This window comes from Macrotis lagotis, chromosome 1, assembly GCF_037893015.1.
Source record: "Macrotis lagotis isolate mMagLag1 chromosome 1, bilby.v1.9.chrom.fasta, whole genome shotgun sequence".
Lineage (NCBI taxonomy): Eukaryota > Metazoa > Chordata > Mammalia > Peramelemorphia > Peramelidae > Macrotis > Macrotis lagotis.
Window position 1 is genome coordinate 850,928,268 of NC_133658.1, and position 72,089 is coordinate 851,000,356.

Genomic DNA, 72,089 nt, shown 5'->3' on the forward strand with positions numbered 1-72,089 from the left:
GAACATAAAAAGTTAAAGTTGGAATGGACCTCAGAATATAAAGAACTGGAAAAGACTTTTTCAATTCAACATATTAGAACAGAATGTAGAATATTAGAGCTAGATGAGATCTCAGAGATTATTTAATACAAAAACCATCATCCACATTATAGAGGAGAAGAAACTGAGGCTCAGGGGAAAGGTGATCATTTTGATCAAGGAAATGTAGCAAATGACAGGCAAGGTCTTTGGGCTCTTTTCCTTAATGGTGAGTATGAAATAGAAGAAGGTTGTGGGGGAGGAGGGGGGGAGTCTGAGAGGGACAGCATGAATATTATATGTGTAAATAAGCATGAGCAACAGCAAACATAAAAGTCAGTTATCAGGATCTTGCCCCCTAATTCTCTCCTTTCCTTCCCAAGCTGCCTGGCTCCAAGTTCCACTGTGGCAACAGGGGGATATAGGTTCGGGGGTGACTTCTTTCTTCAAAGGATTTGTTAATAAGTCAATGATGGAATATCTAAAGGGAGGAAAAATATTTCTTTTTATAGTTGAAGATAATTGTCCCTGGAAAAAAAAAAAACAACAACAAACCTTTAATTACAACTCACATGGAGAAAGCTTGATTTGTGTCCTGTGCCCAAATGCTGAGGAGCCGGATGTAAAATATTTGTAATATTTAGGGAACCTAGAGTTTTACATAAAAGTAAACAGCTTTGCCGGAAGGCACAATTTCTAGCAACACAATAAAATGTGCTGTGAATTTATGGCGGCCATCCATTAGCTCTTACCAAGGCAACGTCGCCCATATCTGTCGTCCATCATTATAATAGAGGGTTAATGCACCGAATTTACATAAAAAAGTCATATTGTCTGCATGAATTATTTACACCCTCAGCTGTTTTTACAGCTCGGCTTCAAGCTGTATTCTGAGAGAGATTCTGCTAGTAAATTACTCTGTGGAGGCCCAGCTCTATAACTACAAACGGCGGGCGGGCAGGCACAGGGCTATGAAAAGGAAGAAGAAATGGGGAGGCCCCAGAGTGGTTGGTGAGGGAAGCAGGGGCCTCTCTTCTCTTGTGCATGGTTGGGGGAGGCAGCCCCCCCAAGTCCCCCAAGAGCTGAGACAGATGATTCTATTGGGCTTGGGGGCTCAGAGCTGAGATAACATGGCACTGATTTCCTTTCCACCCCAAGATATTCAAGGGATTTAGAACTGGCAGGGACACTCAGAGACATCCAACCTAACTTCTTTATTTTTGCAAAAGAGGAGTATGAGACCTAGACGCAGACTTCTCCAAGTCATATGGTATCCAAAGTCTTCTGACTCCCAGTCCTGTTTTCTTATCAGGATACTCTTTTCCAAAATGATATTCAAGATTAAGGGATAAAACCTCTCAAACCCAGTTGAAGTCTGAGGAAAAATCATCAGTGTGGAGGCCCCTTCCCCCCCCTTTAGTTACTGAGTGAGAACACAGAAAATGTTTATTCCAGAGACTCTGGGGGCTCTCAGCCCAAGGGAACCGTAGATCCTCTAAAGCAAAGGAGACCAGGGTCATGCCATGGATCATAGAGCCCAAAGGGATCTTAGAGACCATCTAGTCTAATGTCTTTATTTTACTGATGGAGAAACTGAGCCTCAGACTTACCTCAGGGTAAGCAATTTATTCAAGGTCACAAAAGGAATAAGTAACTTGGTTGGAATCTAAACCCAAGACTCCTGATTCCAAATCCAGGGTTCTTTCCATAAGATCACATTTAGGGGATTCATAGAACTAAGGCTGGGGCTAGCTAGCTAGGACTCAAATTTCTGTTTTGAGCATTGCTACCTGACTGTTACCATAGCAATGTGGGAGGTGGTATAGGTCGGGGAACATGGTGTTATTAGAATGTCTATCTATAGTTTGGTCTAGCTCCGCTCTATGACACTGATGCCCCTCTTTGGGCATCTACTGTCCCCTCTCTAAGGCAGGGAGAATGTGTCCTGCCCTATCACTCTAAAAAAAAAATTCCCCTTTACCTGCTTCCTTCACAGTGTTGGTGTGAGAATCAAATAAGTTGCTGGACAAGGAAGTGCTTTGGGATCCAAAAACCCCATACCAAAGATGATGAATGATGAGATGTTGAGGGGCTCATCAGATGTACTGAAGGTAATGCACACATACTCAAACACCCCCATACATAGATACACATGCATGCATATATGGATTTCATGAGTTCAAGGTTAGGACCCAATGGTGTGGGCTGGGTGTGTTATCAACACTCTGAGAACCAGATTGACAGGGATCCAGGCAGACGCAGAGAGACAAAGACAGAGATAGAAACACATGAAATTGCAGAGAAGGAAAGATAGACAAAGAAACAGGACAGAGAGAGAGGGACAGGGAAAAAAAAAACAACTACAAGGAGACAGATCCAGAGAGCATTATTGTAAAGTTGGGATTAGTAAATGCTCTGGTCTCCTGTCAGCTTATATCTGGGGATCACAGGGGCCTGGAGAAGCTCCTTTGGGGAGACAATTCCTAGTCAAGTTCTGAGATTTCAGTGCTGTTTTTTTAAAAAATTGTCTGTCTCCCTACTCCCATTTCCTCTCCTCCATTCACTTTCCTTCCATTCTGCCCCAGTACAGAGTTCCTTAAGGTTGGCCTTTGCAAATGTTAAGTATATGCTGGACACCAACCCCCTCTGTCCTGCCATTACTGCCCTCTTCCTCTCCCCCTTTCTCCCAGTACAAAAGAAACTGCCAAGGATGAGGGCGAGAGTCCCTGCACTGTGGTGGCCATCCGTCACAAGGCCTCTGCAAAGCTCCACTAATGTTCTCCTGGCTGGTAGACTCCTAATGAGTCCCTGCTGAAATGGTATTCACCCCTCTCCTGCCCTAACCCAGTTCCTGTACAATATCATCATCATAACCATGTTCCCCTGGGGGATTATACCTCGGTGTGATTTAATCCTTAAATTTGTTTTGCTTTCATCCCCAGGAGGACAGAGATGTGGGCTATAAAGTAGTCTGTCTTCCTTTGAGTGCCACCCCTGCCCCTGCCCCCACTGCAAATCTCTGCCTGTTGAAATTCTGCCCATCTCTTTAGGCTCACTTCCAATGGTACTTCCTCCATGAAGCTTACCCTGGTTGCCTCCATCTGGAAAGCAACCTTTCCTTCCTTTGCCCTTTGATAAATTTTCCTCCCCCTTCCCTCTTCTCCTCTCCTTCTCTCTCTTCACCTCTCCCTCTCCCTCTTCACCTCTCCCTCTTCACCTCTCCCTCTTCTTCACCTCTCCCTCTCCCTCTCCCTCTCCCTCTCCCTCTCCCTCTCCTCCTTCTACTACCCTTCCTCTCTCTCCTCCTCTCTCTTTTTCTCCCCTTTCTCTTGATCTTCATTTGTAAAAGCGACAGTAAGAGTTCCCTATATTAATGGAATCAAAGACTCAGAGGAGCAAAGTGATTAAGCTATGACAGCAGAGATTCAAACCCAGGTTTCCTAACACCATATCTGGAGATCTATTGGTATGGATAAATGAATGATTGAAAACAAGTATTTATTAAGTGCACAGTCTTAAGCACCAGTGATGATGATGATATTTGTCCTCCATTCTTGAAGATCATGACATCAGGGAGGTGATGCCATGGCATGCAGGTGACTTGAATTTGAGTAAGGGGGGGAGCAGTACTAAGTCACAGCCTCACTCTCTCCTCAGGAGACATCTGGGTCTAGTGGCTAGATATGAATCAGAACTACTGAAGATGGCTCTGGACATGGGGTAGTCAGGTTTAGGTGACCTGCTCAAGGCCACACAGCTAATGTTAAGTGTCTGAGGTTAAATTTGAATTCAGAGCCCTCTTGATTCCTGAGTTGGTGCTCCATCCACTGAGTCCTGTAGTTCTTATAAGACTAGAGACATACAAATAAGGCAGTCTCTGCCCTCAGGGAGCTTCCATTCTAATCCTATAGAAGAGTGGGAATAAGAAGGAGGGTTTTTGGATAGTTGAAGTCTGAGGAAATGGCAATTGAAAGAATAGAGGAATTGATGTAGATAGATGTCTTTGGCAAGAATGGTGGTCATGATGTGATTGTTGTTCTTAGAGCTAGAGGTAGAAAGTGTAAGGATTGAGGGCATAGGGCAGGGAAAAAAGGACTTAGAGGCAGGGATATGTCATGAATATGACCATGGTCTGAGTATGATCTTGATATGGGTTAGTGTTTATTAATCAGAAACACAGGCACAAGATGAGATATTCTGAGTTAGGTGGAGTTCAAGACCCAGAAAGATGGTAACAATGAAGGATTGGTCAAGGTCAGGGCTAAGTGTTATGAACACTACCCAAACAGAAACTCATGGCAATGACCAGCTGGGTGGCTGTTAACATGCACTTTCCTTTGAAGGAAGAAATCTAGACTCTCTCTAATGTCCCTTCTAATGAGTCTGAGTCCATGAAGGACTCCTGTAGCCCTAACATCCCATGCTCTGTGGTATTAGACCATAAGTTTATTGAGAGCAAGAATGTGTTCTTGTGTAGTCTTTGTGTTCTTGTTTGATCTTTGTGTTCTTGTTCAATCTTTGTGTTCTTTGTGGTGTGGGTCTGTCTCCTTCTGTTCTTTTTTCTCTCCCCAAGGGAGAGAGCACAAGAGTCCTTGATGTGTAGCTGTTACTTAATCAGTGGTGGTTGAGCGAATGAATGAATGAATAAATAAAGGCAGAAGGCCTGTGAATTTAACCCATTTCCCCCATCCTATCCCTCCCTCTCTTTTGGAAGTAGAAAGGATATAATTAGGACTTGGATCCTGTGGGGCCAACAAGGCCAACTCCTCATGGAGGGTGGGGCTAGTGGACATGAGGGGATTAAGAAAAGCAGTTAGGAGTTAAGTGTAACTGGAAAGTTGTTATACTAAAGAAATAGCTCCTCTCTACCTTGCCTTGACAAATACGGACAGCAGTGGAAATTGGAGTGTGTCCATGTGTTCATCTCTGTGTTTACATTTATTCCTGTTCTTTATATGTTTATCACCATATACACAGTGAGTAAACAGGTGAGGCAGAGGATAGGCAGGACTATGGACTTGAAGTCAGGGAGACCTGAGTTTGAATTCTGCTTCAGACACTTGCTAGATTTGTAATCTGGGACAAGATGCTTCTTTTCCTGGTGTCTCAGATTCCTTATCTGTAAAATGCTGTGATTTCCAAGTTGTCTTTCAGTTTTGTTATGAGGATTATTTGTTTAGTAATAAACCCTGATTGATCTTGGGATTGTGATTCTATGTAAATTTATTAATATTTCTGTGACCTCCAGTGTATGAGTATGCCAATGTAGGTAGGTCTCTGTGACTTGGAATATCTGTGTGAAACTGGGCACATGCACATAAGGATGTTTGTCCTTCTGTCTGTGGATTTGAGTTTTTTTTTAGGTTTTTGCAAGGCAAATAGGGTTAAGTGGCTTGCCCAAGGCCACACAGCTAGGTAATTATTAAGTGACTGAGACCGGATTTGAACTCAGGTACTCCTGACTCCAAGGCCGGTGCTTTAGCCACTATGCCACCTAGCCACCCCGGATTTGAGTTTTAATAATTTGAACATTTATTTATATGTGTGCTCATTGACTGGTTCCAGGCATAATCATGGAGTGACAATGGAGTATCTTCATTAAAGGGTGTGTGTGTCAATGTGTGTGTGTGTGTATGTGTGTGTGTGTGTGTGTGTGTGTATCTGCATGCATGGAAGGTAAACTTTTGTAGATACATGTATGTCTTTTTGACTTTTGCATACCTCTGGTTAAACATATACATATCTATATCTATATCTATCTATCTGTATATATATCTATCTATGGATCTTTGTAGTATATGATATTTACCACCTAAAAAACAAATGGTGGAGGGAAGGTGATTGTACAGATTGTCCAGCAGGCTGGGGGGAACTTTCTGGATTAGGGATGGGAGGGAATTTGTAGAAATGCTTCTCTGCTCCCTAGGATTTTGCAAATGCTTTTCATTTTGGATTCCCAGGAAATCTAGAGAGCCTACTCTAGCCCCCTCACTTTTCTCAGTGATGGTGCACAGATTGGACACTAGAATCTTCCAGGGAGCTCTGGTCCCTGGCCCCTTCTCCCTTGTCTGTGGTCTCAGACCTCTGGAGGGACTTATTGTAGAGGAGGGTTCCTCTATCAGTCTCCCCCTCCCCATCGTCTCCCGGCACAGAGCCAGCATGACAGCAGATTCCAGCTTAAAGACTCTCTCATAAAAACCAAAATGCCAAGCCCTGAGCAGCCCTAACACTCCACGGTGGAGCGCTCTGCCGCCGTGGCCGCTCTCGTGAAGGAGAGCTTTAGGATACACAGTGGTCCAATAACAACCATGTGGAGTTGGCAGAGAAAATAGAGTGGCTACAGTATCTGGAGGCTGAACTTGGGCCTGGGATCCAGGATGCTAATCTCAGCCTGACAGCTGTCTTCTCCCAACAACCTCTTATGGTTAGGCAACCCCTTTCAGAGAATTAGAGAATCCCTGAACATTGGAGATAGAAGGGGCCCTAGAATAGAGAATGTTAGAGCAGAAAGCTGAGGAAAGGGTGATGATGGGGGTGTGTGAACATAGAATGTGAGAGCCAAAAGGAGACTTAGAACACTGAAAGTCAAAGGTGGAAGGACTTTAGAACATAGAATGTCAGAGACAAGAGGGCCCTTAGAACACAGGATGGCAGAGTGGGGAGTGCCCTTAGAACTCAGGATGTTAAGGTCAGGAGGACCCTTAGAACACAGGATGTCAGAGTTGGGAGTGCCCTTAGAACACAGTATAACAGAACTGGAATGGCTTTAGAAAGAATGTTAGGACTGGGAGGGGCCTTAAAAATGTCACAAATGAAAGGTACTTTAGAACAGAGAATCTCAAAAGTTGAAAGGGGTCTTAGAATATATAATATTAGAACAGAGAATATAGATTTTCAGAGTACCATTTTACAGATGAAGAAACAGTTCTAGAGAGTTTGAGTTATTGACTCCTGGGTCTAGTTAGGCAGTCAATCCACAAGCCTTTATTAAGTGCCTACTGTAAGCTAGGTGTTGTGTTAGTTACTAGGCTGAGCTTTGGGGATATAAAAACAAATAAAAGAAGTAGGGTCTGCTCTTGAAGACTTTGCATTCTTTTGGGAGAGATAAAAGGCACACACATAACTATATATATAAATATACATATATATAATAGATGCAAATTAAACAAAGGTAGTATTTTGGAACTAGAAGCTAGTGGATGAGGAAAGACAGGTGAGACTGGAGCTGAGCATTGCTAGAGGTCAGGCAGGTGTGGAGTAGGCACAGAGAGTTAACCAGACCAGAATACAATGAAGACCTTAGGATGCAGCCATTTGTCCCTGGGCTGGTTATTTTGTTAGCTTTTTGTCCCTTTCTTTACATCCTTATGTGTTATAACTTGGTTCTTCCTTCATAGAATAGCGTGGAGTGTTGGAAAGAGCCCTGGCTTGGAATCTGAAGACATCTGGAATTTTGGCTCTGCTGCTTCCCACCTGTATGATATTAGGTGAGTGACTTCACTGTCAGTAGCCTCAGTTTCTTCATCTGTTTGATGGGGATATCTTAGACATCCTGGAAAGAACATTGGTATTGTAGTCAGACAACTTGTATTTGTGTCCTAGTTGTGATGTTAGCTGTATAATTTTGGGGAAGTCATTTTACCTACATAAATGGTTTTCTGTTTCCTTATCTCTAATATGGATATAAGAAACATATTCTGCCTAACTCATAACTTGGTGAGAGGTCAGTCATAATAAAGTGCTTTGTTATCCTTAAGATGGCAAAGAAATCCAAATTCTTGTACTAGGTTTGTTGTATGGACAGAGTTTTATAATGTGCCTAGGAATCTATTAAATGGAATCCTGGGCTTTGACTGGGAGATGGTAAGGATCTAGAAGTAGGGAGTAGGTAATTGGAATCTGAGTTTATAAATGGGAGCAGTGGTTTGGAGGATAGGAGAGGGGTTCTTCTGGGACTAGGTAAGACCATTAGGATATAAAACATGAGCATCAAGTTTAGGACGATATTTCTCTCAGCACAGGAGATCTGATGGTAGATGTTTAACAACCAGTTTTGGGGGGCTGGGGAAGAAGGGGAGTTTAATTTGCATTTATTACCATTTTCTCCATCACTTTCTTGTCTAGGCAATCACCAAAAACAAGTCTTAGTTTATAGAATCTGCTGATTTCCAAGGTGGAAATGCTCACTGAAAACTGAACAATTTATTCTCCTGAGCATATTGAAACTGTCACTAAGGCATCCCTAGTTCCAGTTGGAGCTGGCTCTAGCATCCAGGTCAGGACTCCATCAACACACACACACACACACACACACACACACACACACACACACACATATAACACCTAATTTAGTACCAGCAGTGAACTTAAGTGCCTTCTATATATCATGTCCTGCACTAACTAGATGCTGTAGGTAAAAAGTTAAAAAAAAGTAAAAAAAAATGAGACCATTTCCTGTCCTTAAGGAGTTACACTTAATCAGAGGGGAAAGATCATATATGCATATATGATCATAGCTAAATCTCAGTTAGTATGAATAACGAAACTCCCGAAGGGGTCACCTCTATTAAAATTCTCAATATTCAAAGTTATTATTTAGGTAAACGGTAGTATAGGTGGCTCAATGAAACTAAGCAATATCAATTTGAATAATGCTACTACTTCAGGGATTCATTGTTCACTAAAGGAATCTAGCAGTGTGTGTACACCTAGGTATAGATGAAATAAATAGGAGATATAATTTTTTGGGGGATGGGAGAGAGAACACAGGCTTCTCAAGGGGCACATCAGGCAAAGGTTTCTTTATAGGAGTTGGCATTTGAGCTGAATTTCAAAGGAAATGAGACCTCTAAGAGCTGGTGGTGAAAAGGAAATACATTCTAGATATGAGGCACAGCTGTTGCAAAGACCCAGAGATGGGAGATGGAGCATTGAAGATGTCTGGCCATACTGCGGAGTGTGAACCAGGAGATAACAAAAATGGAAAGGGTGGGTTGACACAAGATAATGAAGATCATTGAGTCTTGAAAGGAAAATAGAGGGTTTCTAACTAGATTAATTTTACTCCTTCATTTTGTAGATGTGAAAACTGAGACCCAGGAGAGTGAAGGCCCTCCTCAAAGTCATAGAGATAATATATGGCAGAGTCAGAATTCAGATCTAGGTTTTGTGGTTCTAAAGCCAGTGTTCTCTATATTGTCTGGGAAAACCAGTGTGCCCCCTGGGAAGATGGAAGTATGACAGGACCAGAGTGAATTCTCAGGTCCCTTTTTTTAGTGCCTTTTCCTTATAACTGTTATCACTTGATGTCCACAGGATGCTACCCATTCCCAATTGCCCAGAGGATCCCTGAAGTTCCTAATTTTCCAAGTCGGGCATTTAACTCTCAATTAGCAATCCATCAACAAGTATTTATATTTATCTATGTGCCAAGACCTCTAAAAAGTCATAGAATGCAGAGGAAAAGGGGTCCTCAGTAGACCTCTAGTCCAATTCATACTTGAACAAGAATCTCCTCTATGTCTCTGAGAAGAGGTCATCCAGACTCTGCTTGAACTTGCAATTTAATAGGCAATGGCTTGGACCAGAGGAAAGAATCCGACCATCTGTCCTTGAAATCTGGCTCTTCATTGTACTTTCTGTGTGATCTTGGGGGGGGGGGTGTGAAACTCAATCACTGCTAAGATGTTTAGATAAAAATACTTAATTTTATTTAACTTATTACTTTTATATTTTGTTTTCAGAATATTAAATGTTTTTGTTAAAGTGTTGACCAATAGCTTTTCTATAATTTTTATATGGTTGAAATCTTAAGTACTGATTTTGGCAGCATTGTCCATTTTGAGTAAGGAAGTTCTGATATGAGCAAAATAATGTTCTGTCCTTAGAATGGTGCTTATTGATGAACCAAGTCACACAGAAGATTCTTCGTTAAAGGAGTTTCTCTGAATTCCTTATGGACTACATGTCCTCAGGATATGATTTGTCCGATGGCCTAGAAATCCTCAGTAACCAACCCCAAGGGATTAATGCTTTTTTTGGGCTCTCCACATATTTTTCTGGTATTTCTGAGTTTTTAAGATTTTTTTTTTAAACTTCTACTTGGAATATTTTTGTGCATTGCAGGATCCAATGGAGAAATTTTTGATGACCTATGCAATTAAAGGGAAACACGGGAGAGCTCTTTGTCCATACCTCCATTTGGAATGCTTTGTGAGTCTTCAGAACGCTCATTAGAAAAATTTATGTATTGAAGGGAAACCATTGACAGAATTTTCATCCAAAACATAAATATTTGGTTTTTCACTTGCAGGTAAGCCCTTCCTGTCTTCTCTTTCTTTTCCTTTCCCCTTCTCCATTCCCTTCTCTTTCATACCCCTTTCTCCATCTCCTCTCCTCCCTTCTCTTCTTTTCCCTCTGCTTTCTTCTTAACTTTTTCTCTTTGCTCTTTCTTTTTCCTTTTCTTCTTTCTACTTCTTTTTCCTTTCTTCTTCCTCTTTTCCTTTGCCCTTCCTTTTTTTCTTCCCATTTCTTTTCCCTTTCCTCTTTTCCTTTTCCTTTCTTCTTCATCTTTCCCCTTTCCCCTTCTCCTTTCATCTTTCCCTTTTCTATTCTTCTTTTACTCCCCCTTTCTTCTTCTCCTGTTCCCTTACCCCTTTCCTGAATCTTTCTTCTTCCTTTTTACCTTTTCTTTTCTTCTTCCCCTTTTCTCCTTTTCCTTTCTCCTTTCCTTATCCCTTCTCCTTGCCCTTTCTTCTTTCTCTTCTTTTTATCCTTTCCTCCTTCATTTTCCCTTTTTTTCTCTCTGTCTCCTTTTCTCCACATCCTCTCTTCTTTCATTTTTCTATTTTCCCCCTTCACCTTCCTTTTTTCAATTATTTTAACTTGTTCCTTTTTCTTTTCTAATTGTTTTGGTATTAGGAAGGCTTTTACATGTACCAAGACAAGTTAGACTCAATGAAAAATTTTAAAATGTTATTTGCTGAACTTGTATAACCATGTATTTGGGGGTGGGTGCTGGAACCATGGTATATGGTAAGTCTGGATCCTCATCAAAGACTGTTAATTTTCAGATTGTTTAAAATTGGATCACACAGACTCTGATGAGATTCGTTAATAGCCATGATTGGAAGGCACTTGAAAAAACTATGTTTGAGTTTCTCCAAGTCACCAGCTCAGCTGGTTGGCTGGGAGGAGAATGTAAAAGAGCTGGATCAGGGGAAATCTGACTAAATTGAAGATTTTTCTTAATCTGATAACAGATGTGAAGGAGTTTTCTAAATAATATGATAATGGACCACTGTAACAAGTCCATAATTAAAGTGAAGATGTTTCTTACCTTGTTGAGAATATAGGGCACTGGTTATAGGTAAAGGCAATTTATGAGTACAGGGAACATAGTTTAAAAAAAATCTTTTTTTCCCTTTTTAACAAATTCTATACTTAAACCACTAAATAAAATGAGCATTTCTAAATAGATTATAGAACATAAGGAAAATATTGCACATGAAATAGTGAATCTCTATTATGTAGAACTTGCTTTCCCTTTAAAGTATGTAATAAATTCAACATATAACTTTCAAAGCTGTCCTACTTGTCTGTGATTCCTTCTGGTTTTCCTTCTGTTCTCTTCTCAATTTTTGGAGGGAGGATGGAAACATTATTTCTTACCTCTCCTTGCCTCTCACCTCACCCTTCTCTTACTGAATATAAAGAGAAACAAAATCTTTGTAATGTATATACATGATGAAGCAAAACAAATTTCCACATTGACCATGTCAAAAAAAATATGTCTCAGTGGATAGATTATTAAGCCTGGAGTCCAAAAGTCTTGAGTTCAAATTTGAACTCAGAAACTTACTAGCTGTGTGACTGGGCAAGTTGCTTGACTTCTATTTGCCTCAGTTTCTTTAAATGTAAAATGAGAATAATAACCCTTACTTGCAGGGTTATGAGATTCATTAGGTTGCTCAGTAGTCTTAAATCTTTCAGAGTTTCTTTTCTGTTCATTATTTTATTTATATAAACTGTTTTCATGCTTCTCAATTCACTCTGCATCAGTTCATATAAATCTTCCGTTTTCTTTTCCCTTTCTTCATTTCATATAACACAATAATATATTCTATTACATGCATATACCATAATTTGCTCAGCCTTTCCTCAATTAATGATTCTGCCTATTTATTTTCTGTTTTTCTGTCACTACAAAAGAGCTGCTATAAATATTTTTATTCAAATTGGTAATTTTCCCTTTCTTTAAATTCTTTGGAGTTTTGACCTAGAATAGATACCACTGTTCCACAGGGATCTTCTAATGATTGACTGATATTTCTTGTGGCCCAAGTATAAAAGCAAATTATTCCCAACTTTGAGTCAGTTGAGGGAAAAAACCCTCTCCTTTTGAGGGTGTTCTCATCTTTAGAGATTCACCCTTGTACCTATTACAGAATACACAAAGGGAAGAATTTGCTTCTCCTTCCTCTCTCCCCTCTATTTCCCTCCAATCAGCAATGACATTGTGGCAGAAGCATATGGCTATAGGAGACATGTGATTGCACATAAAAAATACAAGGAAACAAACTCTTTATCTCTAACTTTCTGTAAAAAGTTGAGGGAGGGAGGGAGGGAGGGAGGGAGAGAGAGAGAGAGAGAGAGAGAGAGAGAGAGAGAGAGAGAGAGAGAGAGAGAGAGAATAGAGAGAATAGAGTTGGATCCTTCCTTGGGAGATGGCAGCCCTCAGAGATGGAGGTTTCCCATTTTGGAGTTTTCCCAGACTAAGAGAAGGCTTCTAATTCTTTCTGAAAGAGCCTGCCAGTTCCCTAGCCAAGGACTTCAGCCATGCCAGAATATGGAGACTGCAGAATCTATGGCTAACTGCCAGATCAACATGCCCTACAAAGATATGTCCCAGCTATAGAATGTACCCAGATGAAAGAAGGTCTATTCAAAATGTCCTTATCAGTGAGAAACAGTATGAATACAATGTTAAGAGGACATCAGAGGACCTATAGCAGTAGAGGTATGAGTTGCTCACATGCCTGTCTTTGTTCACCTTCCCTTTGATGGTGTGATATGGTAGTTAGTATGAGCCCCAAGTTTATGGGGGAGAACATTCTATTGCAAATCTTCTCACTAAGGTATTCCAACAAATTCCTTTGCTTTGAGTGATTTGTATTGTCTGACTGAGTACTGAAAAATAAAGACATTACTGGGGGCTTGAGAACTCTAGGTGTGTGGGTTCAACTCCTAGTACCCTGAAAACTTGGAATAATCAATGTCTGGGGAATCAATCTTTCTGGTTAGTTTGGGAATAACCTAAAGGAGATCTTATCACACTTGTGATCTGTTTGGCACTAGGGGGTAGGATCAGGGAAACTGATCTTAGCCCAATAAAATGATAAATTTCTTAGTAATCTGTATCCATTAATGGAATGGACAGCACAATTAGGTGGTGAATTAATATTACAGAAGCTGTTTAAAAAGAGAGTGCTTGACATTGTCAACAATATTGTTGAAGAGACTTTTGTAGTAAGGAAGATGCTTGGATTGAACACCCTCTCATGTCCTTTCTAGTTCTGAGATACTATAAAACTATGACCTTTTAATTTTGGAATTGAACCTTGAGCATGGAAAGGAAAGGATGGTTCCAGATGTCTCTGTTCAAATGTTTGAACCTGGCCCTGATCACTATCTCTAGAAGCCTCTTTTCAGAGACTAGGTCTGGATCTAGGTTGGAATAGTTTGTTAGTCAGTAGGTGAGAGGGTGGTCTAGGAAAGCATAATGGAGGAGGTGGCATTTGGACCTTGAAGGATGAGGAGGATGCCCTCAGATACCCTGAAATTTGAAGTTTTGGGGGCTGCTGCTCACGTTGTTCCTACTGGAGCTGAATTCTGGGTTTAACTGGGAACATTTACCTGCCAAACAGAATCAAGTGCAGGAAGTGTCTGCCGGGAAGAAATACTGTTTAATTTTAAGGTTCTGGTCTACTCTTAAATGTATTCCTCCTGGCAGCTGCATTGAAGTGAAGCTATTGAGCTTTCTTTTCTTATGCCAAAATCACAGCCATTTTTCCCTGGGAAGGAAACCGAACCGCAGACAGTTTTACTCATTAAATACTTTTTTTCCCCCCTTAAATCTGTTTTCATAATTTTTTTTTGCATGAACAGAAAAGTAATAAGGCTGATATTGAAATAAACAAGGCATTTGCAATAGGAAGGTTGGAGCAGATTTGGGAAGGAGGGGAAGAGAAGGGAGGGAGGCGTTGGGAACGTCCCAGCATTTCCATACGGGGGCTGCTCACCAAAGTCTAAGGCAGGAGAGGCAGGGAGTGTTCCTGTGAGAAACCTTCTGAACAGGGATTCTGGAGGTGGAGAGAGCTATTCCAGGTCACAGAACCATAGAACCTGGGATTTAGAAGGACCTTAGAATACAGGCTACTGAATGGCAGATCTGGGAGGATGTGAGAGAACACAGAATATCAGAATTGTGAGGCCCATCGTAACACAGAATGTCAGAGCTGGGAAGGACCTGAGAACACAAAATATCAGAGCCAGGTCAGCCCTTAGAATATAAAATATCAGAACTGGGAGAGGTCTTAGAATACAGAGTGTCAGTTAGAGGGGACTTAAGTACATAGAAAATCACAACAGAAGGGATATTAGAACATAGAATGTCAGAATCAGGGAGGGGCCTTGGAATATATAATGCCAGAGCTGTAAGGACACAGAAGTATAATAATAGTTTTTATATAGCAACTGAAGGTTTGCAAAGTGCTTTACAAATATTATCTTATTTTTCCTCACAACAATCCTAGGAGGTAGGTTCTATTATCTCTATTTTGCAAATGATGAAACCAAGGCAAGCAAAGGTTTAAGTGACATGTCCAGGGACATACAGCTAATAATTATCTGGATTAGATTTAGAATCTTTCTGACTCCAGGTTCAGTGCTCTATTCACTTGGAATGTCAAGGCTAGAAGGGCTATTAGAACACAGTGTAGAAGGTTGGAGATGGGAGGGCTCATAGAACAAAGAATATTAGAACTGAAAGGGGTCTCAGAAAATAAGACTTTCAGTTCTAAGAGGGACAATAACAAAGAACATTAGAACTGAAAAGGACCTTTGAATGTAAAACATAGATTGTGAAAACTAGAAGTTACCTCAGAATTTATCTAGACCGTTTTCCTATCTCTACAGTGGGGAAAGGCACGAAGAGATGTGACTTTAGATCAGACTATATACCTTTTCCTTGAGGTTCTTAACTCTTTAAAAGTCATTAGGTAATTAGGGTTGTTTTTAATTATGCTTCTATTTATAAATTTCTCTATAATTTACTTTTTTTAAGCTTCCCATGAAACTTTCATTTGGGATATGTGGAAAACCTTTTTTTCCTATCATTTTTATTTAAGAACAAGTCAATGTTAGATAGAAGGAAATCCTAAGTTTTATTGACAGAAGATCCCATGGACTCTATTCATTTTACAAATGAGGAAATTGTCAACCAGAAAGTTCAGAGACTTGTTCAAAGTCATTCAGTGAGTTAATTTCTCAACAGGGTCTATTTAAAGGGGACTTCCCGTGTATTCAGTCCTATGGTAGGTGGTATGTGTGTGTCTGTGACAAAACTGGAGAAAAATGGATCATAGTCCCTATACATGAGGGCCTTACACTTGCATAGGGGGAAGTAGTACAACGGAAAGAACACAGTCAAGAGATTCCTGTTTGAGCCGTGACTTCTCAATCACCAACTGTATGATTATGGGACCTGAAACATGGGACCTCAGTTTTCTCATTTATGAAATAGGGATAATCATTCTTACCCTTCTAACCTAGTAAGATTGGTGTGAAGATCATATGAATAGGAATTAACTGCCTCAGGAGGTATTCAAGGAGAAACTTGAATGAAGATGTACAGGAAAATGCTTTTCAGGTTCAGGGCAGACTGGATGGTCTCTGAGGTCCTTTTTAGCTTTGAGATACTAAGAGTCTGTGGCAAATAAGGGTAAAGTACTTTGAAAATGGGAGAGAAATATAAGCTCTTATTCATAAAATTATTTGAGAATAGTATCAGGCTTCAAAAATTAAGGGTCTGTTGTATTGTTCAGGCTGCTTCCTTTAGGGCTTTGGAAAATTGGTTCCATTCAACAATCAAGTATTAAATACCACCTGCATACTGGGTCCCATAGGAGGGTTGTTGTTTGTCCTTCCTTCTGGAAGAAGATCATGACTTCAGGGAGGTGATGCCATGACATGCAAGTTGAGTTTGGATTTAAGTAAGGGTGAGTCACAGAGGAGTTGAAACTCATGTGGGGCTTCAAATAATGGCTAAGTTTTGGACAAACAAGGGTGGGAGTGGGGAAAGGAAAGCATCTTTGTGGGGAAGGAACAAGAGTTCCCTGTGTAGGGGACAATGAGGGAGGACTCCATCTGGGCTGAACTAAATGTGAATACAGGGCAGGAAGGGAGAGATGAGGATGGTAAGGTGGGCTGAAGACAGGATGTGGAAGGCTCCGAATGCCAGAGTCTGGACATGCTCCAGTAGCAAAGGGATGACGATGGAAGAACACTGAACTGGGAGTCAGGAGATTGCCATTTGTTGGGTGTGTGACTTGGGTAGATTTATTCCACCCCTTTCCGGATCTTTTTTTTTTTCTCATTTGTGAGATGGTTGAACCCCTTTGAGTTCTGACAACCTGAATCTCTCTTAAATTGGAGGGTGATGAGCATGACCCTGCAGTTAAAAACCCTCTTTGCCCCAAGCAAAAACCAGCGGCCATACCCAGTTGATTCTTCTTGAAGCCAAGAAGCTGCTGAAGAATGTTCTCTCTTAGACTCCTGGCAGTTGGAGAAAGTTAAAGTAATGTGACTTCAGGAATGACTGAGTTGTTCACGAGGCTGAGGCTTTGGTCTGCCTCAATTGTGGGCTTCTCTTGAACCCTAGGACTCAGGACCAGGGGAGAGAAGAGTATGAACCTTTCCAAGTCAAATCCCAGAGAGAGTATAGATCAATTCAGAAATGCTGCAACATCCCCTTTTAATGACCCAGCAAAGTCCCCTAGATCTGAATGGGGGCTAGCCCTAGGAGCTTAGAGGAGGAAACAGTTTGCAAGTTTCTTAGAATGAAGAACACTGATTGTCAGAATTGGAAGAAAACTCAAAAATGTAGAAAATCAGAGCTAGGTGGAACTTCAGAATCCAGAACAGAGAATGCTGAAGCAGTTCCATCTGGAAGGGCTTCATAAAGGAAAGAGTGTTTTAGTTAAACCCTGAAGGTTAGATTGAATTTCAATAGGAAAAGATGAGATAGAGAAAAAAGGAGGGCATTTTTGGCTTGGGGAATTACTATGGAGGCAGTAGAATATTGGAAACATTCAGATGATAATGAGCAAGCCTCTTTGACTGGAGTGTAGAGAAGGATACAGACAGAAAGGAGAAAGCTTTAGAAACCTTAGAGCTGACTTTTAAAGCTCGTAGTTCAGTCCCTTGCCTGAAACACGAATTCTCTAAATGATCTGGGGGCAATGTGATATCCCTGACCCTGGAATATGGATTGAACCCCAAGTCATTGCAGGGAGAGATGGGAGGGGACCAGGTTCCTCCTACAGCTACTGAAAATGCATTTGTTTCTGGGTGAACGAACAGAACAGCCGGCTAGAGGCCAACTTTGGGTGGAAACAGGGCTTGGGGAGGCTGCAGGCACTCCAAATGTATTCAGAACCGAAGAGAGCACTTCCCACCGCAATTCAAGGCTGTCTGAGTCCTCACCTGTAGATCTGCCGATAAACTTATATCATCCACCTGCAGGTTTCTCGGGGGCCAGTGTGTCAGCTCTGGCTTCTGCTGATTTACCGCCAGGGCCCCAAATGGATTAAATCACCCAGAGTCATTTGAATTTTACCCAGCCTTGTCACACAAATCTTAGAAAACTGCTGTCTTGCATGAGAACTTTCTTCTACTTCTGTGGAAACCTGAGAGTGACTTGAAATTAGGCTGGCAATGGGGGGTGGTAGGGGAACCACGAGGCTGTGGTGCCGCCACCAAGGGGGGGCCTTTGTCTTTCCTGACCAGAAGTTGGCAGAGGGTAGCATTTCCTCCCTGGACAATCCAACTCCTTGGTAGCATGCAAGTCTCCCAGGATAGGGGAAGGAGATCTCATTCTGCAGGTCTGGGGGGAAAATATTAAATATATTTACAACTCTGTGCAGGGTCCATTTCATTATAACGAGTCTATTGCTATGTGTTTATATATATCCATTTATAATATTTACATACACACATATGTGTGTTGCTAGCTGTCATTATTAGGACCTATCCAATTAGACCTGAATTCAAATCCAGTCTCAGACACTTACTAACTGTGTGGCCCTGGCCAAGTCATTTGTTTCTCTTTGCCTCAGTTTCCTCATCTGTAAAATGAGCTGGAGATGGAAAACACTTCAGTATCTTTGCCAAGAAAACTCCAAATAGGATTGTGAGGAGGAACAACTATATAGTGTAGGGTAGAGTTCTAGATGTTGCAGATGATACAAAGAGATACTAGCTAGACCAGGACCCAGCTCTCAGGGAGAGAAGAGGTAGGCAGAAAAAAAGGTAATTAGAATTAGAATTCCATCAGATTGCAAGTGCTTGGACTCTATATAGCTTTGTATTCCTAGAATGAACTTTAAGGCCTTGCATGTATTAGGAAGTTAATGAATGTTTGCTAAATATACATTATATAATATGTCATAAAATATGTTATTTAATACATTGTATATTGTACAATACATTCTATATCATATTTTGCATATTAGAAACATGCAATACATTATTATATTAACATTATATTATGATGAACATAATTTTAACATACAATAAATAACAATGACTTCATAATAAATTGTATATTTTCTTATATACTAAGGTAGCATATGCTCTGAGTCCTAGATAGAGAATCTCAGAATATTCTAGCTGGAAGGGACTTTAAAGGTCATCTGGTCCTGAATTCTCATTTCACAGATGAAGAAACTAAGACTCAGAAGGGGCAAGTGAACTGTCCATGGCCACCCAGATTATAAATAGCAGATTTCAGATTTGAATCTAGTTCTTCATACTTCAAAATTAGTTCAGTGGGGCTGGGCCTTGAGACAAGGGGATGGGATGGATGGTTCCCGGAGGTCCTAGGAGTTTCTGACTTATGAGGCTTCATAGAAGGCCAAGGGGGAAGACCTAACTCAAGCAAGCTTGCCAAGGGCTTTGCCATGTTCCTTCTTCCAGCCTTCCCCAGCCAAAGTTAACCCAACTCAACCCAGTGCAATCCATCTCTGCTTCTGTTACTGTTCCTGTTACCCCAGCACAAATTCTATGATTGTATTAATTGCTTTGGTACTCTAAGGATCTAATATTTTCTTCAAGGTCTCCAGAGTAATCCCTTGTGATTTCTCATCCCAATCAGAATATGCCTCTGTGGAGGCCAAAGACCATCACAAATGCTTTGGGGGAAGTCTTAATGATGGTGATGTTTCTGGAGCATTCTAAATTTACTAAATACTTCTCCTACTGCCCCCCCCCCCCCATAGCTCTATGAGATAGGTATCACAAGTGTAACCTGAGAACCCATAGGCATAGAACTCACTCTTCATTGATGAACATCAGTGCCTTGCTTCTTACTGACATTATGATGTTGGACAAGTCCCCTGGCTCATCTGTGAAATGTGGGGTTGGACTAGATGGTCTGCAAGGTCCCTTCTATGGGTGGTATCAAACCTATGTTCTTGTGACCTTATTCAATAATGCCCCTGAGGTCTCAATGTACAAATGTTTACTATCCCAGATTTGTCTAGAACTAGAAGGGACTTCAGAAACATTTTAGTCTAGTCATTCTTTTATATATGGGGAAACTAAGGCCCAGAGAGATTAGGATGACTTTTTACAAATCATTCAGGTAGGATTTGAACCCAAGTCCTTGGATTCTAAATTCTCTCCTTATTCCTCATTGCCCTTTCTCCTCCCTCCCTGCCCCCCCCCCCCCAAAGCTCCCCGAGGACAGGTACTGTTTTTCATTTTATCTTTGTATTTCCAGAATTTTGCACAGTACTTAAATAATTTGTTGTTGTTTAGTTCTGTGTAAAGTTCACCAGTATAGGGAATTCATAATCAGGGACACACACTTTCTTCTAAGGACCAACAACCACTTAGAACCCTGAGAGGATAAGTTATTATCCATAGCACCCAGCTGATATGAATAAGAGGCAGGGCTTGGATCCTCCTGCCAACATCTCTTCTACTTTATAGTAGATGCTTAATAATTGTTTATTGGACTGCAAGGTCACTTGTTCCTTAATGCCTGAACTTGGAATAAGGTAGACCTAGGTTTGAATTCTGCCTCAGATATTTATGAGCCATGCAGTTGATCACTTAAACCTTTTAGCCTTGATTTTCTTGTCTGTGAAATGAAGGAATGAGACTCAATGACCTCAGAGGTCCTTACTAGCTCTGAATGTATAATCCTATAATCTTTCCTCCTCAAATCCATGAATATACCTCTCCAACACACTTGACCTTCCTTATTGTTTCCTGGGTCACCTGGATACAATCACCTGGTTATATCTTGTTCTTTTATTAGACTAGGATCTCCCAGCAAGACAGGGAATGGGATTTATCTAGACCTTTGTATCTCTTCTCCAATAGAATACTGGGTTCTGTTTGGTTTTTTTTTTTGGTTTTTTTTTTAGAAATTTTTTTTTAGGTTTTTGCAAGGCAAATAGGGTTAAGTGGCTTTCCCAAGGCCACACAGCTAGGTAATTATTAAGTGTCTGAGGTTGGATTTGAACTCAAGTACTCTTAACTCCAGGGTTGGTGCTCTATCCACTGTGCCACCTAGCCACCCCGAATACTGGGTTCTGTACAGAGTAAGAACTGAAGACACATTTATTAAATTGTGGGATTTAGTTGCATAGAAAGATAGCTAAATGTTTTGGTGGATAGAATACCAAATTTGGAGTGAGGGCGATCCCAGTTTGAATCTTGTGTGACCCTGGGCAAGTCATCTCTCTGTGCCTCAATTTCCTCATCTGTAAAATGATGGGCCTCTGAGTGCCTTCCAGCTCTGATCCATTGGTGGATATAACTTCCTTTATTTTCGCAAATAAATCACCTTTGCTTCCCAAGGCAGGACTGAAGCCACCTGGGGAAGAGTTCTTGGACTGGTTTAGTTAGCCCAGGCTGATGTAAGTTCATTCAATAAATTACTTTCCCAAGCCCCATTTTGGAAAAATATGTTTGAAATGAACAATGCATGAAGGTTAAGAAAATATACACAAATTCATCAAATCACATGTATACACACACCAAACTTTACATAACATGAGCAGGAACTGGAGAGCTGAGCCACCCACAGACTTGATTGCTGAGTGGGGCTGTTCTATGTTCTGTGGAGAAGATGGGAGAGAATGTACTCTCTCTGATCTCTACTTCTCCCAGTTCATTTGGTGGGACAGAAAAATAGATGGCCAAGGGGCTTAAGAACCTTGAATTTGAGGTCTAATCTATCATTTTCTATCTATCTATATATATATGCTCCATAATGTAGAACCTAGTCAATATTTGTTGAATGCAATGTGTAGACTAGGACTCTCTGAAATCCTCACTTTCCTCTGTAAACTGAGTAATTTAAACTAGATCACCATTAAAACCCTTTGATACCTTGTTATTTTCTATGCTTTATGCTCCAAGGTCACTTCTAGTTCTGGCATTCTGTGTTCTGTGGTCTCCCAACTCTAAGATTCTATATTTTATGTTCTAAGATCCCTCTCATATATAGTTTTAAGTGTTAAGGTCCCTTTCTAGCTCTGTCATTTTATGTTCTTATGAGCCATCCAAGATTTAATATTTTATGTTCCAAAGTTCCCTCCAGTTCTGACATATTTTTTATTATTAATATTTTATTTGTTTTCCAATTATACACAATAGTAGTTTTTGTAAGGTTTTTGGTAAGATTTCGAATTTTACAATTTCTCCCCATCCTCTTCCCTTCCCCCAAACCTCCACAGAAGGCAGTATGATAATCTTTATATTGTTTCTATGCTATACATTGATTGAAAATGAATGCGTTGAGAGAGAAATCATATCCTTGAGGAGAATTTAGTACATAAGATAGTTTTTTTTTTAAATTAAAGGTAAATTTTAAATTAAAGGTCTTTGTTTAAACCCCACAATTCTTTCTCTGGATGCAGATGGTATTCTCTGTCACAGATACTCTAAAATTGTCCCTGATTATTGCATTGATGGAATGTGCAAGTCTGTTAAGGTTGATCATCACCCCTATGTCGCTGTTACGGTGTGCAGTGTTCTGGTTCTGTTTATCTTGATCAACATCAGTTCATGCAAGTCTTTCCAGGCTTCTCTGAAATCCCATCCTTCTTGGTTTCTTTCTTCTCTTTCTTTTTTTTTAGGTTTTTTTTTTTTTGCTAGGCAAATGGAGTTAAATGACTTACCCATTGCCACACAGCTAGGTAATTATTAAATGTCTGAGGTCAGATTTGAACTCAGGTATTCCTGACTCCAGGGCCGGTGCTCTATCCACTGCTCCACCTAGCTACCCCCTTCTTGGTTTCTAATAGAACAATAGTGTTCCATAATATACATATACCACAATTTGTTCAGCTATTCCCCAATTGATGGACATTTGCTCGATTTCCAATTCTTTGCCACCACAGAGCTGCTAAGAATATTTTTGTGCAAGTGATGTTTTTACCCTTTTTCATGGTCTCTTAAGGGTATAGACCCAGTGGTGGTATTACTGGATCAAAGGGCATGCACATTTTTATTGTATTTTGGGCATAATTCCAGATTGCTCTTCAGAAAGGTTGGATGAGTTCACAGCTCCACCAAACATGAATTAGTGTCCCAGATTGCCCACATCCCTTCCAACACTGAACATTGTCCTTTCTGGTCATATTGGCCAATCTGATAGGTGTGAGATGGTACCTCAAAGCTGCTTTAGTTTGATATATTTTTTAAGGTTCCTTTCTAATTTGGATGTTCAGTGTGCTCTAAGCTGACATATGTTTTAAGGCTTCATCTAAGCCTTTGTCTATAGCATTTGCTGAGGCCCCTTTCTAGCCTTGATAGTTGATGTTCTAAGATTCCTTATGGCTTTAAAAATATCTGTGCTCTAAGGCCCCTTTTTAGCTCTGACATTCTAGGTTCCATTGTCCTTCCAGGTTCTGTGACATTCTCTGTTTTGTGTTGAAGCCTTCTTCTAGTTTTAAACATTTGATGATATGACAGACCCTTGTGTAATTAGACTAAACAGATTCAACAGTACAGGATGCGAAACATAATGAAATTAGGCTAGAAAAGCTAATGTGTTCTGGGACAGTTGGATTGAGAAAAAGGGAAATGGGGAAGAGGGCCCCAGATTCAAAATCTAGGATGGAGAGAACCTAATGAAATCTCTGTTATCTTGAGATGCTTGCCAGAAGGTGTCCAAGATGGTACTTAAAGATAGCAAGAAAGGCCAGGGTCCAATTATATTGGGTTGGGTTGGGCTAGAAGAGAGCTTAATAAGACATGAATGGTTGAAGACACCTGGAAGAGTTTAGATCTCTGCCTGGTGTGCCATGAGGCCAAGTGGTTTAAGATTTCTCCAGGGACCGCCTACTTTATCTTTTTGCCTTATCTGATTTGGAATCAAAAAACTTGCTGGTTTCAAGTCCTGGTTGTGCTTCTTTCTGGGGTGACCATGGGCAAATCATTTAACCTTTCTTGGCTTCAGCATGATCAAATATAAAAGGAGGGCTACAAGAGCTTTCTCTGCTCCAGATCCTGTGATGTTGCTAGGAGGGGATAATATGGTGCAGTCAACAAAAATTTATTAAGAACCTATCAAATTATATATCAGATACTGAAGATACAAAGAAAGGTCTCAAGGAACTCACAGGATAATGGGAAGACAACATACATACAAACAAGAACTAAACATGGGAACATGGAGATAACTGAGAGAGAAGGCATTAGCATTAAGAGGATCTGGAAAGGCTTCCTAGAAGGTGGGATTTTAGCTGGGGCTTGAAGGAAGCCTGGGGGAGGAAGAGTACTAAGCTTGAAACCAAGAAGAGCCCTGGGCTCAGATTTTGGCTTTGGGGTGTCCCTGGTTTTGTGAGCTTGACCAGGTCTCTGAACTTCGGTTTCCTCACCTCCAAAATGAGAAGAACAATATTTTCCATACCTACTTCAGAAGAAGAAAATTGTGAGGAAATTGCTTCATCCACTTTCAAACTCCTTTTATAAGAGTTGCTAATTATTAGTAATATTTTTAGTTGCTAAGATTATTAACCTATGATTTCTGTCTCCATGTAGGAGGATGGAGGCTTAAACTTCTTTTTCTCTGGCCTTGGAGGGAGGACAGAATTAGCCACAACAGTAGAAATTTCAGAAAGGAAAATTTCTACTCGATAGAACTTCCTACTAACAGTTAAGAACTAACCACCAATGAACTGAGTTGCCTTTGGGTTCTTGTGATCTTCCCTTCCCTGGTGGTATCCAAGTAGCCTGGATACTGTGGCTTTGTGGGAGTTGTCCTTGATGCCCTCTGGAAGTCCTTTCCAGCTTGGAAATGCTAGAATCCACAGGTGTTCTTGGGGAGCTGCTAATCCTGGTAATCTGGTGTGGATACCCAGGGACCTCCCATGAATGAGTTAATGGGCTCTGGGGAAAATTCTGGAAGAAGAACAGCCCCCCGAGCTGTGGGGCCTCTTGTGGGTGGCAGAGTGAACCTTTTCCTGGCTGGTTCCCTTCTAACCACTATTCTCCTAAGCTCTCAAAGCTGAGTTTCTGGTGTAGGAAAGGACTGGGTGGCTTCTCTTGGACCACTCTGCCTGAGACTGAAAGCCAGCCGGTTGGCACTGTCTGCCTGGGAGCCACCGCCAGCTTCCTTTGGCACTTTATTGGCAAAGGCGATGACATTTATTTCAGTTAGGTGGGTGGAGCTGTTAGGCAAACTCCCTGCTCTCCCCATTCGCTGATGAATATTCATGTCTCAAGCAATCTGCATCAGCCAGACTTTCCCAGTATTTCTTTTTTTCCCCCTTCCTTTCCTTACTCCTTTTCTCTTTCTCCCTCCACCTCCCCCATCTTCAAAGGCTGAAGCTCAATCTAAGTTCAAGGCATAGACACTCACCTGTTTATAACTACCTTTCTATGAAGAGGCAGCCCAGGATAATGAGGAAAGCAGGAGGCAGAAGACCTGGATTTTCAAGCTAACCTCTCACTTGATAACCTCAGTTTCCTCTTGGATAAAATGGGAATAATAATACTTGCACTATCATCTCCCACTGCTGCCAAATCAATATTCCTAACATGGCAGATCTGACTCAAAAATCTTCCCTGACTCCCTATTTTCTCTAGGCTCAGATGCAAGCTCCTCAGTCTGGCACCACCCCCACCTCCACAATCTGAGCTCTCCACTGACCTTTCAAGTCTTATTTTATCTTGGATTCCCCTTCATCATCCCCTGTTCAATCCAGACTTGCCTTTTAGTTGTTCCTTGCCCATGATTTCATCTTCTGTTTCTGTGGCTTTGCATAGGCTTTCCCCATGTTTGGGATGCCCTCCTTACCTCTGCCTACATTTGGCCACCTTCTATTTAAGACCTTTCCTGATTCTCTGGTTATTAGCACTCTTTTTTCAAAATCACTGCCTTTTAAATGTATTCTTTATACTTATTATGAGTCTATCAGTTGAATTCCCAGCCTGGAGACTGTAAGCCCCTTGAGGGCAAGAGCTGTTATCTTTTTTCTTTTTTGTCTTTTCATAATACTTTTATAGAATTGGTGCTTAATGAATGTTTATTGAATTTAACTGGAAAGTGCAATAGAGATGTCAATGATGATGATGATGATGATGATGATGATTTATGTTGCCTTTAGAGACACAGGCCCTGGAGAAGAACTACTAGTGACTGGGAGGGGGCAGCTTGGAGGTAGTGTCTCTGAACGCTGGTGCAGGGAGGAGCTGAACATAAAGGCATGGTCTTGCCCATCTTCTTGACAAGAAAGGCAATGGACTGTAGTGGAAAAGGGGTTAGACCCAGGGTCAGGAGACCTTTGTCTGAATGCAGGCTGTGACTCTTAGAAGATGTGTTACCTTGGATAAGCTACTTGTAACCCTCTCTGAGATTTGTAAAGTGGAGTATAATACTTATTTGGCCCAGTTTGAAAGGGTTGTGTTGAAGAAATCCCTTTGTAAACTTAGAGCATCATAGAAGTGGGAAATATGATTCCTTTTTCCCCTTTCTTCTTAAAATTTTATTTATTTAAGACAATGGGGTTATGTGATTGCCCAAGGTCACACACTAAGGTAATTATTAAGGTTCTGAGGCCAGATTTGAACTCTGGTCCTGCTGACTTTGGGCTGGTGCTCTATCCATTATGCCACCTCACCTGGAAATATGATTTCTACTCTTGTGGCTTGGACCTGGGGTGCCCCTGAGCATCAGGGGTCCCATTGTGCTTGGCCTTCAAGACTGTTGGTGTAAGGTAAGGCCTGCTGCCCTTCTCTCAGGCTTGGGCACACACCTAATGGGATGCTATAGGGTCAGAGATTTGACCCTATTGACCTGAGCCCTCTTACAGTTATGGGGTCTTGATGCCTGGGTCTCATATAAGGCTCTCTCTCTCTCTCTCTCTCTCTCTCTCTCTCTAATTTTTTCAAGGCAATGGGGGCTAAGAGACTTACCCGAGGACACACAGCTAAGTAAGTATTAAGTGTTTGAGGCTGGATTTGAATTCAGTTTCTCCTGATTCTAGGACAGGGGCTCTATCCACTGTGCCACCTAGCTGCTCCCATATAGGGTTCTTCTTACACTAGCCACATGACCCTACCTGCTTCCTAAAAAGCCTGGTATCATGTCTGTACTCAACTGTTTCTGTTACTTCCCCATTAAAATGGGAGCTCTTTGAGGGCAGGGACTATGTTTTTGCCTTTCTATGTATTTTTGGTTCAGTGTCTTATACATAGTAAGTGCTTAATAATTAATTGACTGACTGGTGGGGTCTCTATGAAAGGAGAGCAGTATTGTATCCTTTCCTTTCCTTTTTTTTCTTCCCCAAAGGAGACAGCATGAGGGAGAAGGAAGTGTCCCAGAACAGCTACAACAGGTCTGGAGTTATTGCTAGAAAAACTGCTCCCATTATGTCTCTACCTAGAATACAACCTGTTTTTCAAGACCTGATTCAGAAACCCTTCTTTCATGAATTTTTCCTAATCTCCTTAATCTGTGCATTCTATCTCAGGCAGGGTCCTCTTAGTATAAAAAAATTTAACAACTGGCTTTCTGAAAACACATGCTTTGAAGTTTAATTTTCATTGCATATACTTTCTCCATTACTTTCTGAAGTCCAGGTCATCAATAAAACAGTAAATCAAACCTAGATTTGAAGCCATTGATTTCCAAATGGTTACACAGAAAATTTAACAATGGGCTTCTTGGAGATTGAGATGGTTCCAGCAAACCCTGACCTCAAATTCATTAAAACACTTTCTTTACTTAAGATACCCATGTGATGTTACAGTAGGTTATAGTCTTACATGTAGGTCATAGTTATTTGTCTTAGCAGCCCCATTAGAGTGGAAGCCTCTGGGAGGGCAGGGACTGTGTCTTCTAGACACTTTGCCTTTCTCCAGGGCTGAGTGCCAGCTATGCATTCAGTAGCAATTTAAGTGATGTTTATTTAAGTTGAATATGTGTCAGTCAGTGTGATTATGTGAGCCTGGACCTTTGCAAGTGTGAGTTTGTAGAGATGTGCAAGCTGGAGTGTGCCTCTCAAGATAATTCTGGAGGTCCAGATTGCCTGGGTGCAAGGCTTGGAAAGTGCAAGTGGCAAGTAGTGTAAGAAAGGGTAGGGTTGGGTGTTGGGGGGGTAGGTCTGTTCTTCTAGGTACAGGTAAATATGCCTCTGGGGGGGTGTCAGTTTGTGGTTAGGTTTCTGTGCTCATCCTCAGCTCCCACTCTTCCTCATCTTACTGAAAACTAATTTTCCTGCTCCCAAATGTTTGCAGATTGAGTCTGAGAACGTGAACAGAAGGTCTCTGAGCACAGAGCGTCCTGAAATCCCTTTTTGTTTCCCCTTCTTTCTGTCTCCATCAAAATAGCAGCTTCATCCTCCCTCCTTGATCAAACTTGACCTGTAATTAACCCGTTCTTCCTTCCCAGTGGCTCAGTGGAGCTGCCACCCTTGGCTGGCAGGGGAAGGTGCCCATAGCCTTACTGGCTCTGAGCCAGTCATCCCCATCATGGGGCAGCTCCCTGGCACTAGCCTTGCCAGAGCCTGCTGGGCAACAAACCCTCCTGATTTACAAATATGCAAATGGACAGGCTTTTCTTATATGCAAATGGGACATTACAGGCAGCTAATTAGGGTCAAAAGAATTATTCAGACCAATTAGTGAAACCAATCCCCTCTTGTTTGGAGTGGCCAAGCCTGTGTTCTGAGGTGCTAGAGATGCAACTGAAGCTGGGGATTGGCTCCCTCCTGTCTGACATCATCTCATCAACAGTCTACCTGGTGGCCTGGTAGCTGCCTTTCAATGGGAACTCATAGAGAACAGAATTGAAAGGGACTCAGAATGCAGAATGGTAGAATGGGAGGGCAACTTAGAACATTCAGAACATAGAATGTTAGAGCTGGAAGCAACCTTAGAACATAAAACATCAGAGCCAGAAGGAGTCTTAGAACATTTAGAACATAGAATGCTAGCACTACAAAGGACCTAAGAGCAAAGAATATAGAAGGTATATAAGGAGAGAAGGTATAAGGAGAGAGACTTTAGAACATAGAACATTAAAGCCAGAGGGAATCTTAGAACACAGAACACATAGAACATAGCACATCAGCACTGCAAAGGGCCTGAGAGCATATAATCTAGAATGTGTATAAAGGAGAGATCTGAGAAAAATCGTGTGATTGAATGAGAGGGCCATCAAACCCAATACTCTCTTTTTAACAGATGAGAAAATTGAGGCCCCCCAAAAGGAAGGGGAAACATTAGGTAGGGGTTCAGTCTTGGTGTCATCTTTGTTACCTCTCTTGAACTCACTCCATTCACCTTCTCTGTTGCTAAGTTGTCTTGACATTCTACCTTCTCTTGCATATGTCCCCTTTCATCACCTCACTCTAGGATTATTACAACAATCTGCTTGGTGGATGATCTGCTTGCCTCAAATGTCTTCCCATTTCAGTCCACTTCCACTCAGATATCAAAGTGATCCTTCTAATATGTTCTAATCCCAACTCAAAAAACATTGGTGGTTCCTTATTTCATCTAGGGTTAAATATTTTTATATTATTTATATATTATATATATTTATATTTTATTATATTATGTTTTAAATCCTTTGCATTTAAAAGTCCTTCACAGAACCTGCCCCCTTCCTATCTTAAAGTGTCCTACACTTTATTCCCCCTTCTTTGTTGGTGCCTCTCTTCTTGCTTTCCTCCATACTTGGGATGCTGAACTTCTTCACCTCTGTCTAACTTCTATGGTTTTTTCAAAACTCAGCTCAAATATTTGTGTTCTGCAAGAAGCCTTTGTCAGTCATCCTTCACTCTGAGTCCATTTACCTTCCATTTCCACTGTATCTGAACATATCTACTTGTTTGTATGTTGTCTCCTCCATTAGAATGGCAGCTCCCTGAGGGAAGGGACTTGGTTTTCGCCTTTCTTTGTATCTCGAGCACTTAATACACTGTCTGGTAAATAGAGCTTAATAAATGCCTGTTGATTAATTGTAAAAGAAAGATACTGGGCTAAGAATCCAAAGATCCTGATTTGAGATCTGGCTTTGATACTAGTATATGACCTTGGGTGAGTTTCCAAGCCCTCTGAGTTGCAGGCCCTCATATTTCATCTCCAGACTGCCTTTACTTTGCAGCAGGCTGAGGTTGATGGGCCTTTGGACCTTTAGTTCTGGTCACTCCCTGACCCTCCTAGTTATTACATCTGGAGGCTCCAACCAAGACCTTGCCTGGCTCTTTTGGGCCAAGTAGGCAGTCATATGGTCTTGCTTCTGTCCTGGTGGGAAAGGAAGGAGGAAAGTTAGGAGGGGCAGAGGGGAAGACCATGCATTTACAATGATGGTATAGATAATCAGTACTGGTCCCTAGTCACTTATTTTAGATCTTGGGCCTCAGCCCAGCCCAGTCTAAGGTCATTCCCATGATGCCCAGGACTAGACCAGAGTTGGGACCGCCCAGCTGGGGATGCTTAGCTTTCACTCCTATAGAAGGAATTTTTTGCTTTCTTCTTGACTCTGCTCACACCTTTGTCAGGCTGGTACAAGTCTCCAGCTGGCCCCAATCCACGTCTGGGTGTGAAAGTTGGCTGGGTCTGAGCTCACCAAGCCAGCAAAATCAGGAGAGCAGGCTAACACCAGCCTGAGGCTGGGGTCCTGGGCCAATGGGCGGGTATAGGCCTGCTGGTGGGGGAGCCCTGCTTGGGTGCAGGAGAGAAGCTGAGACTCATCTCTGTTCCTGGGTGTGGGTGCATGCCAGGGAAGAGGGAAGCCTTGACTGGACCGAGGGCAGGCAGTAGGAGGTATTCCAGCACCTGAACTCAGAGTCTGGCCAAGTCATCCAAGGCCCATGTGAGTGTGGGTGTGCAAGTTCTCTATGTGTGCAGTGTATGCATCTTATCTTCTACCCATGTATGAGTATGTATATTTCTTTTAATATACCAACACTATGCATAGAAACTTTCACACACTTCTGCAATGAACTAATAGATTACTATCTTGATTTTGCCATTTCCTAGATGAGTGACTTTGGGGCAATTCACTTATCCTCTCTTTACCCATTTGTAAATAGAGAAAATATCCTCTTCTAGTCCAACCTACAGACAAATCTCTCATTGCCTCATTGTCATTGTGTGGCCTATTGGGACAGCTTCATGATTAGACTCTTCTTTTTCCAATTACTCTCTTGCCTACTTGCTAAAATGATACCACAAAAACAGATCTGGCCAGGTTTTCTCCTATTCATTTCACGAATAGTGAATTTTCCATCACTATATGTTTTTTAAGTTGAATATTGTAGGAAATTTTTGGTTGGACTGGGCTGGACTAGATGAGCTGTGTAATTTTGTTACAGTGAGTTTTCAAGATCCTTTCTTTCTAGCTTTAAATTCTATGACCTTGGGGATTTTGTGGTTCTGTGACAATTTGTCCTATGGCTGCTTTCTTGGATTTATTTAAAGATTACTAGAACTAGGATGGATGCTAGACCATCCATTTTATTTCTCTCAAAAAAAAGAGGAGTAGTGAAGCTTTTTGTTCATATATTTATTTCCTAATATTCCCTTCCCACATTGAACTCTCTTTTGTAACAGGGCAGAATAAACCAAAAAATACATTCACTTAGGAACCTTATCTGACAGTGTATGCAACATTTTGTTTCCATAGCCTCTTACCTCTCCACTAATTAAGTAATTTTTTTTAATTGTCTAGGTTCAATTATGGTCATTTCCTTTAATCAGAGTTTGACCATCTTTTAGTCTTGTTTTCATCCACAATACTACAGTCATGTATATTCTTCTCTTGGTTCTACTGACTTCATTCTGCATCAGTTCATGAGTCATCTCATGCTTCTTCTATTTCTATATACTCATCTTTTCTTATGACAAAATAATCTTCCATTAAATTAAAATATTTATTCAGTCATTCCCTAATTGATGAACTTCCATTTTGTTTCCATTTTTCCCTACAAGAAAAAGTGCTGCTATGAATATTTTAGTGTATGTGGGGGTCTTTCTTTCTGACTTTGGACTTCCTTGGGGATTCTTTTATTTAACAGATGAGAAAGTAGAGCCCCAAAAGTCACAGATATGGGATTGGAAGTGAGACTAGGACCTTTAGTCCAGGACTCTGCCCCTTACTTCCCAATTTATAATAGCCCCAATCTTATGGATCTGGAGGACAACTGGATTTTGTCACAGAACTTCTAAAATCCAATATTTCCCAGTCTTCTTTTTTTGCCTGCCTCACCTGCCCAGGTAGGAGACTCCCATCACTGCCAGGTGTTAACTTCTGCTTGACTAACTCCCAGAGCTCTATCAATTAAAAATGAAGCTTTCACCATCCCATTTGAATAATCTCCCTCAGCAGCTGGGCACTGAAGCCTGTGACCTTTCCTCCTTCCTTTTCAAGAAGCTCCCTCCCAGCTGTGTTCCAGCAGCCAGGCAGATGCCTCTAGCAACTCCTGGGTTGTTGGACCTCCTGCAGAGCCATGGACCAGAGAGCTCATTTGGCATCTGAGCCTGGAGAAGGGAGAGAGTGACAGGAGTGGAGTGGGATGGGGAGAGGGAGGAAGGAACCACTCTTACCATTTGATTTGATGCTCCTTCATGCCTGGCCCAACATGATTGCATCTTTGGGAAGAGCTCTGCTCTGACCTGACTCATCTGTCTTTGGTACCTCTATGCTGGTCTGCAGACAAATGATGGTATGGGGACAATTTGTCTATGATGTCTTCCAACCTCGTGGGGACCTTACCTTTCAAAAAAGCTATCTGGTTCCAGGAGGATGCCTTCCCTGATACCTTTAGATGGAAAACATTTTATCCTTTTGTTACAAAACATTTTCTAGAACTTCTCGAGTGTGCTGATTGTGTTAGTATGTTACACCTATCTGTTTTGGTGCTTTGTCCTTTAATAACAACACCAAGGCCAACAATATCAACAGCAACAGTTACAATATTATCTCAATCCTCACAACAGCCCTAGGAGGCAGGGGCTATTATTTAGGCAGACAGAAATTAAGTGACTTGCCCAGGGTCACCCAGCTTTGTAAGTATTGGAGACCAGATTTGAACTTCTAGATTTGTTATCTCTTAAGGGACCTTTTTTCCTTATTTAAACTCACTTCAGTGTCCATCATGGGGATCATAGATTTAAATCTGGAAGAAACTTTAGAAATTGTCTGATTTGAATCTGGAGACCTGGGTTCAGGTCCTACTCTGTCACTTGATTTCTGTGTGACCTTGCACAAGTCACTTAACCTCTATTTCCCTCATTTGTAAATCTAAGAGTTTGAACAAGTTCTGTGGTTCCATCTAGATCTAGATAGAGGATTCTATGATTTGACAGAGGAAGAAACTGAGGCGTCAGAGAGTATAAGTGATTTGTCCAAAGTCACATAAGCAGTAAGAAGCAGAGAGCTTGGATTTTTGTCTATATTGTCTGAACTGACAGTCATGTTTGTTTTATTAAACTATATTAGACATAATGTTTCTTAGTTTTTGTTATTCAGTTCCTTCTCACCACAATACCAAATGGTGAGGACCCCTCTCTCTGAGCATTCCCTTATTTCTTCTTCTTGAGTAAATTTCCCTAAGGTGAGCTTTCCTTTATCCACCCCTGCCATCCCAATCAAAAGTTACCTGTTCTAGCACTTAGCCCAATATCTAGATCATAGTGGACACTTAAAAACTAGTTGATTGACTGTCTCAATCTTTTCATGCCCTGCCTGATTATCTACTCTGATAAAATATTTTTGTAATCCCATAGGATCATAGATTTGCAGAGTTGGAAGGGATCTGAGGATATCTAGCCCAATTTTTCAATTAAGCATGAATCTCACATCCTCGTCTGTCTCTACTTGAGAATGTTCAGTGATGGGAAGCTCACTTTGTCCTGAGGCAGTCAACTCAATTGGTAAGTAACTTTGATGGTTGGGAATATCTTTCTTACAATAGGTCTAAATTTGTCTATATAGAACTCCCAATCCCCCTATAGATTCCACTGGGGGGATGAAATAAATCCATTTTTCCTTTTCAGTTCTTTTTTTTTGTTTGTTTGTTTTTTAGGTTTTTGCAAGGCAAATGGGGTTAAGTGGCTTGCCCAAGGCCACACAGCTAGGTAATTATTAAGTGTCTGAGACCAGATTTGAACCCAGGTACTCCTGACTCCAAGGCCAATGCTTTATCCACTACGCCACCTAGCCGCCCCCCTCCTTTTCAGTTCTAATCAAATCCAATGACCTTTCCTTGGAGCCTTCTGAGGGTTTGGATCATGGAGCTTCACCATTACCAGGGCTCCTTCAATATGGCAGCACCTATATCTTCCAGTGATTTTGACTGAATTTTGACTTTGATTATTACAGGCATTGGCTTTATTTGGCTCTTCCATTGAGGAGAGGACAGGAGTGTCCCCCACCTAGGGATGACCCCGAGGCAAGTCATTCAATGGTACTTCCCATTTCCCCACAGGATTCTTGGCACCTACCCCAGCTTCTCAGAAAATCCCACATAATTAAGCCTTGCCTGAAAGAAATCAGTCTGTGGGCAAAAAGTATTAATGGAAATGGACTCAAGAGGAAAAATTCACATTGACCCCTGGTACTTTAACATGTAGCTCTTTGTTAGGTGGGTAAGAGGTGATTTGGAGGCAATGGCATTTGAAAACAAGAGCAGTCATCATATAGAGAGAATCCCTTTACTAGTCTGCCAATGAATCAGCATTTATTAAGCATTAAGACATTGGGTTAAGAGCTGGGGAAACAAAAAGGGCCTAATACTGGCTGGAGTGGCACATACCTATGTTCTTGATCCTGGGAGAGACTGACCCTGGGTTGGTGGAGTGCATGAATTTTGAAATTCTGAGATGTAGCATCAAATGAAACTAGCAGGGAGAATTCCTGAGAGTAGGGGACCGCTGGGCTGCTGGACAGAGGCAGGAGAGAGAGAGAGAGAGAGAGAGAGAGAGAGAGAGAGAGAGAGAGAGAGAGAGAGAGAGAGACAGAGAGACAGAGAGACAGAGAGACAGAGAGAGACAGAGAGAGACAGAGAGAGACAGAGAAACACAGAGAGAAGAAATGGAAAGATACAGAAAAGCACACACAGATACAGAGAGACAGGGAATGAGAGAAAAGGGAGAGAAGAGGAAAGAGACAGCAAGAAGACAGAGACAGACAGACACATAGAAACAAGAGACAGAAACAGGCAAACAGACAATGTGAGATATAATGTCAGGGTTATGAGACCTGCATTCAAGTTTCCTTTGACATTACAAAGATACCTGTGACAGGCTGTCCACCTGTCCATCCCTCTCTGGCCACATGACCACCCATCTCCTTGGTGATGTCTGACTGCCCCTCATGTTCTTTGGAGTCCCTAGTTGATTTCTATGGTGTAGTCAGTCTGCTCACACCATGTATCTCTTCATTGCCCCATATGATATTCATTTTTCATTCTTCAGAGTCAATTGTGTTCTCTGTCTCACTATCTTATAGCAACATCCGTAGAATGTTAATATTGATAGGATGAGACTGTTTTTATGGGAAACTTGGGGAGTTAATAAAGGCACTTTACAATTTCCCTAAGGAAATTCAGCCTGCTCTCCTTTTTCTGGACCCTGCTCGTGCTGTCCATCTACATTGTCTAGGCCAGACACATCTACTGTTGGACAAATTCTATAGGGTCCTCATCCAGACACATAGATTCACCCACCACTTTCCTGTGTGGATGATCAGGTCAAATTCCTTTGGGCCTTTACAGGGTTTTCCCAGGAAGCTCTTGCAACAACATCCAATCAGCACATCTATCTGCAAATTAGCTTCTGGAAGACCTCCCCAACTACAGGAAACCCATCTTCAGTCTGGATCCTGAACTCAGTCACACTCATCATAGTGTCTAGTACCTTTGGGGACCATCTATTTCCCTATTTGATGTTTCATCAGGTGTTTTATTATCAGAAGGGCATTGCATGAGCTGACTTAGTGGATAGAGGGCTTGATTCAAGACAAGAATCCTGTCTTAGACATTTGACTCACCCTGGGCAAGTCACTAGACCTCTCAACCTCAGTTTCCCAATCTGCAAAATGGGGATATTAATATGCTCTGCCTTGTGGGGTTGTAAGGACCAAATAAGATAATACATGTAAAATGTTTTGCAAACTTTAAAGTTCTATGCAAATAGAGCTATTATTATTCTGTTGTTAACATCTTTCAAAGAATCTTGAATGATTTTGATGTATGTATGGGAGACACCTTATTGTAAGAGAGCTGTGAAGTGGTAATTTGCTCTACTGAATCATGTCCTTTTTTTTTTTTTTAATAATCAACAAACAACAAGCACATGGGGATCTTCTGTTGTCTCCATCTTTTAATTAATTGAGAAATGGTAAAGATGGAGTCCATGGTTGAATATCACTTTTGCAATCCTGCTTGATCTTTAATAATATGCCTTCAGTTTGTGAATAGATAACTCTCATAAAGAGTTTGTATAATATGGATAGTGGGCTACATAAATGTGAGCTATTATTATGTGAACCCTGAGGACCTTGTTTTCCATTCTGAAGCTCAGAAATGGTCAGACAATCTACAAAACCAGGAAAGTTTATTTGATTATTTGGAAAGAGAGGAAGCGGAAACTCAAGATATTTGCAAGACAAACCCTTGGATATTACAGTGGCTCCTGTCTCTGGGGCCACAAATTTGCCTCCTTTGTAGAATGCAAGCTTCCTGAGGTTAAGGTCCATTTCATTTCTCTCTTTGGAGTCTTAGTTTTTAGTTCATGTACAGTTATATGGCACAGTGGATAGAGCACTGGGCCTGGAGTCAGGAAGACCTGAATTCAAATTCAGCCTCAGAAATATATTAGATATAAGACCTTGGACAAGTCACTTAACTTCTGTTTTCCTCACTTTCCTTATATATAGGATGGAGATAATAATTGAGTTTGTCTTTTTCTTCTCTCATTCACATTTCTGTGTTCACATTAGACCTCAACCAATAATTGTTCATTGATTGACTAAAAAGGCACTGTGCTTAGAGTCAAAAGTCCTGGGTTTGAATCTCAGCTCTTTACTCTGATTAACTTTGTGATCTGGGAGCAGTCCTTCCCCTCTCTGCCTGTTTCTGTCTCTGTCTCTCTCCTGTGTCTCTGCATATGCTACCCTCTGTCTCTATGTGTCTGTCTCTGTTACTTTCTGTCTGTCTCTCCGTTTTTGTCTCTGTTTCTAGTTCTTGGTTCCCTTTCACTTTTCTTCCCCATTTTATAGGGAAATAAATAACATCTGCATTATTATAATTATTACTGGAAATAATAATATCTGCATTATCTACCTCACAGGGCTGTTAGAAGGAAGTTCAATTCATTAAGCATTTTTAAGTCCCAAGTGGGTCCTGGCTCCTAGGGATATAATGAAGCAAAGAATGGTCTCTGTCCTCAAAAAGCATATTTTATTAGGGGATACAATATATAAATAGATGAGTGTGTGTAAGATAAATTGAGTATGGGGAAAGGGTATAAACAACTTGGTGGATCAGGTCAGTCCTTGTGAAGTAGATGGCACCTAAACCTTGAAGGAAATGAAGGTTTCTGAGATTCAGTTGTTAAGAGAAAATGCAGGGGGGCAGCTAGGTGGTGCAGTGGATAGAGCACCAGCCCCGGAGTCAGGAGGACCTGAGTTCAAATCCAGTCTCAGACACTTAATAATGACCTAGCTGTGTGGCCTTGGGCAAGCCACTTAACCCCATTTGCCTTGCAAAAACCTAAAAAAACCAACCCCCCCCCCCCAAAGAACTATGAGTATTGTTGAATGTGGTTAAACAGTTCTTGGGGGTCCAAAGGTATATTTCCCCAAGCTCCAAACTTGTAAACCAGAAGACCTGATTTTGAATTTTGATTCTCTTACCAACTGGCAGTGTGACCTTGGGCAAATGCCTTACCTCTCTGAGCTTCTATATTCTTAGCTATATAATTAGAGGCCTGTACTAGAAAATTATTTTTTTTCCTTTGTGTGTGTGTGTGTGTGTGTGTGTGTGTGTGTGTGTCTCATGAACACTTTTGACAGTCTGGTGAAGTCTAAGGGCTTTTAAAAATAATTTTTGAATAATTGGAGGAAATGCAAAATTTCATTTAGTTAGTAAAAAGAAAGATACTGTTTTTCCCCAGTCCAAGTTTCCAGACGTGATGAAATTTGTCCACAAATTCTAGGTGAACTTCTCAATTCCATGATCTTGAAGGACCCCCTAACATTCTTGTTCCTAGTTGTGTTTTTCATTCTCACTGCCCCTTCTTCACAAGAACCCAAGATTTCTTCCCTCTCAGCATGGAGGGCAGCAGGAATAGGAGGAGACACCTTCCCTGAGGTGACTGGAGAAGTCTGACAGTTGGGAATGTGGGGGGGAGGCTGAGGGCTGGGGTGGTAATAGTGAGGGGAGCAGGAAGCTGTGTTGGAGAGGCGGTATCTGCGGGGTGTGATCCCAGAAGGAATCTGGCAAGACAGCCAGGAGAGGTGGGCTGGTGACAGCTCATGTTCCAGAGACAATGGTAAATAGTGCGCCTGAACGGTCTCCTCCTCAGCGGGGGTGAGGAGCCAGTGCGGAAAGAGGTGAGGAGGGCATAGGAATCCTGGGAAGATGCTTTGTTCTTCCAGAACCTGGAGCAGGGAATCTTAGAGCTGGGAGACATCTCTGAGGTCCATCCTTAGACCCTACACAGCTATCCTCTCTAAAGGATTCCTTAGGGAGCTTAAGAGAGAGGTAAGAAAGGATGAAGTGAAAAAGAAGAACGTTGGAGCTGAATGGATCATTCAGTCACTATTTGCATATCTCTAGTGATGAGGAACTCACTACCTTATGAAGCAGTCAATTCTACCATTGGACAACTCTGACTTTTAGAACTGAAAATCATAGAATTTGAGAATTAAAAAGGACCTTAGCAGTCAACTAGTTTAATCTATAAATAAGTCACTTTTATACCATATATAACAAATGATCATCCAACCTCTTCTTGAAGACCTCAAGACCTTAAAGTGGCTCTTCCTTCTAGTAAGCTAAGGGTTGCCTTCCTTTGCCTTCTGTCCTTTCCCCATTCCCCATTCTCTCTCTTTTTTTTTTGGCTTTTTGCAAGGCGAATGGGGTTAAGTGGCTTGCCCAAGGCCACACAGCTAGGTAATTATTTTGTCTGAGACTGCATTCCCCATTCTCTTAAAGATTAGAGTGCTATTGACTTCTCTATGGCACTGGCCCTGGAGTCAGGAGGACCTAGACATATATCTAATAAATACAGATAGATATCAAATCTATCATCTCCAAGTTCTCTGTCTGGAATTTAAAGCCCTTTGCAATCTGGCTCTTCTTCATCTTCCTACACCTGAGACCCAAAGGCAGGTAGATGGTGCAGTACATTGAGAACTGGTCTTAGAGCCATATCTAGTCCCTGAACCCAAATGGCTCCTTAGGACAAAGTGAGGCTGGTGACTTAGCACAGTACCACTTCACTGAAATCTGATTCATGAACTTGTCATGGCATCACTTCTCTTGATGTCATGGTCTTCTTTGAGAACAAAGGACAAAGAGCAGCAACAATACTTGATAACTCCTAAATAATCTAGTCTTCTTGATTCATCTCCTGACTGGTTTGCTGCAAGCTGTCCTCCACACCTAGAACATTCTACCCTCTCACCTCTTCCAAGGCTTCTTTCAAGGCTCAGCTCAAATACCACCATCTTTAGGTCACTTTTCCCAACCCTCCCCCCCCCCCACTAGTGCCTCATTCTTTCATATTATCTTCACCAATACTGCATATATGTTGTATGTATCTAGTCATTTACATATTACCTCCCTTTGCCTTGGAATATAAGCTCCCTAAGGGCAAGGACTTTTTTTTCTTTTTTTGCTTTAAATGTATCCCCAACACTCAGCATAGTATCTGCAGCATAGTAAAAATGTAGGAAGTAAACCTGAGTTCAAATTTGACCTTAACACTCACTAGCTGGGTAACCCTGACCAAGACACATAACCCCTCTCTGCCTCAGTTTCCTCGACCATAAAATGGAAATCTCCCAGATTTGTTGTGAGGATCAAATGAGATAATACTTGTCAAATGATTAGTGCAGTGCCTAACCAAATAGACACTTTCAGAATGCTAGTTCCTTTACCCTTCCAAGACAAAACTAAGATTCATGGGAAGGAAGGAAGGTCACATAGTAGCTGCCTTAACATAGTTAAACTGCTAAGTGAATCCATGGTGGGAAAGGAAGCATGGTCTCCTGGAAAGAAGTCTAAATCAGCCTAGATTTGTTTTGTGACACACTCTAGATATGTAATTTGGGACAAGTCACTTCTCTGAATACCAGTTTCCCCATCTGAAAAATGGGGATACACATATTCTCAATAGCTTGACCAGTTAAATTTTCAATTATTTCTTTTGCAAATTGGGGCAAATAATAATGCATTAAATAACTATCTTTCAGACTTCTGGTGTGGGAAAAACATATTAGCAATGTCACAAATTTACAAATGTAAGGAAAAATGTTATTTTCTTTTGCAGATGAAACATCTCCAGTTCCTTCAAGAAACCTTCATATTGCCTGGACTTTAGTTCTCATCTTTGCAAAGCACTACAGATGCAAAGAACGACAAAGAAAGAATACTTTGGTTTTTAGGAGCTCACAGTCTAATGGTCCCTGTCTCTGGGACAACCTATTCCACTGAGGCCACTTGAGTTTCCAGAGTACTTACCCAGGTGGACTCTTCGAACTGGGCCCCAGTTACAAGACAGCAATAAACAGACCCAGACTCATCGAGTCAGAGGAGACATTCATCTGCTTGCCTTGTTTTTTGTCTCAGAATCTCAAGCCCCCTTGGGGGACTGAGGGAGGAATACACTTCTCCCTCATCTTTTCTACTCTCCTTTCTCTTTTCTTTTCTTACTTTGTTTTCTCCTTCTAGAGCTAGTGTGGGGGTATTTGGGGTTTTATCCTAGGGTGCCCACATTCAAGTGGGATATGATTCCTTCCCATACAGTTGTCTAATATATAACCCACCATCCCCTCATCTCAACTCAGCCAGTTCCTAGGATACTGCCTAACTTGATGTTCCCCTTTCTCTTCACCTTCTCTGTTACCAGGATTTGGGGGATAGTTTGATCCTGGGGAATTAAAGGGTCCACCCTCTGGAGGATGAGTAGCCTCCTCTTTCAGTACAAATGCACTTGAATGGACTGTTCTCTTTTTTTGCCCTTAACCACTGGTCCCCTGTTCCCCAGCTTTGCCATCAACAGAATTTGCCATGCCTATGCATTATAAGAATTCTTCATTTCAGTACCATTCTTTTTTCCCTTTTCTCCTCAGTTTTTATCTCCTCTCTCTCTTCTCTTTCTTCCTTCCATCTCTCTATATAGGGGTTACCTTGTTGCTTTCCTTGGTGTTGTCTTTTATCTTCTGGCTGACCAGAAACCCTTCAAAACCCCACCCAGAGCTGCCTTGATTGAAGCAAGTATACAATAAGAAGTCGATCCAGACTTAGGATCCATCTCTTCTGCTTCCCATTCCTCTTTTAATGGAGGAGGGAATTGAGACTCAGAAAGTAGAAGTGATGGAATAACATCTTTAACAAATTCAATGATTCTAAGATGAAATACAACATGAGGGAATTAGATTAGATATAAAGTACTATCTGGCAGTTAGGTGGTACTTGGACCTGGAGGGCTGGACCTGGAGTCAGGAACTCATTTTAGTTGAGTTCAAATCTGGTCTCAGAGTAGCTATGTGATGCTGGACAAGTCTCCTAACCATGTTTGCCTCAGTTTCATCATCTATAAAATGAGCTGGAGAAGAAAATGGCAAACCACTCTGGTCTCTTTGCCAAGAAAACCTGACTGAAATAATCAAACAACAATTTTGAAGATAGGAGACTGTGTGTTCGGTCTTGGAACAAATCATGGGATCATAACTTTAAAGCTAGAAGGAACTTCACTTTACAGATGAAAAAATAGTTTAGAAAGGGACTTGACTAAGGTCACTTAGTAACTAGCAGAGCCAGGTTATGAGACCTATTCTTCTGACTTCGAATCAAATATTCTATCTGCTTTATTAGGCTATGTCCCCAGTTTTCTTTCTTCTCATTTTTCTTGTGGTCTCCCAAAGAACAAGGCTCCAAAAATCTAGATACAATTATTTCCAATGATCAGGGCAGGTAGAAGGTGGTTGTATTCCCTAGGCTAAGAGAAAGGACTGGATGAAGAAGAGTTAAGAAAGGATTGGAAGTCACAGAATGGGTTGTTCCTCCCTTCAAACATTTTCAGATCTAAAAATGGATCCCTTTATAATGATTCTAATAACACTTAATTTTCTGGATGGAGAATTATGCTGTTTAAAGACAAATATTGCACTTTCTGAGACTTGGGAGGCAGTGGTATGGGCTGCGATGGCCGGTGAGGCTGAGTGCTTCCCTGGCTGGTTGCCATGCCCTGACTGACAGCTGATAATTATCTGCCTTTTAATGTCTCCTCATGTTCTTCTCTGTTTTCTCTTCCTCTTCCTGTGCCTCCCTCCCTCCTTTCCTCTCAGACTTGAGCTTTCCCATTTCAACAACACGCTCTTCTCCTCTCCTCACTTGTGAAGCACGTTTAGAAATAAAAGTGAAGGAGAAAGAGCAATGGTTTGGATCCAGAAGAGCTGGGTTTTAATCTTGCCTTTGCCATTCACTTCTTGGGTGACCCTAGGCCATTTGTTTCACTTCTCTGGGTCTCTGTTTTCATAAAATATGTGAATTATACCAGATGACCTTCTATCTTGGGATTCTATGATTCTATTAATCTTATATTAGATGGTGGTAATTAATAATAATAATAATAATAATAATAAAATAAAAAATACCTTTTGTGGTTGTTCAGATGTTTCTCAGTCATATCTGACTCTTTCTGACTTCATTTAGGATTTTCTTGGCAAAGAGACCGGAGTGGTTTGCTATTTCCTTCTCCAGTTCATTTGACATATGAGGAAACTGAGGCAAATGAGGTGACCAAATTTGAACTCAATAAGATGAGTTATCCTGACATCAACTCAACACTCTATTCATTGGACTGCCTAGCAGTTTAATAATGATAATAATAGCGAATATTTATTATATTTATACATGAATTTGGAGATATATTTATATATTATATTATACATGTTATATACATATATGAATACATCTATATGAATATATGTATTATATAACAGGCACTGTGCTAAGCACTTTAGTAATATTCTTTCATTTAATCCTCACCACGAATGAAGGAGGGAGGCACCATTATTAGGCCCATTTTATAGAAGAAGAAACTGAGGTAATTAGAACTAAGAAAACAAAAAAAAAAGGATTTGATGGATTCAGAGAGAGCAGGAAGCAGTCCTGGTGGAGGAGAAGAGGAGCATCATACAATGCTAGAGGCCAAATCTGAACTCAGATTTCCCTGACTCCAGGTGAAACGCTTTTTCTTTTTAAGGCCTCTTCTAGCTCTACATTCTGATTCTTATTTAATTCAATTCAATCCAACATGCATTCGCTGCTGTGAGTCCAGCATTGGCCTGGACTTTTTTTTTTTTTTTTTGCAAGGCAAATGGGGTTAAGTGGCTTGCCCAAGGCCACACAGCTAGGTAGGCCTGGACTTTTAAGGAACTAAATTCTATTGGTTGCAAATAACATGTACATGGGCAAGGAAACACAAAATCGACATGGAGTAAATACAAGATAATTTTTGTGGATGGGGTCAGGGTAATATTAATGTTTGGAAAGATCAGAAAGACCTCAGATAGGAGGAAATATTTGAGTGTGGCCTTGGATGGCTGTTATCAGCCCAAGACAGATTTGGTTAATTCTAGAGGAGGATCTTTAGATGCCAACATGTAAACTCCTAGATTCTGATCAATCGATCAATCAATAAACTATTGAGCATTTATTACTCACCTACTATTTGTTAGATACTTTGATGTCGGAAAGCAGAAATACATTCAGGTGGGAAAATAAAAGAAGAGGGTCCAGGATGGAATAATGTTGGGGTACATTCACATGGAAACTGATATTGAAAAGAGAACTCTGAGAACAATGGGATCTTATAGCTCGGTTAATTGAAAATTTTAATTTTGCAAGTGGGGAAACTGAGGCTTGAGGGAATGACTTAATGGTGGTCATCCAATGAGTCATTGATAGAGTCTCACCATCCGTCTCTCTCCCTACTCTTTGCCTCTGCCTGGTAGTCCTCTTTTCCTCCACCGGGATTGTTTCCTGCTCTCTCTGAATTTATCAGCCTCATTTTTTTCTATTTCCTTAGCGACAGCTTTGAAGTGAAAATTCTTAATCACAACATTTTATAGTTTTTTTAAAAGGATTTTCCTACACATACTAAGGTCTGTTACTCACACTAATCTTGTGAGAATCAAGAATATTGTTCCCATATCTCAGATGGAGAAACTGAGTCCCAGAGATAGGAAGTAACTGTAGTAAAGGTTACTTAGATGAAGGGTGTCAAATATGTAGCCCGCTACACTCTTGAGTGTGAGTAAATGAGATTAAAATGTAATTTGCAACATGTTTAATTAAACAAATAAGAATACAATAAAACAGACAATGCTGATGTGTTTTTCTGTTAACATATACTGGTAAGGATTCTTATGTGCAATTTTGTGACCTCCATTTCTATTTGAGTTTGACATTTTTGACCTAGATTACTAAAGGGAACAAATGAGAATGGAACCCACACCCCTTTGTAGTACAATATAATTGGATAAATAGAGACTTTTGGAGAACTGAATAGGAGCCTCAACCTGAAGGAGTAAACTAAAATTCCATTCAATTCAATGCAGCAAGCATTCATTTGTTAGGGGGAGTCCGAGCAGGTGAGAAGGGGTTAACAGTCACTGGCTTTCCTCGATCTCTCCCTCCCTCCCCCCATTTAGCCATACCTATTACAAGGGCATTGTCTTTTTCCTGTTAGTCTTCCTTATTAGATAACTACTAAGGCATTGGAGGGGACCTTGGAATTATATTTGCAGAAATGAGTCCTGCCAGAATATTCTGGGAGCTATTTCCCATCAGAGGTCACTGACTCTGGCTACCCGAGCAGCTACAATTATTATCTGGACTTCTTTAAGACACAAATAGATCAATAGACAATACTCAACCATAAACCTTCCCTTCTTCCCCTTTCACTCACCACCAGCCCCAGGAAATTTTGGGGAACAGCAGCACAGAAGACAAGCCCTGCCTCTCTGGAACCAGAGCTTGAGTATTTGATCCCAGAAATCAGTGGAAAGAATATCAGCATTGGAGCTAATATTCTGGCATTAAATCTTGACTTTTCTGCTTCCTACTTAGATGACCTTTGATAGATATGAGTCTCAGTAAAATAAAGATATTAGCCTTTGATTTATGATTTTCGGAAACATAATAACTGTTTCAATATAACTGGTTTCCTTTGTAATTGTATTTTATTTTACACATTGAAAAGCATTCTTTTGAAAAGGGGTCCATATGTTTCATCAAGCTGCCAGAGGACGTCATGACACACAAAACAGTTAAGAACCCTTGGGCTAGATGGGCTCTACACTTTGAGATCCTATAAAATACAGTCCCATCTGAGGGCAGGGGTGAGATTGAGCATTTTAAGGGCAGGCAGAGTTTTTTTGTGGAGGTGAGTCCTACCTGAACTCGTCATTCAGGTGTTGAGAGACATCACTTTGCACAATCTTTGCAGAGTCCTAGAGAGATGAAATATCTGGACCAAAGTCACAAAATGAGTTAATGTCAGAGTCTGGGCTAGACCACAGGTTTTCTGGTTTCCATCCTAGGTCCCCGGCTGCTCATTGCTACTTACAAAGCAAAATGGTGCCCAGTTTCAGGAAGGGTAGGGATCTGGGTAGAATGACTTTTTGGACTGGCTTTGACAAACACATCATGCTTCCCACCTAAAACTACTCTGGACCCCAAGGAAGCCAAGCCTATTAGCATTCTCTAGCCATCGCTGGGGGAGTGTGAATTTGACTAGTTTTGCATTTCTTCCTGGATGCTGTTAGACAACTCCTAATTCTTGGGGGAGTGTTGGGGACGATAAAATGTCCCTGCGCCTCTCCACCGAAATAACATTAGCGAAATATCAAGTCCTTTATGATGTCATGAGGGATTCCTTAATGCGGTTGAAGTCTCCTAATGACATCATAAAACACGCTGGTGGCATCAGGAAGCATCCGTGGGTCATCAATCAGCCCTCTGGCTGGCCTCCCCACTGGGGCCCCCGGCCCCCCCGGCGCTGTGCTGTGCCCGGGGTTTATGAGCAGGCCCCGTGCTGGCTTCTCAGGCAGGGAAGACGAACAGCCCAGCAAATGTCAGGGAGAATGTGTCAATCACTACCTGAAAGGTTCAGAACACCAGAGGGAAATCCTCTTCCACTCCCCCACCCCTACCTCCCCGCCTCCCTGGCCCCCACCTTGTGACAGCAGCTACATGAAGCTGCCAATGTGGAGAGGGCCTGCCGAGGACTGGCAGCAAGGACAAAGGCAGGCTATTTTTTTTTAGCATGGGAAAGGACCTTAGAACCCAGAATATTAGAGCTGGGAGGGTCTTTAGAACTCTAAATGTCAGAGCTGGGAGGACTCAGAAGTATTGTCAAAGCTGGGAAGGTCCTTAGAACTCATATTGTCAGATCTGGAGGTCAGAGCTGGAAGGACTTTTAGAACCCAGAATTCTAGAGCTGGGAGAGCCTTTAACGCCCATATTATCAGAATGGGGGGACCTTTAGAACCCAGAATATAAGAGCTAGGAGGGCCCTTAGAACTCAGATTGTCAGAGTTGGGAGAAACCTTAGAACATGGAATATCAGATCTGGGAGGGCCCTTAGAACCCAGAATGTCAGAACTGGGGGGGATTAGACCCCCGAATATCAGAGCTAGGAGGGTCTTTAGAACTCAGATTGTCAGAGCTGGGAGGGATCTTTGAACATGGAATGTCAGAGTTAGAAAGAACCTTAGCTAAGGAACCTTAGATGGTGGGACTGTTAGACATAAAATACTGTAATAATAACAACAGCTAGCATTCATATAAGATTTTAAGATTTGCAAGCATTTTATAATATCATCTCATTTGATCCTCACAAAAATTCTGGGAGTCGCTGCTATAACAACCTTCATTTTACAGATGAAGCAGACAGAGGTTCAGCATCTTGTCCAGGGTCACACGGCTAGTGAGGGACTAAGCTCAAGTTTTCCTGCCTCCAAGTCCAAGATTCTATCCACTGAGCCACCCAGAATATAGAGAAGGTACTTTAGAGATCATGTGTCCTTATTTTATTGTTTTATGGGTTGAAGAAATTGTGGCCCAGAAAATATAATGGTTTTCCTATGTTCTCACAGTTAAGATTCAGATCTGAATTTGAAATCTAGACTCTCAAATCCTAATTTAGGGACCATTCTATTACTGACCCCTCTGTTCTCAAGTTCCTTTTGATATCAAGGTTGGCTTCTAGATATGAGGAGGAGGAGGAGGAGGAGGCCATCTGCCTGGGTTCCCTCATTTGATCTGCCTGTCCCTATCAACTGCCAGAAATTCCTGAGTTTTCCACCTGTCTTTTTGGTTAAGACATTCTGTCTCCAAGAGAGTCCTATTGAAATGCAACTATGCTACTTGCTAGACAGCAGTTCTAGAGAGAGACTAGGGATTTTCAGCGGACTCTAAGCTCAATTTTCCTCCCACATCATTAAAATTGTTTTATTGACACTCTCTCCTTTTCTTTTTTATATGACTGTTCCTTCTCGCAGACTCCCACTCCTCCCTCCTCCCCATGTCTGAAAATATAATCGTGTATCCTCTCCTTTGCCAAGAGGGGGGAGATCCACACTTCCCCATCAGTCCTCTGTCCATTATTGGTCACTGAGGTGTTCAGAGTTCTGAAGTCTTTAAAAGTTGTTTTCTTTTACATTATTGAGGTCATCATGTTAATAGTTCATAAGCTGAGCTTGTGTCAACAGTTCTATAGCCATAGGGATGCTGCCTAGGTTTGTGATCTCATTGAAGAAGGAGCTCTCAGGTGAGTAAACATCTTCTCCCAGTTCAGGCTGGTACCTTCTCTACAGCTTCAAGTCTCAGAGTTGGATGGGGGCCCAAAGGAGTAAGTATGAGTCAGAGACTAGACTTAAGCCCAGGTTCCAAGGCTACCTTTCTAACCTCTATACTCTATAGTGGTTTGCATTTAAATAATATTTTATAGTGGTCAGTGATCTTGAGCTGCACAGGGTGGTTTCCAGGATGAAGGAGGTAATGGTTCCAATGTACTATGACCTGTTTCAATCATCTCTGGAGGACTATTTTCAGTTCTGGGTTGTACATTTTAGAATAATGCTCATCAGGAGAAAATCTAGAGGAGGATCCCCAGGATAGTGAGGGACTTAGAGCTTTTGCTAGAAAAGAATGAGCCACAGAGAATAGAAATGGTTTGCTTAGAAAAGAGAAGATGGAGAGCCAACGTGTTGGCTTCAATTTCAGAAAGGCAATTATGGAAAAGAGGGATTAGAGTTGTTCTCCAAGGCCCCAGGAGCAAGTGGCTGATGTTACTAAGAGGCAGAATTTTGGCTCCATAAATAGGGGGAAAAATCTAGCAATTAGAGTTGGGCAAAAGTGAAATGGCGCCCTCTTCATTAGAGTTCTAGCTGCGTGAAAACTTCTCAGGAAAGCTGTGGAAAAGAGTTAGAGATTAGAAGACTTCTGAAGGCAGCTAGATGACTTATTGAATAGAGTACTGGCCTGGAAGTAAGGAGGACTTCAGCATAAATCAGACCTCAGACAATGACTAGCCTAGGCACGTCACTAAACCTCTGTTTACCTTAATCTACTGGAGAAGGAAATGGAAAGCCGTTCCAGTATTTTTGCCAAGAAAGCCTCATGGACAGTATAATTTATGAAGTCCTGGAGAGTTGAACACAACTGAACAACAACAGGATGACCTCTAGGATATTGAAATTTTTATGATTCTAAGACCATAGTTTCCCAAATTCATAAAAACAGGACAAAGATATCTACATCTGCATCTACATCTGCATCTACATCTACATCTACAGCTACATCTACATCTACATCTACATCTACATCTACATCTACATCTACATCTACATCTACATCTACATCTACATCTACATCTACATCTACATCTACATCTACAGCTACATCTACATCTACATCTACATCTACATCTACATCTACATCTACATCTACATCTACAGCTACATCTACATCTACATCTACATCTACATCTACATCTACAGCTACATCTACAGCTACATCTACATCTACATCTACATCTACATCTACATCTACATCTACAGCTACATCTACAACTACATCTACATCTACATCTACATCTACATCTACATCTACATATACAGCTACATCTACATCTACATCTACAGCTACATCTACATCTACATCTACATCTACAGCTACATCTACATCTACATCTACATCTACATCTACATATACAGCTACATCTACATCTACATCTACATATACAGCTACATCTACAGCTACATCTACAGCTACATCTACATCTACATCTACAGCTACATCTACATCTACATCTACATCTACATCTACATCTACATCTACAGCTACATCTACATCTACATCTACATCTACATCTACATCTACATCTACAGCTACATCTACATCTACATCTACATCTACATCTACATCTACATCTACATCTACATCTACATATACAGCTACATCTACATCTACATCTACATATACAGCTACATCTACATCTACATCTACAGCTACATCTACATCTACATCTACAGCTACATCTACATCTACAGCTACATCTACATCTACATCTACATCTACATATACAGCTACATCTACATCTACATCTACATCTACAGCTACATCTACAGCTACATCTACAGCTACATCTACAGCTACATCTACATCTACATCTATCTATATTTATATCTGTATCTATATATCTTTCTATATCTCTATCTCTATTTTTATATCTATGACTACGTTTATGTTGATGTTTATATCTATGCTCATGTCTTTATCTGGCTATATCTATGTATGTGTATGTTTCTGTGTATATATCTGTATCTATATCTATACCTATACCCATGTCTATAGCTATATCTACATTTGGAGAATGAAGTGGCAAAGCACTCTAGTGTCTGTGCCAAAAAACCCACAAGGGGTCACAAAGATTTGGACATGAGTGAAAAATGACTAAATGTAAAAAAGACTAAACAGCAACAACAACTGCAAACACACACACACACACACATATACATATATAAGTTTTTACATACATTTTTGGTAAGAAGAAAGACTAGAGAGAGAGAGAGAGGATATGAACAAACAAAGGAGAAGGTCTAATTGGGAGAGGAAAAGGATCATGTCAAGGGGGTAGAAGACTGCTTTAGTCTATAGGGAAAAATTCAAAATTCCTGACTTTGGCATGCATTCTACATTTTGATCCTCCCTTATCCTTCCAGATTTTTACACTCCCTTCAAATACTCTGTGAGCCAAATTAAGCTACGTAACCACTCTTGGTCATCTTCCTTGTTCTTTAGCATCTCTGCTTTTGTTCACATTATTCCTTGCTCTTGGAATACCCTCCCCCCCCCCCCCCCCCCCGGTTGACTTCCTAAAGACCCTTTAAAGCTGGATTCAAATGTTACTTTTTCCTTCCTTGATTCACTTTGGTCCATCCACTTAATTTTTGTTTTCAACTCTCTGATGAATTATTCTTCATGTAATTTTATGTATTTTTTTTATGCTTTGCCCCCTTCTAGACCACAAGCTCTCTAAGGGGGGACACCATGTCCTAGTTTAAGCTGTAGCACCCTTTTCTTTCAAACCAGGGATCAGCACTGGGGCTCTACACACTTAGTCAATATGTGAGGCCTTAATCTGGATCAGATCCCAATTGTCCAGAAATGAAAGCATTTGGTCCTGAGTGCGTTGGGCAGAGCCTTTATAAACTGGACCCCAGTTTAATTCTGTGTGGTGAACACTTTTTATTTCAGATCTTGGCTCTGCACCTACATTGCAAGCTCTTTAGACAAAGTGCTATATCTTCTTCTAGAATCATAGAAATAATGTGACCAGTTCCGTGTTTATGGGAGCTGAGTCTGAGAATAGATGAAGGACCAATTGGAGTCCAGAGGGGTGGAGGTAGAGACATATGTGCAAAGGCAATTATAGCAACTCCATGTTGAAAAGGCCTTGGCTTAATCCAATCCCAGCCTCTGCAGTTTACCTGACAAGGAAGAATGGCATAGCAAAGCAGTAAGAGAATTTGACGTTTGAGGACCTGGGTACAAGAGTCCTGGATCAGATATTTACTAACTGAGGGACCTTGGGCTTGTTACTTAAAACATGAGTTTTCCTTCTTATCAATAAAATGAGAGTATTTGACCAGATGACCTCTAAAGTCCCTTCTACCTCTGAATCACTTCTTCCAATTAGTCAGTCTCTGTTTGAGGACTTCCTGTGATGTGGAACTCACCACCTCCAGAGCTAGCCCATCTGGACAGCTCTTGATAGTTAAGTTTTTTCTTAGGAAGGGTCAAAGATTTGCTTACTCCTCTCTCCTTCCCTCAATCGTTGCCCCTGGTTCTTCTCTCTGGGGCCCAAGCAGAACAAGTCTGAACCTTCTTTTGTATTATGGCCCTTTAAAATTTGAATACAATGATTAAGTTTTCCCTTAAGTCTTCTCTTCAGACCAAACATCCCAAGTTATTTCAACTAAATCTTTGTATGACAGTCCTGGCTCACCTTTCTCTAGACATGGTCTTCTAAAATGGATACCGTGGACAGTGCTCTAATTAAGAGCTGGTCAAGGGGGAGGACAGTGAGGCAGATAGTAAGGAGGGCTTATATTGAGAATGACAGTGGGGACAGAGGGGAAGGGTTAGTTGTAAAATCAGAAGGTCCTAGATTTAGATCCGGAAGGGCTTCAGAGTTCCTCCAGTCTACCTCCATCATTTTACATGGTGGGAAACTGAGGTTCAGAGAAGAAAAGTGACTAACCGAAGCTACATGAGGGGTAATGACAGATTCAGAATCTGCAAGTCCCCTGAAACCTATTCCAGCATTTTTTTCTGATGAACTCTAGAAGATACAGAAGAGGTGAGACTGGCAAGATTCAATAACTGAGCCTAGGGAATAATGATAGTGTGGTGTTGTGGAAAGAGGACTGATCATTTTAATTTAATTTATTTTATTTTTCAATCATAAGCACTTCTCTTTTCACTTTCCCATCTCTTCCCTGAAAGCAGAAAAAAAAAAAGAAAAGAAAAAGAACCTTTGTAACAAATATGCTTAGTCAAGCACAGAGTATGAATCTTGGAGTAATCATCCCCGAGTTTGAATCCTTGCTCTGTCACTTATTGCTTGTGTGACCCTGGGAAAGTCACTTAACATCTTTGGGTCTTAATTTCTTCATCTATAAAAGAAAAAGTTTGTACTTGAAAACTTGTTAACCAGAAAGCCAGAGTGCTGGACCAGGGACCCTGATCTCTTGTGTTCTACATTGTCTTTCCAGTTCTAGATCAATGACACTAGGTGAAAAGGGAGAAAGTGGAAAATTAGCTAATGCCAAGGTAGTGAATATGGAAGACCAGGGGAAGGGCATTAACTGTGACAGAATTCAGAAGAGAAAGTGAATTGCTGAGATCACACAATGTAGAAACTTTGGGATGGAACTTGGACCCTGATCTCTAGATTCTCTGTGTGGCTCTCTTCCCTTTGGACCACACTGCCTCTCTAGCCATTATTACATGCCCCTGTTTTAGTCCACCTGGTAGAACTGGTGCCACCCAATCCCCATATGCAGGGCAGAGGATTGGCAGGAATCACCGTCCATGGTAGTTTTTTCTCATGGGCTCTGACTATTCCTATCATTGGGCCCATGAAGAAGGCAGCAAGCGGGGGCGGGGGTGGGGGCAGGGGACAGGCTGGGACCTGGCAGCCGCAGCTCACTGCTGCTTGGGGTAATCAGCTCCATCTGCAGGCTCATCTGCCTCCCATCTCTAGGGAGTAACCGCAGGGCTGGGGAGATAGCATCAGACTGAATACCAGAGGTGTGAGGCAGGTATGAGCTCACCCGGGTGGGGTGGGGTGAGGGGGGTGGGGAGGAGCTCCACTCTTTTCAACTCTCTGCCCTGCTAGGAATAGCTTTTAAACCTCCCTCACTGTCTTTGCATCCCCCCTAAGGTGACTACCTTTGCACTCATAGCCTGGATGAGACCACAAGCTGGGGCTGTTGGGTGTCCTAACAAAAACACTGTTGAGGCTTGGTGGTAAAAGTCCTGCCTCTTCCTCCAGGAACCAGCCCCTCATACCAGAGAGTGTTGGACCTAGAATCAAGAGAGATTTGGGTTCAAATCCACCTCTAATATTTACATGAGCAATCATAGTAAGGCAACCTCTCTGAGTCTCAGTTTCCCCATCTGTACAGAAGGTATACTTGTAGTTTGAACCTCAGAGGTGTGTGAACTCTGTCCAGACATGCTGGTGCAGCCTACCAGGTGAATACAGCTAAGACATACCCTTGTGCCTAGGATCAAGCTGAGTCCTGATTCTGTAGCTCATTGTGTGACCTCTCTGAGCTTCATGTTTCCTTCTGTCTATCATGGGTATAATAATACTTGGACTGCTAACCTTAAAGAGCTGATGGACAAAAAGAATTGTGATACAAGAGGTAAACCATGATTTGTTAGCAGTTCTTGGTGTGTGTATTATGTGTAGAAATTTCCCCTTCAGTTGCATCCCCCTTGGATGCCTCCATGGTGGCATGGAGGTCACCCTGAGCTATTGGAGGCTATGCCAGTGGAGGGCAAGCTCTAGCAGGTCCTACCAAGCTGAGATGACTCTGAAGATGGCCTGGGGACAGAACCTGTTGGGTCTAGTCTCATCTAAGTGCATCACTTTGATTCAATTCTTCTATATAACAGAGCCCTCCCCTTTAAGAGGAGATGAGGACTTAGAGACAGAATAGTATAATGGACAGAACCCAGGATTTTGAAATCAGGAGAGGAATTTGAATTCTTCCTTGGTGGGATCACCAAATCTCATTTTCCTCACTTGTATATAGACTAAGGAACTGTTATTAGCAAGACTGGGTGACTGAGTAGATAAAGAGGTACCTGACTTCTCTGAAAAATGATTTTACATTCATACAAACCTATAGAATTACCAAAAAAATAATTATAGTGAAATATGAATAGAGAAACAGTTTTATGGCCCCCAGTCTAAGAATCTTTCCTCTAAGGCTATTAGCTGCACAAGAGTTGATTTATGTTGGTAGATGTTTTCTCACTGGGGTTTTCCTATGGCAATGAAACCACAGATTCAGACTCCCATGCTCTCTCCCATATACAAAGCACTATGCTAGGCTTTAGGGCCACCAAGATAATGGCAAAAAAGACACCTCAAGGTATTTATGGTCTACTGGAGAGATACACTATGAAGAATTTATGAAGGGCTACTACTTTAATCCTCATAGACCCAATTGTGGTATTTCCTAGACATTAACCACAGCTTTGCAAAAAAAATTAAGTGTTCTTAAGTTAACTTTACTCTTTATGAAAACATAAAAATATTCAAGACAGTTTGGGGGAGAAGTGATGAGGATTGAACTAGGGTGGTTGCAATGTGAATAGAGACAGATTATTCATTCATTGCTTGTCCTTCATTCTTGTTCTTCATTTTCTTTTTTTTTTTAGTTTTTTTTGCAAGGCAATGGGGTTAAGTGACTGCCCAAGGCCACACAGCTAGGTAATTATTAAGTGTCTGAGGTCAGATTTGAACTCAGGTACTCCAGAGCTGGTGCTCCATCCACTGTGCCACCTAGCCACCCACTTGTCCTTCATTCTTGAAGGGGACCATAGCATCAGGAAGGTGATGTCATGACTTGCAAGTGAATTGAATTTAAGGGAGGAAGAGCTATGCAAAGTCATCAGCCTCAGTCTCTCTTCCAGAGCTATCTGAGTCCAGTGGCAAGATACAGATCAGAATTTCTGGAAATGGCCTCCCAAGTAGAGATAAGGGGATAGGTCAGAGACATGCTGTGAAGTTGCAATCAAAAGATTTGTCACCCAGCTGAATACGGGAAGTTAGGGAGAGGGAAGAGTCTAATATGATGACTATGAGCCTTGAACTTTGGTCAGTGGAAGGAAGGAATGTCCTCAATAGAAAGAGAAATTTGAAGAAGGGGTGAGTTTGGAGGTAGGATGGAAAGGTCATAAGGCATGGTAAATAGGGATAGTAATCCTAGAATAATCTAGGATAGGGAGATGGGGCTCTGCACCAGAATTTTGAATTTAGAGGGTGGTGAAAGCAAAACAACAAGCTGTTAAGAATAATTAGTCAAAATAGGAAATGATCAGATGATCTACTTCTTCCCATCAGTGGTCATAGCCTTCCTCTCATTCCCCTCCCTCTAGATGAAGCCCCTCCCTCCAATGTTCCAGGTTATCACTCTTGGCAACTGGTGTTTCAGCTTGAGAACATGCTTGTTCTTAGTATGATTTGTGATTCCTTAGTGGAAAGATAGCTAGTTACATTATTAGAGGTATCTACCTTGTGGGACTGTTAATAAAAATCATATGCAATGCAAGTAAACACCCTTTGTAAATTTCAAAATGATTTCAAAATGTATTAATACTATTATTAACACAATATAAGGTAGAATATGGTCTAACTCACTGACTCAGACACAAAAACAATGGATGTGTAGTAACTCTTTCTTTATTCTGTGAAGGGGCACAGAACCAATGAAGAGAGTCAGTTCAATATGCCCAAGAATACTGTGGGAGACAAGAGAAGAGAAGAGATCAGGAAACATTTTATGGAGGAAGTGGAAGTAGGGAGGAAGTAGGAGAAGCCATTGAATAGAGGGAGATGAAGAGGGATTGAGTTCTAGTCATGAAAGAAGGTCTGCAAGAATTTATATGTCTGAGAGAGGACAGAATGAGAGTGGGGCAAGGATTGTTGTCCAGTTTGGTTAGAGTACAGAATATAGATAAGGGAATCGTATAAGGTAAAGAGTGTAGGCTAGAAGGATGGGGCATTTAGAGGCCACTGTGCTCAACTTCTTCATTTTACAGATGAGGAAACAGGCTCAGAGAAAAGAAATAACTTGGTCTCTCTGCCTTAAGTCTCTCCATTCTAGTCTATCCTTTATACTTCTGCCAAAATAATTTTCCCAAGGTGCAAATCTGTGTCATTTTTTTAATCAATAAAAATTTAAGTCAAAAAACAAATTTCATCACGTTAGATTTGGCCAGTTGTTCTGGATTATTAAGATAGTTTTGGTTCCTGACCCTTTCTTCCTCTGTACTTATTATCACTTTTTGATTTGAGTCATCAGCAATTTCAACATGTATACTAGTTATGTTTTCATCCCAGTCTTAAAAAAACCTGAACAACAAAAGCTAAGAATTGCTCTAGACACCTCTTTTCCAAGTTGAAATCGATGAAATTCATGGACTTGTTCATTCAACCAAGCAGGGGATAGAAGAATACGCTTGGATTCCAAAAGACTCAATTTCATGAGTTCAGACACTTAGTAGCTGTGCGACCCTGGGCAAGTCACTTAACCTCATTGATGATAAGAATAATAATTTCCATTTATACAGCACCTTAAGATACACAGAATACTTTCCTCTCCAAAAGCCTAAGGCATGCATTGCAATATTACTTCTATCTTAGAGAAGAAGAAGATGAGCACTAGAGGAGAGAAAACTCACCCCAGGTCATGCCTCTAGTAAATAAAGTCTTATAAAAATGGGAGTTATTCTCCTTGTCATTATTTTTGCTCATCATTATTTTTGCTGGTCTCAGGCCTTTGGATCTTGGTTTTTTAGTGGGATATTCTCTCTCTATGGTGAAGTGAATTCATAGGAAAGTCCCTCATTTTGTTTGAACTGTAAGATCTATCAGACTTGTCCCTCTGTGCTTACCCTCTTCAGTATTCTCTGTTCTGTGTTGTCTGCATTGCAGTGTGGTACCCAGCTACTGGGGCCTTGACCCTGTTATCTAATCCCTGATATACTAAGGTAACCATCCATCCATCCATCTATCTATCTATCCATCCATCTAGGTGTGCTTTGACCCTTTGTTGAACCAAGATCCTGTACCTTTTAACTTCTTAAGGATCCTTTTTTCTCCCCTGGAAAATTATAACCTGATCTAGAATCCCTGTGTTTTGTCAGAGAAGACATTTGACATACATGTACATAATCACACATGCACCTCCATTTGGAATTTGGAATCAGGAGACACATTTTAGGTCTGCTTTTTATATTTAATTCTGTGTAACCTTGAGTAAGCTATTTCCCTTTTCTAGATCTCAATATGCCCTATCTGTAAAATGGAACCAGAGTCCTGAACATAGTAATAATAGTTAATATAAAGTATCATAAGGTTTGCAAAGCATTATGTATATATATATATATATATATATATATATATCTATCTATCATCCCATCATGTCTTTACCACAGCCTTGTAAAGTGGATATTATTTCCATTTCGCAGATGAGAAGGAGGCTGTCTTCAATTTAAGTGACTTATCCAGGGTCATATAGTTGGTAGGTGTCTGAATTTGGATTTGAACTCACATCCTTCCAAGTCTAGTCTCTATCCAGTACACCAGCTAATCTTTAAGCTCCCTAGTGCCTTAAAAAACAAACAAGCAAATAAAAGTGATGACTAGAAAATTTCCCTTTCCTTTCCTCTCTCCTCATAGTGACTGCCTACACTCAGGATTCCCTCTTCATTTTCTCAGATCTGGCTTTTCTTGAGACAAGCCTTCTGAGCTCTTGTGTAACTCATGTCATAGATGAGAAATTAGATTCAGAGAAAATTTCACAAACTCCCAGCAGCCCTCAGGGCCCCCACCTGGTTTGATCTACCTGTGACACACCCTCCCAAGCTACTCATGGGGGTCTCTTCTATTTTTTGTCTTTTGCTGGCACCTTTGTTCCCCTTTTTTTGTGAAACTATCTAGCAAAAATGTGGTGGTAGTGGAGGGCACAGGAAAATTACTCTGACCTCTATTTCCTCTCAAGCTCTGTGCCAGTTAGGAGCACCTCATCCTAGTTGCAATCTTGCCCAACCAGCTTTGCAGGCGTCCTTCCAGCCCCAAGGAGGCTACATTCCCAGGGAAGGCCCTGGGTGGATCCTCTTTGCCTGTCTTTCAGGGTGAGGGCACAAGGATGCTTGTGGCCAAGGGGGCTCTTTTGGTGAATACTTGACTTTGCCCAACAACACATGTTATGCCACCTGCCTTTCCCTGACCAACCCCTGAGATTGAGGCATCTTGCTGGATAGTGTACACCGTTATTCAATTTGGGAACTGAGGGTGTTTCTAATGGAAAACAATATGGTAATTTGAGAATGATACTGATTAGATGAAAATGATATTGCATCAAAGTTACTTCCTTAATTTATTCTGGAAAAAAATCCCACAACACACACAAGAAAGAATTCTCTATTAAGATCCTTAATTAAAACAGAGCTTCTACAATACTGGTGAAAAGATCTGACTTCCCTCCAGGTGCAGGGAGTGAGAGACATAGGGAACAGACAAAGACTGCTTCAAAAGAGCTCTGATCCCTCCATCGGGACCTGAGCCCATAGAAAGGGGAGAAAGAACAAGGCCCATGTTGGTCCATATTGAATGGCTCCATTTCAATGACCTCCTACTTCTGCAGAGACCATTTGGAGGGAATGGGTCAAAGAAGAGCCAATGGGTCAAATGGTCAAAGGGAAAAAAAGAATTATGGTTGGTATTCATGCTTGTGTGTATGCAAATGTATAAACACATACACACAATTACAATATAATAATTTACAATATAAAACACAATAAATTATAAAATGTAATTATTCATAAAATAAATGTATGAAATATACTATTTGATAATGTACTATGCATAATGTACAAATAAAATGCAAATACATACATATATATATATGTATGTGCATACCCACATGCCCCCATATATATGTATGTGTGTATGTATGTATACACATAATATTCAGGAATGAAGGCAAGAAGGATATAGTGAAATGACCTTGCTTTTTTTTTGATTAGCTTTTGCTCTTACTCAAATTCATTTGCATAGAACAATATTGAAAGTGAACTGGCTTTGTAATCCCAGATTCCATATAACACTTTTCTCCCCCTTTTTGGTAGAGTTTTTGAAATGGTTTATTTTGAGGAGTCATGGAAACTCCATCAGGGGTTAGATAGACATTTCAAAGACTATTTAATCCTTAATTAGACATTGTCAGGGGCCACAGATTTAAAATCAGCACTAGATATAATAGTCAAAAGCATAACTATGATCTGGTTGCCCTTCTTTGGGTATAGTTGCTCATAGCCCTGGCTTTGTGGACTTATGAGCTGTTAGTCTGCTCTTGTCAGGGAGAGGCTTTACAGTTGATACACTATAGCAGATAAAACCTAAGCTTAATAGATGGCCTTGAAGAGGTGAAACTTAGAGAGAAGCATGGCAATCATGAGAGTAGTAGCAATTTCCAGCGGAGATAACATTTCTGGAAGAGGTATTATACCTAGCAAAGAGTAAATATGAAATCCAATAGTGAGTGGCTATCAGAGTTGTATGTAAATAGTTTTGGCCACATGTGATTCACACATGTGTCCTCTGGGTATTTCCTGTTCATAGTACAGATGTTCTCTGAAGTGACCTGTAAAAGAGTATACTCTAGTTATATGCGTGGGGGAAATAGTATCACTTTATGTGCTGATTAAACATTTTTTGTTTGAATTAATCCTCTGCTTGACTGGTAAAAGTAAACTGATAGGTAAAGGTTCATGAATTATGATTTTGAATGAGTACTGACCCATAGAATGCCTTAAGCTTGGGATTACTTTCTTGGAATAAACCATAAGACTATAAGAGTTGGGAGAGATCTTAGAGATTATCTAGTGTAGCTCCCTTATTACTCAGAGGAAACTTTGCATAAGATCATACAGTGAGTTGCAGATCTTTTGGGTCTTGAATACTACCCTGCTATTGTACCCATCCCAATATCTTTTTTTTTTAATTTATTTAAGGCAATGGGATTAAATGACTTGCCCAAGGTCACACAGCTAGGCAATTATTAAGTGTCTGAGGTCACATTTGAAGTCAGGCCCTCCTGACTCCAGGGCTGGTGCTCTATCCACTGCGCCACCTAGATGTCCCTCAATATCTGCTTAGGGAACCTCTTTGGGAATGGTCTCCCAAGTGAATACAATCATATAATTGGAAATCAGTTTCAGTATGGGATAGCATTCCAGGTAAGTATCAGAACAGAATGGGACTTTTTTGCTTTTTTCTATGCTTCTAGCTTTTAGGGGGAGGCTTTGCTGATGCTTCATTGCTGTTATTGATGATCCTTTGTTTAGAACTGAATTAGGTGGCTTCAAGTTCTCTCCTCAGGTGTGGCCAAAGAAGGGTAGTCTAAAGACATATCGTCTCCCCCTTCCCCTTGTCACATTGAGCCAGTTCCCAATTGGTCAGGTCTCTGTCTACCCCCACTGTTGTTTCTATCAGATGTTCTCTTGGGTCTCCGGTGGGTTGAGAGCTGTTGTTGACTTTGTTGTGAGGGAGCCAAAGGATTAGGAAAGCATAGCACTTGCCCCCAGGGGGTTCATATATTGGAAAAAGAAACAAGCTTGAGGTCCGTGGAATATTTCAGATGTCTACTTTCGGATTTGATGAAATAAAGTTTTGAATGATTTGGTGGAATTAGAAAGTGGGAATGGATTGGAAAATGGAAAGATTTGATATACAATAAGGACTCCTTGAGACAGTATGGAAAACTGAAGAGTTCAAAAGTTGGAAGAACAAAACTTAGTTAAAATCATAACTCTGCTCTTCCTGCCTGTGTGTGACCTTTTGGATATTTCTTAACCTCTCTGGATTTCAATTTCAATATCTATATAGTGACTAGATTGCATCCAATGAGGGGTTCTTACTTTTTGTGTATGTTATGGAAACTTTTGCTAGTTTGGTGAAACCTATGGATATTTTTTTCAAAATGTTGTTTTTAAATGCAACCCCGCAGCATTTATATAGTGTTTCAAGATTTGCAAAGTGCTCTATAAATATAATTTCTTTGACCCTCACAACCTGAGAGGTAGATATTATCATTATCTTCATTTTAGGGATGGGACATAGAAATCATATTGTTACTTCCCTATCCAAGAAGCTTCAGTGACTCCCTATTGCTTCCAGAATAAACTACAAACTCCTGTTTAAATATTCTTACCTGGCATTTCAAATCTTTTTTTTCCAGTTTACCTTTCCAGTCTTGTTTTATATTGTTAGACATCGTACATCCTCCATTGAAGTTGATTTTTGCCAAATTTTTGTTTCCCTAGTTTGGCTTCCATTTCCTTCCATGTCTGGAATTCATTCTTCTCCTCCCCTTCACAGCTTCAAATTTCAGTTCATTAGACTCCTCTTACCCAAGCCTTTTCTAACTTCCTTTCCCCCAACTGTTAGTTCTTCTTCTGAAATAATAGTCATCTGTCCCAAATTTCCTACCCTGGAATCTAAGTTCTGGAGGGCAGGGGCTGTTTTGTTCTTTTGCCTTTTTCTCCCTAGCACCTATTACAGCATCTGCAATATGGTAATACTTCACAAGTGCTCATTGAATTGATTTGGATTTGTAAATCTTTAAGATACAACAAAAATGTGATTTATATGATTATAATCATTCCTTGGATGGAGAGCTTATGGTTCATGCTGAACAAACTCATGGTATGCATGTCTGATAAAAAACATGGAAGATATGGAGACTGATTGTCAGGGGTTCATCATGGACTGGGCTAACATTTCCATGGTCCTGACAAGGACTTGTGAAAGGACCTATCACAGAGCCAGGATCAACCCAGTCCCTCTGTCCCATCCTGCCCCACTCCCAACTTGGTACCTCTTTTTGAAAGGTTGGCAGATTGCCAAACCTTATTATAGATAATTATGAAAGCATGAACTCTTGCTCAGCCTTTCCTTCATCTCTGGCATGCTCTGCCTTCTCACCTCTGCTTAGAATCCCCCATCTTTCAGATCTAGGCTACTTCCTCCAGGCCCCTCCCAATCCTCCCAGTTATAGTTCCCCTACCTCTTAAAATTATTTTATATACGTTTTTGTGTTTACTTATCTGTGTACATGTCAACTAGAATGTAAACTTCCTGAGGGCAGGCATGGTTTTTGTTCCCAGTGTCTTGCATAGTACCTATCATGTGGTGGACATTGCTGAGCTGAATTGAATTGAATGATGATTCTAGGATAAGACAAGAGATAGATGGGAGAGACATGAAGCTCTGAAGGAAAACCTATAATTTTTGAAAAAGAAAATTCTATTTCTGCTTCACTCTTAGATTCCCTCCCCTCTAAAAAAAAGTTCCCTTCCCCCATTTTTCTGTTTCTCTCCCTGGGCTTTTAAATTTCTAAATAGACCAAAACATGAGAATTTTTTTTGAACAAACCAAATTATATAGGATAGACCATTATGCACTTAACAAACAAAAATATCTTTAGATCTGTAGAGGGGGTTAAGTCATAAGCTCCTCATGAATTTCCATTTCTTCCCAAGATGGTTTTTAGGAAAAATACAACTGAACATTTCTTCATGGTTACAAGATAGTTAGGTTGATGGTCCTTTATTGTCTGGTTAAAAAAGCTCTGGAATCAGTGTAGGGAAAATGAATCCAAATCTTCTCTCCAACACTAATTTGACCACAGACAAGTTGCTCAATTTTATTTTCAGCTTCTTCAGACTGTTAAAGTCTATCGTACCTAACCTCACTGGGTTATTTGAGGCTCCAATGAGATAATCCATGTAGGGGACTTTCTAACCCAATAACATTGCATAAATGCCAACTATTCATTTTATCATGTCCTATGAGACAGGGCTAGGTTGTTGTGTCCCATGCAAGATGCTACAAGGGCTTTCAGACAGAAGAAGGCAGATGAAATTTTAAGATCTCATAATTGTCAGGGACCTTAGTGCCTTCTAGATCTCCGAGTAACAAATTAGGAATCACCCCTATAATTTTTTTTCATTTCAATTCAATAAACAATAAGTAAGTGTCTACTATGTATGAGACACTGTATTAGGTACTGAGGATACAAAAGAAAAAGACGATCTCGGCCCTCAAAGAGCTTAGAGTCTAATATGGCAAGACAATGAATGCACAAAAGGGAGTTGAAAAGTGTGGTGGGGTGGGCAAAAGTACCCAGATTAGGGGCATGATGAGGCTGGGGTCTAATCCAAGATTGTTTCCCCACCTAATAATTACCATATTTCCCTATGTATAAGATGCACCCTTTATCGAAAAATTTGGGGTCTAAAAACTGGGACAGTCATACAGTGGTTGTAGTTTCTTTACTTGCATTTCCTGCTTTTTTTTTGCACTTGTCTTTGCACTCATTATTTCACATTTGTTACTGGTATCTTAGGTTATGTTTTGTCATGTTCTGCTCAGAAATGACTCAGAAAAGATTTTTGTATAGTGCTGAATTCAAGTTCCAAGGGATCCAGTTTGCAAAAGTGAATGGAAAGTATGCTGCTGAATGTCAGTCTGGTCCTCCTCCAACTGGGAAAACAATCCGAGACTGGCTATGGGAAGAAGAAATCCTACTGAAAATACCCTGGCAGAAGAAGGCCACGAGAGGCAAGTCAGCCAAATGGCCTGATTTAGAGAGGGAATTGTAAAGATGGATTGAAGAGCAAAGGGCAATTGGAATTGCCCACAAAGATGGTTCAGCATAATGCAAGAAGAATTGCTGATGAAAAAGAAGTGACTGATTTCCAAGAAGGGCACAATTGGTGCTTCAGGTTCATGAAACAGAATGGACTAAGCATGTATCCATCCACCGGACTTGTCCAAACAATGCCTAAAAGCTATGAGCAGAAGGTCCTTGAATTTAATGATGAATAAAACTTCAGTTTGATAACTTTATGTAATAAATTTTTACAAATTTTGGGCCCCCAAATTAAGGTGCATCTTATACATGGTAGTATCTTGGAGGAATCCACTAACTGCCCAGGCAGCTCTCATCCTTAGGAAGTTCTTCCATACATTGAACTGAAATTTGCCTCCTGGAAATTTCTTCCCATCTACCCTAGCTCTGCCTTCTGGAATAAAGTAAAGGAAGCCTAAATTTCCAGCAAAGCCCTTCAGATATTTGAAGATACTGTCAAATACCCTCTTCCCACTCCTTCACTCAAATCCTTTCTTCTCCAGGCTAAACATCTCTTCCTTTCCTGGATTCTTTTTTGACTTCTGCAACATTCTCTATTTCTGTGGTTGGGTCTTCCCTTTGGTGAGTTCTTCTCAGAATTTGCATTTTGAGGGAGGATATACTCCATCCATACTCACCCATTCATTCCTTTCTCAGTTTTGCTCTTAAATTTATCCAGGATAAATTCCCCTCCATACTCTTTCTTCCCAAAATATTTCATCTCTATTTTATGTGTTACCTTCTCCCATTAGAATATAAGCTCCTTGAAGGCAGGGACTGTCTTTTTTTGGGGAGGGGGCTTGTATTTATTTTCCCAGCACTTAGTATAGTTCCTGGAATATAATAATACTTATTGATTCTATTTCTTGAAATGATCCTCATATGCCCAGGCATACTTCATTTTATTGTGTTTCACTTTATTGCATTTGAAGGTTTTTTTAAAGTGAAGTTTTAGACATCTCTGCAATTCTATTGGATGCCATTTTTCTAACAGCATGTCATCACATCATATCTCTTTGTCACATTTTGGTAGTTCTCATGATATTTCAATTTTTTTCATTATTATTATTATACCTGTTATGGTGATCTGTGATTATTATTGCAATTGTTTTAGGGCATCACAAACTACAACAATATAAGACATGTGTGCATGTATTCTGATTGCTCTACCATCTCTTTCCCTCTCCTCAGGATTTCCTATTCCCTGAGACACAATAGTAGAGTAAAATAGTAAATTTAATTGATAAAATAATGATGGAATTTGATTCCAAATTTGAAAAAAAGTTCTGCTAAGGATAACATGCTATCAAACAGTTATCTTATGGTAAGGAAATTATTGGTGTTTGTTGTTCAACCTTTATTATCGAAGAGGACCAATAATCTGAGGAGTGGGATATCTTGACTTGCAAGTGAATTAAATTTACTGTGCAAAGTCATCAGCCCCACTCTCTCCTTCAGAGTCATTGGAGTCCAGTGGTAAGAAAGATCAGGATCACTGGCAACAGCCCAGTTGCTACAAAGAAATATTTTGTGAAAGGAAGAGTTAATTCATGTGAAAAATTTTTATTGTTGTTTTATTTTAAGAAATTGCCACAGCCACCCCAACTTTCCCTAACTACTACTCTGATCATTAGCAGCCAACCACATTGAGGCAAGACCTTCCACCAGCATAAAGATGACAACTCACTTAAGGCTCAGATATTTAGCATTTCTTAGCAATAAAATATTTTTAAACTAAGGTATGTATTTTTTAAAAGACATAATACTGTTTCACACTTAGACTCCAGTATGGTATAAACATAACTTTTATTTATATTAGGAAGCCAAAACATTTGTGTGACTTTCTTTATTGAGATGGTTCAAAACTGAGCTCACAGTATCTCTGGGGCATGTCTGTATGTGTAATCTTCAAATGCTCTGGACTTATTCTCCCAATCCACATTCGCATTTGCAAGTCAGTCCAAGAATATAATCAGCTACATTCCCTCAGGATTCTAAGGTAATGCTAAGGGCTTATAAAGTTTTCTCTAATGCTATTGATTTGATCCCTCAATTCTTCCCAATATCATTTATCATTGCCTCTTATTGTCACTTTATTATCATTAGGACTAGTGATTTGCCATTTCCTCAATATTACTAATGAGCAATTAAAATCACTTAGTTTTTATAAAGGAATATTTGCCAAGAAAATATAGCAAGAACAGAAATACAAACAGGTTCTCTGAACCAGAGCCTCAGTTTTCTCACATATAAAATGTAATAAGAATAGCTCCTAGTTCAAGTGAAATAATAATACAGGGTATCCCCAAAATCTTAATTCAACTTTAAGCTAATAAAACTTGAATAGTTCTCTTAAGAGTATAACAGTTCACTAAGACTTTTTGGAACAACCTGGATGTAAGAGGAAGATTCATTGTAAATGAATTTGTTACCAAAGCTAATAATAATAATAATAATAACTAACATTTTATATGACACTTTCAGATTTGCAAATATATGTGATATTTCCTGTCTCCTTTAATCATCTCCGTAAGAGGAGTGCTTAGTGTTTAGTGTCTAGTGTAGTTTATAGTATAGTGTAGTATATAGCTCTCCCTCTCAGACCAGACCTAAGGACTCCCCAAGACTTGTTCACATATGAGGCTTATGAAGGGCTTCCCAAGCCCGGATACAGAGACTTTCCTAGACTCACCAGGACAAACCTACTCTCTATCCTGGAGAGTAGGACAAACCAACTCTGACCCAGACATGGAGATAGTCCAAGCCAGGACTTGAGGGCGCTCTTAGACAGGATGACTCTTCCATTCATGACTATACACGGAGACTACCTCACCTTACTGGAAAAATGCTCCTGGGATTATGGATTTGCAATTAGAGAGAACCTTATCTGTTGCCTAGTCCACCCCCACCTTCACTTTATAGAAAGGAAAACTTGGGCCCAGAAAATTTCTTGGATCCCAGATTTAGAAGTAGGATTGTATCTATAAATTGGGTCCCACTGCTTTTTTTCATAGTTGAAGTCTTCTCGCCTCCAAGTTTGGTTATCTGTCTGCTTCACCATGCCATCAAGGTCTTACAGGCAGTCTATGTAGATAGAATGATAAATGTGTTGCTTGTCCTATGTTCTCAACAAAGACCATATCATCAGGGAGGTGATGCCATAACAAACACATGAACTGGGTTTGAGTGAAGGGGGGCTGTGCTAACTCACAAGCCTCACTTTTCTCCTCCACGGTCATCTGGGTCCAGTGGGCAGATATGAATCAGGACAACCAGAGATGGCCCTGGATATGAGACAATCAGGGTTAAGTGACTCACCTAAGGTCATACAATTAGTAAGTATTAAGTGTCTGAGGTCAGACTTGAACCCAGGGCCTTCTGTTTCCTGGACCAGTGCTCTATCCACTGTGTCATCTAGCTGTCCCAGTAATATATGAAAAATAAAGCATTTTAAAACACTATGTTTTAAGATAGATGCCAGGGTTAGAACTATAAGTGAACAAGCTTACCCTCAGGAGCTTACATTTTAATTGGGGAGGACAATACAGAAAGGGGAGCTAGAAGGAGTCAGAGTCAGGTAAGCTAGTAATCATATGGACTGGGGCCTTCATGATTGGAGTTCTGGTTCCTTGTCTCCAAGTATAGAACCTGCAAAAGAGCTTGGACCAGGGACTTCCTAGCTCTGTCCTAACATGGGGAGTCCCCCTGTTTAGACATGGAGTTCTCTCCATTATGACCATTGGACATGCCCAGTCTGAGTACAGGGATGTTTCCACTTTGAAATAAGTGTCTGCAGTATTAATCCCAGGGACTTTCCCAGCTTGGCCCAGACTGACAATGTCTACCTTTCCCAGCATCATTCTATTTTTTTACCTGATTAAGTATGGGCAGCTGCAGCTTTCTAGGGAGAAACCCTCTTGGGGAGGACTTTCCCTTCTTAGGGAAAGAGGCAGGAACTGTCCAGCATCCTCTCCTGTTTCTATAGAAACCAAATAAATGAGCATCCTTAGCAAAATGACCTGAATGGAAGTTGCCTTCCCCCTTCCTCCTTTGCTACTAGTTCAACTCAGAGCTGTCTAAAACATGAGATGGTTTTCTTGTCTTTGTAGCAGTGACCACCCCTGCCTCCATGTGGCCTGGAGCTTACACATTGTCTGAGAATCCTTTTTATGTGTTTGTGGGACTTTGTAGGGCTACATACAGCAGCCCTTTCCCCTGGTAACCTTGAATGTCAGAGCTGGAAGGGGTCTTAGACAGCATCTAAACTATCTGCCCTCTCCCTACTTCACCATTCTACAGAATGGGAAATCTGAGGCCCAGAGGGAGGAAAAGATTTGCCCAAGGTCACACATAGCAAATTGGCACCAGGATCTAATTTGATTCTCTGTCCAGTGTTTCCCAATTCTTCTTTCCTTCTGGGGCTGGCTGAAAAAGGATGGTAGCTAGAAAAAGATTCCCCTTACCCCCAGAAGCCTCAGGGGACCCCTGACCCTCATTGGCAGGGTCTAGTGCTGGCTTGTACCCCAACTACCTGACTCGGGAGAGTTTCCTGGCAAAGACTTGGATGACTTTGCTGTAGTTTCCGCAGGTTTCAGAAGCTACCCAAGCGACATTATTTTAAGCCTATCTGGATATAGCACAAACACTCTCACCCCGTCTGTTCTGTGAAACGCAGATCCCCGGAACAGGAACGCAGCTCCCGAGTGCCTAATACAATATTCCCCAGAGATCCCTGGCAGCAGCCTGGGCCCCTCGCCTGCCTGAGGCCCGCTTCGGCTGCTGAGCTATCTGCCGGTGCCCTGGGCCTACTGGAGGTCCACAGGGACCAGGAGCCAGAGCTGGTGAGTGGGATTGTTTTGGGGGAGGGGCCAGGAGATGCTACAAGGCCTCATCGGCTGGACCATTGGTCAGATGCCTTTCCCACCCTGTCCCTTGGGAGCTGAAGCCCTGTAATCTGCCCCACCCTTGAGGTGGCACCCCTCCCCCAGCCCCCCAATCGGTGGGGAAAGCTTCAGAGTGTTTCTGGCCCAGTGACAGGAGCTCTCCTCCCACAACTTGCATATGTCTCATCCCAAAGCCGGGGAGTGTGTCCAACAAACCCCACTGAAAAGACAGGTTGTTGAATATTTTTTCTCTCATCACTAAAAAGGATTCCCTGCTGGGTGTAATCAAGGCCCACAAACTCGCGGGCTGCCGGCAGCGAGAACGAACTCCGAGCTTCAGCACAGGCTCATTTATTGGTGTTAAATTCAGACTTAGGCAGGAGATGCAGAGACATCCGAGGAGCAGTCTGGCCTCCTAACCAACCGTTACAGGAAGATTAGGCATTTTGCTTATTTTTGTCCACATGAAGTTGGAAGGAACTTTCCCTGGGAAGTTTCAGGGCTTGGAGATCATCGAGGCAGAGTTTATTCATTCTTTTGCTTTGATGATAATGGGAACAACTTTTTAAGGACCAGGGTAAGAAAGACCAGCCATTGTTCTTTCTCCGGCTCACCCTCCAGCTAGGGCACAGAAATGGGTGAACTTGGGAAAAACTCAGGGAACATGGGTTCATAGCTCTCATCAGAGATGAGATCTGGATAGGATAGGATCCTATCCTAGATAGGATCCATTTGTTTCAGAGAAAAGTTTTATTAATTCTTTTCACATTGTCATCATTTCCCAGTGACTCTCCCAGTGAATAAAGTATTCCTTTAACGAAGAAGCAAAGCAATTAAACACTTTGACCGTGTGTGTGTGTGTGTGTGTGTGTATAAAATTTATGTATAATTTACTCTTTACCTATAGCCCACTACTTCTCTGTTGAAAGGTAGGAGGCAGTCCTCTGAAGTCATAATTGGTTTTGAGGAACAGGGTCTATTTGTTCCAAAGAATAGACCTTCTACCCTCACTTGTCTTGCCCCTGAGAACATACTAGGCTAATTTTCCCCTCCTGGGAACTCATTTATGATTGAAGGAGAAGCTCAGTCTTAGGGAGGTGGGATGGTCAGATGGCTTTCCTTTTTTTTCTTTTGGTTTTTGCAAGGCAATGGACTTAAGGGACTTGCTCAAGGGCACAAAGCTAGGTAATTATTAAACGTCAAAGTCTGGATTTGAACTCAGGTCTTCCTGATTCCAGGGGTGATGTTCTATCCACTGCTCTGCCTAGCTGCCCTAGATGGCTTTTCTTATCATAGAACCCCTGAAGGAAACTTAAAAATCCCACTTTACAAAGGAAGAAATTGAGGATCAGTGAAGTTCAGCTACTTGCTCAAGGCTACACAGCAAGTCATTGACTGAGTTGAGACTGGAGTCATTAAGTTGTACATTTAGAGGTATAAGGGGACTTGACATCATTGAGTTTAACAAATCACTCCTTGTGCCCCTCATTTTATTAATGAGGAAACTGAAGTCCAGAGAGAAACTCACTTGTCCAAAGTCAAACAGGGCCAGGATTGGACAGTTGACTTTCATCCTTATGATCTGATAGGAAACCTATGTCTCAGTCTGCCTTGAATTGTAGTTACCTGGATGTTGCTGTTTCCCCTCTTACTAGTCTGTCAGCTCTCTAAGAACAGAGACATCATCTTCCCCATCTTTGCCTCCTTGGAACTCAGGGAATTGTCCACAGTACAGACTCTATAAATCCTTGTGGAATGAGTACATAAAGCCATGACTTTGTGGAGATCCTAGGCATTCAGCCTGAGAACGCAAAGTCAGAAGCTGTAAGTGCCTTTGCTTTTTTAGATTTTTCAAGGCAATGGGGTTAAGTGGCTTGCCCAAGGCCACACGGCTAGGTCATTATTAAGTGTCTGAGGTCGAATTTGAACCCAGGTACTCCTGACTCCAAGGCTGGTGTTCTATTCACTGCGCCATCTAGCCACCCCTGTAAGTGCCTTTTGGAGAGGTCGAGTCAAAGCCTCTTATGGCCCTCCCCAGGATTCTGGTGATCACCCAGTTAGGAGCAGGATGGTCACAAGCACATGGGGAGGGACAGATTTCCTGCCGCTTTGAGAACTGTCTGTGGCCTTTTCTCTCTCTTTCTCCAACAAAAGGACAAAGGAGGAAACAGTTCTCTCATCATGGCTGTGAGATTCCTAAGGAACAGGCTCCAAGGGACAGACCAGCCAGAAGGAATAGGTTTGGGACAATTCTGGGAGATGGGAGCAGCATGGTCTCTAAGCCTGGACAAACCCTACTCCTCGTTCCCTCCCCCCCAATCCTTCAGTTTAGAAACCTGCACTTTCCATAGGGAGTATTCCAAACTTAATTATTTAAAATTCAACCTGCTTAAATGGTTGAGGAAAAAACTTAAAACAGACTTTTCAAGAGAAGGTCCCTACTCAGTCTCTGAAAAATTTTATTCACCAGAGAAAGGGGATATAAGGTGACTTATTCAAAACCACAATGAGCTGCAGAACAAATGCACAATCAGAGAGAAGGTTAGATATAGGCATCTATCTATGCATAAGAACACTTTGAAATAACATACAAGCAATGGCTGGTCTGAAATCCATCATCTCCCAGAATTTTCTGTACCCAAGGTCTGGGATCTTCCAAACTTTCCTCCAAAAGAATATGCAGGAATCTTGGACATTCCCCTTCTTTTCTCCTGGTTTCCATTTATTCCTGTCAAATGAGGGAGTTGAATGATCCCTCTTTCTATGTTCAAATGTTCTATGCACTAAAGTGTCATGTTCCAAGGTCTCTCTCAGCTCTGACATTCTCTGTTCTAAGGACCCTCCAGCTCAAATAGTCTGGGTACTAGATCCCTTCTAGATCTGACATCCTGATTTCTATGTTTTTAAGATTCTTCCTAATTCTAATAAATCTGTTTTATGTCCTCAGGTCTCTTCCAGTTCTGACATTCTTTGTTCTACATTTTGAAATTTCCTCCTGGTTTTGACATTCTTTGTTCTGTGTTTTAAGGTCACTCTCAACAATATCATTGAAAATTTAATATCTTTATCGTTTTTAATTTAAAAATTATTGATGATTTTGACACTGCAATCATTTATTTTTTGTTATTTAGCTCCTCCATGCACATTGACCCTTCCTTTGTAATAGGGTAAAAGGGTTAAGCAAAAATGACCCATAATCTGACAGCTTTCATTCTTTTTCTCTCTTTGACATTCCATATTCTATTCTCTAAGGACCCTCCCAGATCTGAGATGCTATGCTCTTCTTTCCAAGGTTTCCTTCACGTTCTGTCATTTTATGGTCTATACCATAACATTGCATTTTTCTAAGGTTTCTTTCAGCTCTGACATTCCATGCTTCTGTGACTTGGGTAGGAGTATAGAAGGAGTGTTATTTTGACCAAAAGTTATACCAAGTCGAAAATAAAAAGTGCGAATGGAAAATGGCAAGGATGATCTCAGAAACCCTGAAAAATAAAGAAATCGCCACAGCAAGCACTCTATGCCTGTCTTTCTATTCCTCTCGCTTCCTCTCTGGGTCTCTCTTTTTCTCTCTCATTTTCTGTCATTTTATTTATTTTCTCTTGTTCTTTCTTGTTCTCTATCTTTCTCTCCGT

General features: G+C 41.0%; 1 long non-coding RNA gene across 3 annotated transcripts; it reads left to right on the top strand.

The window, feature by feature from the left end:
• The first annotated feature begins 1,258 nt into the window (after positions 1-1,258).
• Positions 1,259-42,602, top strand: LOC141490796 (uncharacterized). 3 transcript variants are annotated; one of them, XR_012469351.1, is made up of 6 exons: positions 1,259-2,129; positions 7,416-7,505; positions 8,827-9,006; positions 10,144-10,330; positions 33,556-33,702; positions 40,327-42,602. It is a non-coding gene; the product is annotated as an uncharacterized LOC141490796 (long non-coding RNA). The 3 variants fall into 3 exon arrangements; XR_012469344.1 differs by lacking the exon at positions 8,827-9,006; XR_012469350.1 differs by lacking the exon at positions 8,827-9,006 and having other exon boundaries at positions 10,144-10,230.
• Positions 42,603-72,089: the final 29,487 nt, after the last annotated feature.